We start from the raw sequence: 53,457 nt of genomic DNA on the forward strand, positions 1-53,457 counted from the left end.
GACAGCTTGCAACGTAAGGCGACCAAGAAGACTGGGCCAGACAGAGTCTTCCAATGCTCCCTGCCCAGCTCCCAGTCAGCAAGAGGAGCACAGAGTCCTTCCCATACTGACTTGACCAGGGAACCCTTCTGCTATGGGGCATCTTCCAGGGATGGGGTTCCATGGAGTACGCTTTGAGAAAGGATGCCAAGGCAGCAATTTATTGTGTCAGCAAGTAGGACAAAGGACCCTGCCCACCCATAGAGTCTCTGGATGGTCCTGGACAAGTCACAGTCCCTCTCTAGGTCCCTGATTTTGAAGGGCTCTATTAGCTTGGACACTTCAATTAGGCAGGGCAGCGTAGTGGTTGAGGGAATGGATTCTGGAGTCCAAAAGACCTGTGTTCAGAGCATGGTCTTGACGCTGACTGTGTGTGGCCCCAGGCAAGCCCCCTACTCTCTCAGACTTGGTTCTTTAGTAGTCACTTTGTCGTTGTAGGAATAAGGAGATTATGCATCCAATATACCTGGGGCCATGCCTGCTCCACAGTGGGCAGTGACCTCTGGGGTCAAGCTCAGGTTCAGTCTCAGGCTGAAGCTCTAGACCAGGCTCAGCTACCCTGCCCTCTCTCTCATGCCATGCACCCCCACCCTTCCCCTCCCCAGGCACATCTGGCAAATGGGCAGAATTTGATAGGGGCCTGGGGGAGAGCCTTGAGTGATGGTGGTGAGTGGGCCAGGGCTGGGCCCACAGACAAAGTTCCCCCAGAGGAGGGAGGCCTGGGTCCAGGTCTGATGTCTCTTCCTAATGTCTCTTCCCGCAGGTCCCTCCAGACACGATGGGGTGGCCGTGGTTGTCCTGCCTCTTGCTTCCTGCCCTTGGGGTGTCTGGTAGGTACCTCCCCTCTCCCATCAGCACTAACCCTGGGGCCCTCAGCAGAACCCTCTGAAGGGCGGGCTGCTGCTCCATCAGCAAAAACCTAGCTCCTATGGCCCAGCACTATGCTTGGCTGCCCTGGGGAGGCCTGGGGAGGAATTCAGCCCCAGACTGGTGAGCTGGGCTGAAGGCTGGCCAATGGGACTGGTATGGGCTCCCATGGCGGGAGATGGGGTTCAGTCTTTCCAGAGGTGTCCAGATGTTCCTGCACCCTGTGTTCCTGCAGTGGCAGCCAATACGGCCCCAATATTTGTGTCCAACATGTCAGCAGTGAGCCTGCCCGAAGACCTGCCAGTGGGTGAGTACCTATGCCCAGATCGTACCAAACCCTCACCCAAAAGAGGGCCCGGGGTCCCCTGTGGGCTTGCTCCCTGTCCCTGCAGCTCCACAGCTCCTCATGGGGCAAAGATGGCCCAAAGGGAGTTTGTACCAGAAGTTTCTTCTTTTCAGCTTTTTGGTCAAAGACCTTCACATAGCATCAAATAATTAAGACCCACCCCAAGAGAACACCCCTCCTGTTTCCCATCTTTCAGGCTTTCTGATTTTCCCAGGGAGAAAGTATCCATTTGGTACCATTATTTTTCTTCTCTCTCTCTCACGAGCTCATCTCCCTCCATCCCTTGCTATTTTTTTTTTTTTTTTCTTAAACAGACAGCAGACTGGAGGCTCAGAGCCTTCCACGGACACATCTCACCAGAAGTCGACACCTTTGCTTTGCTTTTGTTGTCTTTGTAGAGTTACCTTCCATCTGTGGCGAGTGAGACAGGTTTTCCATGTACATAACAATCTAAAGTTCGCTTCTAAAGTAAATGTATTTACATAAGATAGTAAGTCAATTAAAAGGCGGGTCATAAATAAGGAAACATGGTTGGTAGTAAAGATTTTGGCAGTGCACAGGAGTGAATGATATTCACAAACCATTGTTTCGGATGAAGCCACAGGGACTGGATGCCAAATTCCCAGCAGGCAGGATGGGGGTTGAAGAAGCTGAAATGATAGATGGCTGTATTCACTGGGATATAGCGTCAGCTGCGCAGAAAGTGTTAGTCGCTCAGTCATGTCTGACTCTTTGTGATCCACGGACTGCAGCCCCCTAGGCTCCTCTGTCCAAGGAGTTCTCCAGGCAAGAATACTGGAGTGGGTGGCCATTCCCTTCTCCAAGGGACCCTCCCAACCCAGGGATGGAACCCAGGTCTCCTGCACTGCAGGCAGATTCTTTACCTTCTGAGCCACCAGGGAAGCCCTGGCTGCACATAACAGACCCCAAATAATAGGAGTATAAACAAGGTCAAGGTTTACTATTCTCTTACATAGTCTCCTCGAGCAGTGAGTTCAGGGCTGTTGGAGGGTCTGTTCAGTTAAGCTGGTTCTTGCTGTCTGCTTTGGGTGTCAGGGACCCTCCTTCCATTTCTAGGTTCTGCCTCCCCTGTGGTATGGACTTCATCCACAGGGTCCCAGATGGCTAGTGTCACACTCTATTCCAGTGAGAACTTGGGGGAGGAAAGGGCCAGGAAGCCTCACTTTTTTTCTCCTAAGGACAGGGCTCCAGATTTCACACACATTACTTCTGCTCACATCTCATTGACCAGAACTTAGCTTCATGCCCTAGCTGAGAGGCAACTGGAGAAATGAGGGCTTTGTTATTTTAGTTACCCATGTGCCCAGCTCAAAATCTGGGGTCCTATTAGTCTGAGAGAAAAGGGGGTTGTGAATACTGGGGAACAATTTAGTCTTGACACAAGAGTTGGCATTAAGGAAGCTGAAATCCAGAGTCTGCCCTGGGATCCAGAAGTCCAGGTCTGGGTACATGAAGAAAGGGTGGGCGATGGGCTTTGCAGCCACAAAGGCTATATCCATTTGCATTTGGTTGTCAGGACAGCATAAGAATTATATTAATAAAGATTTAGAGCCCAAGATGAGGGAGGTGATAGTCTTATTACATCCTGAGATGGCATAATCCTCCCCGGAGGACTGAGCTGAGGTTAAACTATTTGATACCTATGAATGCAACAGAGAAGCAGTATATACGTGTTAATGATATTTTACATATGTTTTCATAGCTATTTAGTCATAGATAAACACACACACACACACACACACACACACACCCTTCCAAACAAATGTCACAAATACATGTAATCCAAATGCCCTCATGATCTCCATTCTCTTGGGTAACCCTTTAAAATCAAGTATGACCTCAGCCAGACCAAAGGAGGGTCTTTTTTAATATATAATTTACTTATTTATATATTTTGGTTACACTGGGTCTTTGTAGCTGCATGCAGGCTTTCTCTAGTTGTGTTCGTTGTGGTGTTCAGGCTTCAGGCTCTGGGCACACAGGCTGCAGTAGTTGCAGCAGGCTGGCTCAATAGTTGTGGCTCACAAGCTTAGTTGCTCCATGGAGTGTGGACTCATCCCGGACCAAGGATCAAACCCGTGTCCCCTGCATTGGCAGGCAGATTCTTATCCACTGTAGCACCAGGGAAGTCCAAGGGTCTTTTCTTCTATAACCCCAGGGCCCCTCTCTGGGCTTTCTTAAACCAAAGGGCAATTTTTTCCTTTCTGAGATGAATTCCATGGCTCTCTAGGGATGAGAAAGCATTTTCAGTTAGGTTTTAAAAAAATGTTATTTAGACCTTTTATTTTGAAGTATAGTATATGTAAATGTACCAGGAAGTTCACTGAATTACCACATGTAACTTCCTGGTGTCTAGGATGGTAAAGAATCTGCCTGCAATGTGGCAGACCTAGGTTCAATCCCTGTGTTGGGAAGAGTCCCTGGAGAAGGGAACAGCAAACCACCCCCAGTATTCTTGCCTGGAGAATCTCTATGGACAGAGGAACCTGACGGGCTACTGTCCGTGGGGTTGCAAAGAGCCGGACATGACTGAGCCACTTTCACTTCAACCGCCAGGAACACCTACACCTCAACCCCCCTCTCCCCTTCTAGTCACTCTCCATCCTGCATAAAACCTGTTTTCCTGACACTAACACTGTTTAATAGCTTAGTTTTGTCAGGCAGACTTTTTTCTTGCAGACTTAAAAATACATTGTATTTTAAACATAAAATTTGAGTTTAGTGACAGAGACCTAACATGTCTTTTATTTCTATAGCTCTTATTATTTGTTGCATTTGACTTTTTTCAGACAGACTTTTAAAAAAGCATCCCGGATCCATCTTTCTGTGACCATAGACACGTGTACAGAGAAAGATTTATACACCCACTCACCTCCCATATTTCTTTGGGTATAAGAGCCATATCAGTTTACACCTTGACATTTCTGAGTCAGGATGTATCTTATGGTTGAGATAGTCGCTTAACACAGAATGACTGCCCACCCTCATCCCAGCATGCATTAAATTGACAGCGTGTCTCACAGCAGAGGAAACACAACGTAGACACCAACATTTTTCTAGCCCGATGGTCTTCCTGGAGGAGGGGGCCTGGGTGGGGAGAGACCGAGCTTTCCAAGGAGTTTCTGGAAGAGGCAAGACTGATCAAAGAAGAGCAGGCTCCAGGCGTGTTGCCCAGACTGTCCCTGAAGGGTCATCGTGGGCAAGAGGGAGCAGGCTGGTTCTCTGGGACACTCGGGCTGTGGGCTGACCCCACCATCAGTCACCGTTCTAGCACTTCTGCCTTTGCGGGCCTCTTCGTAATTAAAAAAGAACAAGATATAATTGACATACAACGTGATATTAACTTCAGGTGTGCAACATACTGATATATCTGTATATATTTCAAAATAATTACCCCAATAAGTCTAGCTAATATCTGTTACCACACATAGTCACAGAATATTTTTCCCTTGCTGTGAGAACTTTTAAGACCTACTCTCTCAGCAACTTTTGAATACCCAATACAGTATTATTAATTATAGTCACCATGCTGTTCCTTGTATCCCCAGGATTTATTTATTTTATAACTGAAAATTTGTACCTTGTGACCCCCTTCACCCATTGCTCAGTCTCCTCACCCACGTCTGGGAACCACAATCTGTTCTCTGAATCAGTGAACTTGGATTTCTGTTTTCAGATCCCACGTGTGAGTGAGATCACCAAACAATATTTGTCTTCCTCTGACTTATTTCTCTTAGCTGAATGCCCTCTAGGTTCATCCACATTGTTGCAAATGTCAAGATTTCATTCTTTTATTTTATGGCTGAAAATATTCCATTTTGTACAAAATGTACAAAATACACACACACACACACACACACACACACACATATATGTATATATACCACCACCTTCTTTATCTATTCATCCATTGATAGACATCCACTGATGTCTTGGCCCTCCTAATTTTAAAAGAAGTTAAATGTACCTGCGGGCCTCGTGGGCAGCTTGGAAAGGCCATCACTTAACTAGGTGGCTGTGGACCCTGGGCATTCCTTGTCTCATCTCCAGGTGCTGAGGCCTTCTGGCTGGTAGCTCAGGACCAAGAAAATGACGAGCTGAAATACGGGATTAGTGGCTCCTATTCCTACTTCTTCAGTGTCACCTCAAATACTGGGGAAGTGAAGCTGGCCAGCCTTCTGGACTATGAGGTAAAGAAAGCAACTTGGGAAGGCCTTGTGAGGCGTGGGGAGTGGGGAGGGTCCTGGTGGACGCCCGAACAGGGCTCACCTTGGTCCCTGTCTCTCTGCCCCCTGCAGACACTCGACTGGTTCACCATCAACATCTTCGTGAGCGACAGTCACGACAACCGAGTGAGTCAGCAGGGGCAGCGAAGGGTGATGGTCCCGGGCTCAGAGAACAGGGGACCGAGGGGCCACGGCTAGTGGTGTCCCGACCTCAGGGGAGCAGAGCGAGCCTCAGTGAACAAAAAACAAATTGAATGTTTATTTTTATCAAAATTAAACTTGTCCATTTTTCATCATACAGTATTACCAAGATTTTGGTATTTACTATTAATTTGTTTTAATTATATGCATATATTTATATATATATATGGTGTATCTATTTTGCATATCTACTGTTTATAGATATACTGTTTGTATATTTGTATATCTACTGTTATCATAAATTGCATTATTAATTCATATTAATATGTATATTAATAAGAAAACAGATACCAAATAACTCCCTACCTTCCCTCCACTGAGATCATCATTTTCAACTCCTTTGACTAATGGGCTGTTCTCAGTGTTCATGTTTCTCAATAACATGCTTATACAGTTACATGTAAGCTGTACACATAAGCTGTACACACAAGTTACAGCTTGTGTCTGTGAAAGTTGGGAGTTTTCTCTTTATGACCTATTCCTTAAAACCTACGCATTAAAAGATGATTTGGAAAAAAAATAAAAGATGACTTGGATATTCATAAATACTTTCTCTGTAAGCATTTTTAAAAGTTCAGATAAAGCTCAAGCCCTCTTGGGTTGCTCTTCCCAACCCACTCCCAACTAAAGTATCCATCATCACTGTGTTGTCTATCCCTTGCTAAGCAGTGGCATACATATATGCATCCGTGGAAGAAAGATTGTAGTTTTTGGTGTATTTTCTTAAACCCAAATGGAATCCTATTGTCTGTACAGTCTTAAGCTGACTTACCCACTCAACAATCAGCTTTGGAGCCTTTCTGAGTCTGCACACAAGTGTCCCATTTCCTGCATGTCTATAGCCCAGTGTAGGGACGTACCATGGTGCTTAGCTGGTCTCCTCAACACTTAGGTTGTTCACAGCTTTATTCTGTGGCTAACAAAGCTAAAAGGAACATTCTTGTAATAAGACCACTATGTTTTAGATTTCTTCAATGACCTAATGTACTCTCCAGCGGTTCAGCAAACATGTGGAAAGAGAGAGAGGGAAACTAAACAAGGGGTAGATCTGCATGAAGAGTATCAGGAGTTCTTTGTTCTGTGCTTGCAACTTTTCTGGCATTTGAAATGGTATCAAATAGTCACCCCAGACACTGCCTGATTGTTCTCCTGAGAGGCTCTGCCAGCTTGCATTCCTGTCCGGGCACTCCTGACTTTGTTTTCTCAAACTCCCACGTTTTCCCGGCTCACCTGGGCTTTCTCACATGCAGGTACAGAAAGAAATGCAGGTGATCGTAGAGGACAGAAATGACAATGCGCCCGTTTTCCAGAGCATAAGCTTCTCCACCAACGTCAGTGAGGTAACGTCTGCCTTACCAGGGTGGGTGTGTAGAATGCAGGCATCCCACAAATCTGCTCAGAGTGGGAAGGACCAGCGACAGTCAGCAGGTCATCCAGGATTGGGAAGAGTGCCTCCTAGAAAGGGCAGCTGCAAGAACCAAATTCAGAGGGTTGCGTGTAACCCCATGTACAATAGTTGCAGCAACATTTTTCAATCCATCACACTGAATTGTAGTTCTTTAAGTTATGATCATCCCAAGTGGAGAGGAAGAAATTGATTTTCTCGTGTATCTGCACATTTGAATGGTATGAAAGTTAGAAAGTGAAAGTTTAGTCGCTCAGTCGTGTCCGACTCTTTGCGACCCCATGGACTGTAGCCTACCAGGCTCCTCCGTCCACGGGATTTTCCAGGTAAGAGTACTGGAGTGGGTTGCCATTTCCTTCTCCAGAGGATCTTCCCGACCCAGGGATTGAATCCAGGTCTCCCACATTGTAGGCAGATACTTCACCATCTGAGCCACCAGGGAAGTCCCTTGAATGGAATATCTGGCTTCAAACATGGCTGGATCCAGGCACTCAAGCCATGTCATCAAGAAGAGATTTCTCTCCACCTTGCACCTCTGTGCCTCTTGTTGCCTTCATCCTTGGGTTGGGGGAGAAGTTCACCCTCATGGTGATGATGAAAGTGCCCCCCAGAAGCTCCAGGCTCACATCCCACTAGCTTTGAAATGCAACACAGACTGTCTCTTTCTCAGTGGCCCCAACCAACACCCCAGGCTGACTCCCACTGACCCATTTTGGGTCACGTGCGTGTGCCACCATTGTTTACTGGACTCTAGTGGTAAAGAATCCACCTGCAATGCAGCAGATATAAGAGACACAGGTTTGATCTCTGGGTTGGGAAGATCCCCTGGAGAAGGAAATGGCAACCCACTCTAGAATTCTTGCCTGGAAAATCCTGTGGACAGAGGAGCCTGTTGGGCTACAGTCCATGGGGTCACAAAGAGTTGGACATGACTGAAGCGACCTAGCATGCATAAGTCCATCAATTGACGTGTGTGGAATGCTCCAGTTGTCAAAGTCTGCATCATGGGCCTTCCCCTTTAGCAAGGGTGACAGCCTGACTTGAACTACATGGGCAGGGAGGAGGTTCTCCAATGGTCTGCAAGCAGGAAACACACCACTCCTGAATCTTCACTATTATGTGGATTCAAGGACCTAAGAGGTGTGCCCTACCCCCCAGGCCAGACAAGAGGCTGGTGATGTCCAGACAGACCTTCAACAAGCTCTGATTGAATGCCTACTATGTGTCTGGCACTGTCCTTGGTGCTGAAGATATCCGGAGATGATAGACTTGGTTGCCACCCTCAGTAGCTCACATTGTAGTGAAGATCACAGACACTAATGAACAAAACATTAAACAGACAGGATTATTTCAGAGGGTGTTGTGCTCAATGAAGAACATAAAGGGCTGCTTTTAGGTTGAACCAGTCAGGAAAGTCTTCTCTGGGTGGGTGACATCTGAGCAGAACTAAATGTCAAGGAGCCTTCCTGGGCTCCTCCAGGAAAAGGATTTTCCAGGCAGGGAATAGCAGCTGCTCTGAGGTGTGAATCAGCCTGGAGTGTTGTAGGCATAGCTAGAAAGCTGCTGTGGATGGAGGGTGGAGTGTGAGGAACAGGTGAGGTCAGAGAGGTGGGCCTGACCCCACAGGGCCATGGAGGCAGTCTGGACTATATTCTGAGTGGAATGGGGAAACCACTGGGTGGATTTTGAGCATGAGAGTGATGTGGTCTGGTTCAGGATTTTCAGAGATCTCTCTGGCCACCTTGAGAATTAGTGAGCGTGTGGACAGGTCCTGGGGCAAAGGCATCTGAAAGAAACTTTCAGCTCTGCAGAGTACTGTCTGCAACCTGGGCTGGAGGCTACCAAGAACCCACAGGGAAGTTTTAGCAGGGGAGTGGCAAAACCTGAGTTCTGGAATGATCATTTATACTGGCCCTGAGGGGCCCAGCAAATCAGAAGCTAATTCATGTGGCCAGGGGGCTGCATCTGGGAGAGGAGAAGGGGGAACTCTGCTTCCTGCCCATGTCCAGATGCCCCCAGAGGCCCAGCCCTGGGGAAAGAAAGGGGGCCACCTGTGGAACACTGGGCTTCAGGTTCTGGAAGGTCTGTCACCATCCCCGTGGTAGGGCTGTGGGCCCTGGAACTCCAGGTGGGGGCATGTGCTTGGGCATGAAGAAAATGGATTGGAACTCAAGAGTTGATGAAACCTTTTGTTACAGAGGGGCTTCCCTGGTGGCTCAGAGGTTAAAGCATCCACCTGCAATGCGGGAGACCTGGGTTCAATCCCTGGGTCGGGAAGATCCCCTGGAGAAGGAAATGGCAACCCACTCCAGTATTCTTGCCTGGAGAATCCCACAGAAGGAGGAGCCTGGTAGGCTACAGTCCACGGGGTCGCAAAGAGTAGGACACCACTGAGACTTCACTTTCACTTTCTTTTGTTACAGACTCTGCCGGTGGGCTCCGTGGTCTTATCTGTGCTGGCCACGGACAAAGACACAGGCTCGGCGGGCACCGTGGTATACTCCATAGAAAAAGTGAGTGTGTATGGTCCACGTGCAAGTGTGGGCGCTGCCACTCCTCGTGGCCACCAGGGGGCAGCATCTCCCACACAACCTGCAGGGCCCTTGCAGACCAGGAGCTCTGCCATGTCCCAGCCCTGGTCCCCACACCATCCTCTGGCCCCGCTCTGGCCCCATTTGGCCCAGTCGCCTAAGAAGTGTACCTGCTGCAGACCGAGCCCTTCTCCCCCTCCACCTGGAGTGCTGAGGCTGTATCTCGCCCATTTCCCAGAGGCAGAAACTGAGAATCAGAGAAGTTATGTGACCTGGTGAGGTCAAGAGCAGAGCCAGGATTCGACCCCAGGCCTCTGAGAGCAGGTCCTAGGGGCAGAGCCATCCTGGGGCAGCCTGGCCTGACTGTGCTGTGCCTCAGGTCGTTCCTACCACGGAGGGCAGTGAGTACCTCTTCAGGATCCTACCCAATGGTTCCATCATCCTCAATGGCAGCCTCAACTACAACAGCAAGAGTTCCTTCTATCAGCTGGAGCTGAAGGCCTGTGTGAGTGGGGGCGCTGGTGGGGGCTGGGGGCATGGGGACCCGAGGCCCAGATTCATGGAGACCCGTCTCCCGGCAGGACTCGGGCGGCCTGTACGACAATCACAAGGTCGTCCGGTGCTCCTCATCTGTCTTCGTGTCCATCTCTGTAATCGACAAGCCAGACCTGGACCCCCAGTTTGTTAGGGAGTTTTACTCAGCCTCTGTGGCTGAGGATACACCCCAGGTATGCTGGGCACCTGGGGGAAGGGCTGGGGGGAGCCCAGAGGTAGGAAAGGGTCTGGCTACTGACCGTGCCTCCCCACAGGGAACCTCAGTGCTGAAGGTGGAGGCCATGGATGGCGACAGAGGCATCAATGACCCTGTGATCTACAGCATCTCCAGTGAGAACGGGGTGTCCCCAGGCTGGGGCTGGGGCAAGGGAAGGGGCAGGGGCTTCGTCAGAGCCACCGGAAGGAGCCGCTCCTGCTGCCTCTTCCTAGATTCCACAAGGCCTGGCTGGTTTGACATTGGCAAGCAAGATGGGGTGATCACGGTCAACAGTCCCCTGGACAGAGAGCAGCTGCTGGAGGAGGATGAGGAAGTGCAAGTGCAGGTCACGGTGAGTGAGGGGGCCAGTGCCCCCTTTGCACCCCCACTCTCTGCACCCCCACTTTGACCTTTGATCTCAGCTCTTTCGGGATGCTGGTTCTCTGACCTCTGCCTTCCGGCTTCAACTCTGCTCTCAGGCCACCGAGACGCACCCCAACATCCACGGGCAGGAGGCCAAGGCAAGCATATGGGTCACACTGAGAGTGACAGATGTCAATGACCACGTCCCTGAGTTTTACAACTGCAGCCTCCAAGCCTGCGCCTTCACTCCCAACGAGACTCAAGTCAACTTCACTGGCTACGTGGATGAGCACGCCTCCACGCGCATCCCCATTGAGGACCTCACCATGGTGGTCTACGACCCAGACAAGGCAGGCACACCCAGACCATAGGCAGGGTGGGGAAGTGATGATGGGGGATTTCTGGAGAGGGGAGGTGGCGAGTGACCAGCAGAGCACGGGCCATAGTATGCAGTGTCGCAGTGGGCGACAGTGATGCTGAACATGAGTGGTGGTGACAATCAGAGTTTGAGTGACATTTGGAACTGCTGAGTGATGCTGAGCTGGTGGGAGGTCTTGTGTTCAGGGAGGAGCTCAGTGGTGGGGAATAGAAAGGCAGGATGCTGGGTAATGTTGAGTGGAAGGTCACTTTCGGTGGTGTTGAGCAGAGGGTAGTGATGGGTAGACGGTGAAGTTGAGGGGAGCTAGTACTGGATATTGCGGGATGTGGGAAGTGTTGAGCACAGACGCTTCTAAATGGGTGTCAAATTGGAAGGTATTCTTGGGAGAAGTTGGGATTGAGTGGTGGATGATTTGGGTAGTACTGAATGCCGAATAACTACAGTGGTAGTGACCATGAGTTGATACAAAATGCTGAGTGGAGGATGATTTGGGCGGTGGTGGTGGTTGGGTGGTGTGTGGAGTTTGCGGTCAGCATTGAGTGGAGGGGGTTTGGAGTGGAAGGGGCGTGTGGGTAATGGGCCGATGCTGGGCACCGATGGTGTTTGGTGTTGGACTGTGTGGTGGAGGGTGGCTGGTACGGAAGACTCAGAGGGAGCGAGCGGTGTGTGTCCAGGCTTTGCAGCCCAGGCTGGGGCCCACTGTGCCTCAGGGCCGCCTTCTTCTGACGAGCCCACGTCTACAGGGACTAGTGACCAGTCCACCCTCCTGGAGCCTGTGGCCAGGGATTGGGAGGAAGACGCAGGGCTGGGGTCCCTACTTACAGCCCACCTCTACAGGGCAACAACGGCACCTTCCTGCTGACCCTGGGGGGCCCAGATGTCGACGCCTTCAGCGTCTCCCCGCAGCGGGCAGCGGGCTCAGTGGATGTGCAGGTGCTGGTGAGGGACCCGTCGCTGGTGGACTATGAGAGGCAGTCAGTGATGCTGGTGCAGGTGAGGGGTGCTCGGCGGCGCCAGGGGGAGCCGGCCACGGGGCGCTCCCACCCCCATGCCGCTGCCTCTTCCCCTGTCCTTAGGTCACGGCCACTGACTCTGTCAGCGGGAACGCCTCTGTGGCCTCGGTGACCATCCACCTTCGAGACACCAATGACCACAGGCCCACGTTCCCCCACAGCATGTACAACCTCAGCGTCTTTGAGCACAGTGCTGTCGGCTCTGTGGTCACCGACAGCATCCAGGTGAGTGAGAGGGGACAGGGGTGGACTGGGCTGGGAGGGACGTGGAGATGGGCAGGCCTGGGACTGTCCCTGCCAGAGTCTCTGCATCATCTGGGGTCATCAGATCCCAGCAAGCGTGCACGTACATGTGAGTGTGCGAGGGCGAGCGTGTCAGTCTGAGTGTGTCAGGGGCTTCTCCCTTCGGCTCAGGAAGCAGGGCTGCCCTGTCCTCATCAATTGCACGGTCGGCAGTGAGGGCGTGGCTTCTGCTCAGTGTCCCATTACCTGTCTCTCTGCCTCACAGGCCTCTGATCCCGACACAGGCGAGGGGGGCCACATCACCTACAGCCTGCTTCCAGGGAATGGGTAATGTCTCTGATGGGAGCGGGGCAGGTGGTAAGGGGGACCCAGGTCCGCCTCTCTGCCTCACAGTGGGGCTAGAGCAGCCAGATAAAATATAGGGTACCCAGTTACATTTCAATTTCAGATAAACAAATTATTCATTTTTTTTCTTGTTGTATAAGTAGGTTGCAAATATTCCACCGGACGTCCTAAAATACTTTTCATTGTTTATCTGAAATTCAAATGGAAGTGGGCATCCTGTATCTTTTTTCGCTCCATCTGGCCGCAGGGCAGACATCTTTGACGTGGATCCAAACTCGGGGAAGGTGACAGTGAGAAACAGCGAGCTGCTGGACCGGGAGAAGCAGGCCGTGTACTACCTCACGCTGCAGGCCATGGACGGTGGGGACCTGTCATCCTCGACCATGCTACAGATCCACGTGCTAGACATCAATGATAACAGCCCTGTGGTCAGCGGCTCCTACAACATCTTTGTCCAGGAGGAGGAGGGAAGTGTCTCTGTGACCATCCAGGTGCGAGCCGGCCTGAAACTGGTGGGGTGTGGAGGGAACAGGCCCGGGACACCAAGCTTGGCTCTGTGGCCATACTGGCCCTGTGCTGGAATCTGGGCTCTGCTGTGTGGGCCTGAGAAAGTCACTCAGTCTCTCTGGGCCTCCATTTCTTCTTTGGAAAATGAGGTCAATCATAGAACTTATTCATAAGCATATAAAGGATACAAAGTACTGTCATAAAGGATATAAAGTGCTGCCTAGCACAGAGCGAGCCCTCAAAAACCACACTGCTCTTTAAAATGCAGGTCCCGGCCTCACTCCAAAAAGGATTTGGGTGGCTTAGATTTAAAAGTATAATAAAAGAAATGAAGAAAAAGAAAAAATAAACACAAATCGTGTCCAACTCTATGCAACCCCATGGACTGTAGCCTGCTAGGCTCCTCTATCCATGGAATTCTCCAGGAAAGAATACTGGAGTGGGTTGCCATTCCCTTCTCCATGGGATCTTCCTGACCCAGGGATTGAACCCAGGTCTCCTGCATCACAGGGAGATTCTTTACCATCTAAGCTACCAGGCGGTGTAAGCACAAAGGTAGGGTTAAACCCGAAGCCATACAATTGCTAGGAGAGGGCTGAAAACTCAGTTCTGAGCTTCTTTTAATGGCCAGAGCAAAAATGGAAATGAGGCCAGTGGCCAGGTTCTCAGAGACTAGGAGATAAGAACCAACTGTTGGCTCCAGAGGAATGTGGGGGAGAAGCTCCTACACTGAATCATCTATAAGGAGGTCTTGTGAGAAGCAGGAAACAAAGTCTTCAGAGTTACAATCATATGGCCACGGGGCCCTCCCATCTTTCTGGGGCTTGTGGTTTCATGATCTCTTGATGACCTTGTGAAGCAGCTGCTCTAATGGTCCCCATTTCACGGAAGGAGGAAACAGGCTTAAAGAGGTTAAGTGACTTTTCTGTGGTTGTACAGCCGGTCAGTGGCAGTGCTGAAACCTGGGTCTTTCTCAATGCTTCTCACCCTGGTCTGAGAGCTCTCTGGGGCAGGAGCATCTCAGATCTGCTGCTGGAACCACGGTGCCTGGTTTGAGCCCTGAGAAGTGCTTGGTGAATCGGCCGGCCTGAGTTTAGAGCACTGAGGGATGAACAACCAGTTTTTCATTTCCTGAACAAGATCCTGACAGATCTGAAACAAAAAAAGCTGAAGGTGGCAGTATGCAGGGAGGAGATGAAAGAATTGGGTCCAAGTCAGACTAGCCCAGCTCTGGATTCAAAGCCACATTTACTGAGCACTTACATGCAACAGGCCCTTTGCAGAGCCCTGAGTCGTCCGAGATGAATTCACCATAATTCCTGCTTCCAGGGAGGGTGGCAGACCATCACGCAAGGGTGTCACTTGTGCTGTATGGAAGGTGGCACAGAGGTGGTGGAAGCCCAGCGGAGGGACCAACCTGACCTGGAGTCAAGCAGAAAAGGTGTAGAGGACATTCGTGTGCGCGCGCAAAGCCCTGGTGGCAGGAAAGAGCCTCTTGTGCTCTCTGTGTCGTCACCCTATAGGCAACCAAGCGTGTGCTCAGGACCCTGGCAGGACAGGAATACACACACACACAGATTGGGTGAAGAATTTCAGCTACTTAAAAAAAAAATAAAGCACCGAAGTAGTCATGATGAATCAGAACCTTGCTGGACTTCACACTTCCTTTTTTTGGCTGCACCACGTGGCTTGTGGGATCTCAGTCTGCCCCACCCCCCCAGCCAGAGAGTGAATCTGGGTTCCAGGAGGCAAAGTCCAGAATCGTAACCGCCAGGCCACCAGGGAATTCCCCTACACACATTTCTGTTGGTTTATTTTTACTTTTGACTGCGTGTAGTATGTTGCCCCCACACCTCTCACGTCGCTAGAATGTCAGCTCCATACAGGAACTGTCTTGATCATAGCTCTAGGCCCAGTACCTAGAACAGGGCCGGGCACGTGGTAGGTAAACCTGTGTGGGCTGAAGGAATGACCTCAGTGTTTAAGACCTTAGAAGCTCTTGCAAGCTCTTGTTGGTCCTGTCCTCTTAGCTGGGAGACAGGGTCTGGGAATTGGGGAGCCGCCCTCTGATTTTAGGGGGGGAGGCCCAAGGGTGGGCAAGCACCCGATGGCGGGCGTCCCAACCCTGCTCACCTGCCCAGGCTCACGACGATGACCAGCCAGACACCAACAACAGCCTGCTGCACTTCAGCCTCCTGCCCAGCCCCTACAGCCACAACTTCTCAGTGGACCCTGACAAAGGCATCCTCAGAAACCTGGGGCCCTTGGACCGAGAGGCCATCGACCCTGCTCTGGGGGGCCGCGTTGTGCTGACCGTGAACGTGTCTGACTCTGGCGAACCTGCGCTCTGGACCACTGTCAGTGTCACCATCACCGTGGAGGTAAGACCCGGCTCAGCCGGGGATGGGGTTTGGGATGAACCCCGTACTGGGAGGCTCCCGAGAAGGTGGCCCGTTCTCCCTGCTTCCCACTCAAATCACATTTCTGCCCTTGCAGTATGGTGGCTAAAAGAGTTCTGGAGCCAAGCTGATGGGTTAGAGTCCTGGCTCGTTGGCTGTGTAACCTTAGGCAATCAGTCAGCCTGCCTGTGTCCTCAAGTTCCTCATCTGTAAAATGGGGGTGAAAATAATACGAGGTAATCAATGGAAAGTGTTGCAAAGAATGCCTGGCCTGGAGGAAACACTCGGGGCACACTGGGCCCTGCGAGGCAGTGGGGGTTAGCTCCATCATATTGATCAAAAAACTAAGGCGCACAGAGGTTCAGTTGCTTGCCTGGGTCACAGAATGGGGCTTTGAATCCAGTCTGTCTGGTTCTAAGGCTGCTGCCCAGTCACAAGCACCTTATGTCCACGATGTGGCTGGTGCCCCCTTGGGTTATGCAGTGCACAGCCTGTGCCACTGTACACAGTAGCCTGTTTCCCACTGGGCTGGGATGTGACACTTTCCTACAAGGGTCAGAATGAGACAGCAGGGAAAACAGAGAAACAGATGCCAGGTGAGGACTTACCAGCTGTCTTTGGAGGCGGGGGAGAATAGGCCACAAAGAATGAAAAAAAAGACAAACAGCCTTGCTTGAGCCATCAGGGTTCTTTCACACCCATGAGCCCTGTGAGTAGGGATGATGCCCCCAATCTGCAGACGAAGACACTGAGGCCCAGAGAGGTCAGTCACACACGAGGAAGAGGTGGAGCCGGGCGGAACTCAGAGCTGCGCTCATAGCTCCTCCTGTGAGGACGACCTTGAGAATGCAGCTGGCCGGGGGCATGGGGCAGTGACGCCATCTCTGGGAAATCTCCATCAGAAATTCCATCTGGTTAAGAAGGAGAGGGCTCTGGTTTTCAAAGATGTCCGTCCTACCGTTATTTAGAAAATGCCGAAAGCAAAAGTCCATGGGCCGCCCTGGGGAAGAACCGGGAGAGCCAAGAGCACTCAGCGTGCACCAGCGTCAGGGGAGGAGGTGCAGGCGGAGTTGGCCTGGTGCTGTGACAGGGACAGCACTCTGTGTGGGTGACCAGAGAGGTCACCGGAAAGGGAAGATAACAGAATGCAGTGGGCATCTGAGGGCAGGACCAGGTCAAGCCCTGGCATATGCCCCCAGCACCTCCCCACCTGAGCTCAGAGTGAGTGTTGTGGGGTCAGCTAAGGGTAGGAGGGACAGGAGAAAGGAGGGGACCAGGAAAAACTTGGGTATTTGAGGGATCATGGTGGTACTGGGACCAACACAGTAAATCTGAGAGATGGGGAGTCAAGCTGGGCCGGGCAGGGATGCAGGTGGGGATGTAGAGCCATCCTTCTGGAGAGCAGGGTCTAAGACAGCTGTGAGTGGTGGACAGGGGAACAAAGTGTGCACCCAACTTCAGAGGGCCCGCCATGGACCTCGGAGCCCCGGGGGGTGGGGTCTGGGCTAGTTCTGTCCTCTTGAAGTCTGTTTCATCATCTCTGAAGTGGGCAGCACTGTCTGAGGCAATGGACAGAGAGAATGGACTGCAGGTCAGGGGAAATATTGGCTTCTCAGGCTGTGTCTGGGGAGGCCCAACCCGGGAGCCTGAGTTCCCTGGGCTCAGAACTGCCTCTGTCTGCAGGACATCAATGATAATCTGCCCATCTTCAACCAGTCCAGATATTCCTTCTCGGTGAGGGAGAGAGACCCAGGTAAGTCCTCTCTGGGGCTCCCTGGGTAAGTCAAGGGCAGGCCTGAGGCCCCCAAGGGGGGTGAGGACAGAGGATGCCCCCGGTGGTGGCCGGGCTGGGGGTCCCTCTGCACTCTGTCCCTCATCCACAGGAGTGCAGGTGGGCGTGGTGGAGGCCTGGGATGCAGACCAGACAGAAGCCAACAACCGCATCAGCTTCAGCCTGTCAGGGAGCGGCGCCAACAATTTCATGGTGCGAGGCTCGGTGCTGGGGTCTGGGCAGGCAGTGGGCCGCCTCTCATTGCCCTCGGATGTGAGCCTGGACTACGAGACACAGGCCTCCTTCAGTCTGATCGTGAGCGCCGAGAACACGGATGCGCAGGGGCGTGAGGAGACAGCAGAAGTCCTTGTGTCTGTGGAGGATGTGAATGATGTGCCACCCACCCTGGACTCAGCCTCGCTCCAGGGTGTCCGGGTGGCTGAGAATGGCTCACAGCATGGCATATTGGTCAATGTGGTGGCCCAGGACAGGGACACCATGTCCCAGGTGGAGGTACAACTTGTGAATGTCATCTGCACCAAGGCTGGAGTTGACGTGGGCAGCCTCTGCCACGGCTGGTTCTCTGTGCTGGCCAACGGCTCGGTGTTCATCAACCAGAGTGAGGCCATCGACTATGAGACCTGTGACTTGGTCACGCTGGTCGTGCGAGCCTATGACGTCACAACAGACCCCCGCTTCCAGGCCTACAGTGACAATGGTGAGGCAGCCTGGCCTGCGGGGTGCAGCAGGCTATAACACAGGGGCTGTGGGAAAGAACTGGAATTTGTAAGGTCTGGGTTCAAATCCTGGCTCCAGCCCCTACCAGCTGTACCCCTGGGAAAGTCACGACACTGCCCTGAGCTCTAGTTGCCCCATCGGTCAAGTGGAGTTGGGTAGTAGGTTGGCTGTGAAGAGTAAATGAGAATATGTATGGAAGGCATCGAGTGCAGTGCTTGGCATGCTGTTGTTGTTCAGTTGCCCAGCCGTGTCTTAGTCTTTGTGACCCCATGGGCTGCAGCACGCCATGCCTCCCTGTCCCTAACCATCTGCCAAAATTTGCCCAAGTTCATGTCCATTGCGTTGGTGATGCCATCCAGCCGTCTCATCCTCTGACTCCCTCTTCTCCTCCTGCCTTCAATCTTTCCCAGCATCAGGGTCTTTTCTAATGAGTTGGCTGTTTGCATCAGATGAACAAAATACTGGAGCTTTAGCTTCAGCATCAGTCCTTCCAATGAGTACTCAGGGTTGACTTCCTTTAAGATCGACTGGTTTGATCTCCTTGTTGTCCAAGGGACTTTAGCACTTAATGCTGTGATGCTGAGAGGCAGTGTAAAGAGACACTTCAGAGCCAGGTGTGTGCTCAGATCCCACCTCTGACACCAATTGGCAATAACAGTCACATTAGCAGCCAGCATATATTGAATCCTTACTACAGCCCAGCCTATGCTAGGCACCTTGCAAGCATTTCACCATTTTACTCCCACACAGTCCATGTGGTAGGTGATCCCTAGCCAATTTTATAGATGAGGAAACTGAGGTACAGAGTGGGCAGTTCAGTAATCTAGCTTACACAGCTAACCAGAGTCAGAATAATGTCGTGGCCAGGTGGGACATACCTGGGCTGGGCTCAGTCCTGGCCCAGTGGTCTCACTGTGTGACTTTGGACAAGTTTGCTTATCCTCTCTGAGGTCTGGGGAGGATGCTCCCTCCTACAAAGGCCAGAGGAGACTGGGTTAGTAGGAGAGGAGACTGAGCATGGGTGATGCATGGGAGGGAGGCTGCTGGGAACAAGCCTGAGGACCAGGCTTTGTGGGTCAAGTCTTTGCTTAGAGACCAAAGCCAGCCAATCTTTTCCCTCTAGGAAGCCTCCCCATCACCATCGAGGATGTGAATGACAATGCCCCTTACTTTCTGCCTGAGGATAAGACTTTCGGTAAGCTGCAAGCCCCTCCCTCCCCACCCACACTTTACTCTGCTAGAGCTACCTTTGGGCAACTCCCACAGACGCTGCTCAGACCCCAGGTGTGCCCCTGGAAAGGAAGGAAGGCCTCCAGCCCTGCCTCTCTCTCAGGGATTCAACAGGAGGAGAGACCTGAGGTTTCACTCTGTCTCTGTCCCAACTCACATCTGACCCTGGGCCCGGCCTTCCTTCTCTGGGCCTCAGTTTCCCCATCTGCACAATGGGAGGTGGAGGACCTGCTACTAGCGGCTCAGGGGTAGCTGTAATGGGGATCTGGCAGTAGAGAGCTTAAGGGCAGGTTTGGAGGGATGAGCCCCGAGCTCATCCAAGTGCTTATGATCAGCACTTGGCCAAGCGGGCACTGGCCCTGATGCCACTGACCTCTTCCTGTCTACACTTGCAGTGATTATCCCAGAACTCGTAATGCCCAACCAGCAGGTGGCGTCTGTCCAGGTAAGTCCTTGGCTCCAGCCTTTGTCAGTCACATTAGCCCCAGCAGACAAGGGGCCTAGGCCTTTAGGTCTTTCAGCCATCCTCCAAATGTTTTAACACTGGAAAGAAAATGTATTAACTCTCTGGAATGGAAATGAACCACCTGCTTAATTGATATCATTAAACTCCATTAATTGTTAAATGTGGTATTCATAAAAAATTCATGACCCTAAAAACCACTTGCAGTGCTTTTCTTCAGAATCCTGGACTATTACAGAGAAATCACAATAACTGTAAATTAAACAAGTTCTTCATATTAAATAATTTCCAGAGCAAGCTCAAAAATGTTTTCAATTTTAATGGCAGTGGATGTGTTTGTTAGAGGGTGGTGGCTGTGCCTGCAGTGGGTGGGGGCTGAGGCCTCCCCCACAGTCCTGGGGCCTGGGCCTGGCCAGGCCTTTTAACTGACCTGGGGAGCTGCTGCACCTTTTTGTAGCTCATTTTCCCATCCAGACAAGAAGCTGTCGGCCCTTGGCAGTAACTCCTTAGGGTTCAGGCGTTTTATATGTGGGTGGCGCTCCTTGAATTATGGAAAGGGCATGGGTGTGGAAATGGATGGGTCTGGCCCTCCCCACTTACAGCCGAATGTGCCCTGGGTAGGACGGGTCTCTCTCAGAACCCCAGTGTCCTCCCATAAAAGCGGAATAGTAATTCTCCCCTTCTGGGGCTTCCCAGGTGGCGCTAGTGGTAAAGAACCCACCTGCCAATGCAGGAGACATAAAGATGTGGGTTTGATCCCTGGGTTGGGAAGATCCCCTGGAGGAGGAATTGGCAACCCACTGGAGAATTCCATGGACAGAGGAGCCTGGCGGGCTACGGTCCTTGGGGTCACAGAGATTGGACACAACTGAAGCCAGCATACACGCATGCATGCAATTCTCCCTGTCTAGGTTCTTTCTAGGCTCAAACGGTCAGTTTTCCAATCTTCAGCCCTGGCTGAAGACGTTCATTCCAACGTCAGGAGTGTGGCCCTGGCTTTGAACAATTTTCTTTAAATTAACTCCCTTTTGAAACGTCAACACCAGCTCTGGCCTCATCCTGAACAGTGACATCAGCGGCCTCATAGTTCTGTGTGTTGGTCGTATTCTTCTCCGAAAGGCACTAGAGTGAATAAAAATGCTTCATTTCACGGTCCGCTGGGGGAATTCATACTCTTGTTAGCGTGCGCTGAAAGGAGGGCTCTGGGGGAAGGTGCTTGGAACACAGTAGGTGCTCAGGACAACTGGGTGTCCCTAGGTTTGTGCGTGTTGGCAGTGAGAGGGGGGACCTTCCACCTGGGAGGGACCTGGGCAGTGACCTGTTGAGTTGAAGCAGGGACATGTTCAAACCCTGTTTGTTTAAAGCATTTGATCAGTGGCCTGGGGAAGGCCAATAGAGGTCATGGCAAGGCCAGGCTCCCAGGTGACCCTAGCTTCAGATTCCTGCTGGGGCTGGAGGGGGTGCCTGGCCTGGCCCAGCCCCCAGAGTTTGTTTACTCTGTCTTGCTCCCAGGCCAGAGATGACGACTCAGGGAACAACGGGGCCATCTTGTTCTCCATCCTCCAAGTGGATTTCATCTCTAAAGACGGGGCCGTGATCCCTTTCCAGGGCTTCTTCCGGATCTCCACTTCCTCGGAGGCTAGCGTGTTCACTGGCAACATTGAGTAACTGCGGGCAGCTCTTGGACAGGGGTGGGGGAGCCAAGCGGGGCCTCGGGGCAGGGAGTTCCCCATCCTAGGAGGGGTCCAAGGGGGGTTCCAAGAGGACTCCAGCTTGGGTTTCAGAACTGAGTGATGCCCTCCTACCTTCCATAGCCTGGTCACCAGCCTTGATTCCACTCTCCAAGGCACCTACCAAGTAACGGTCAAGGCCCAAGACAAGCCTTCTGAGGGTCTTGCCCAGGAAGCCAGAATCACCCTAAACGTGAGTGTTCGGCTCTGATTCGGTTCCCAGTGCCCTCTGCCAGCCCCGGGGTCCCTTGCGTCTCATCTTCTCCATGCCCCCCTCCCATAGCTCTTCACCGTGGACCAGAGTTACCGTGTGAGGCTGCAGTTCTCACTGAGCAAGGAGGAGGTGGGCGCCAAAACGGACGAGATTAAGGCGTAGGTCTGGGGAGCCGGGTCTGGGTGGCCTGTGGGGAAGAACAGGGCTTGGGAGTCTAGTCCCTGACAGAAATCTGAATGGAATATCTCTCAACGCTGTCCGTGACCCACATTTGATCTGGTCCTTGTCTTTGACCCTATACCGGTACCTGCACTTCCCTTCTGCATGCCCCCAGAAGCCTATGGTTGGCTGGGCAGAGACAGGCCTAAATAGGCCTGCCACATCCAGTTGCAAAGGCAGTGCACTACACAAGGGCACTCTGCTTGCTAAACTATAAACAAGGCCCCAAAGAAAGTGGCTTCCTTGTCTAATTTGTACAAGAGTGCTACTTGCTTAGCCAGTGGAGCTGTCCAGAGGAGGTGACCCTCACACAATCCCTAATTTCACTGGCAGAGCCCTGGCCACAGGCCTGGGCTAAGGTCCCTACCCCAGCCCTCCGTGACATCTGCCCCCTTTGCAGGGCTCTTGCTCAGGCAACCAGGACCACTGTCTACATTGTGAACATTCAGGACATAGACTCCCAGGTTCGGTGAGTGCCCACTCGGTGGATGGGGCAAGGAAGAGAGGATCAGCAGCAGGGGCGTGGCCGGGTGGTCCTGGGCTGCAAGCTTCACCTCTGCCCCATTCCAGGGCCCGAGGACGTTCCTACCTCGATGCCTATTTTGTCTTCTCAAATGGGTCGGCCTTGACCCTTGACCAGCTGAATGTGTGAGTGGGGTTGCCCTTGGGATGGGCTGGAGGGTAAGCAAGAAGCCTGGGGGATGCCAATGTCCCTTGGGCCTGAGTGGAGCTTTGTGGCCAGGATGATCCGGAATGACCAGGACTCCCTGACGCAGCTGCTGCAGCTGGGGCTGGTGGTACTGGTGAGTGTTGGTGGGACAGAGGTAATGGGGGAATAGGGAGGCGGGAGACTGACCCCACAGCCTCCTCCCATCACACTCCTTCTTCTCCAGGGCTCCCAGGAGAGCCTAGAGTCGGAGTCACCGGACACGCTCCGCAACGTCACCATAGGACTGGGAGTGGCTTTGCTGCTGGTCATCGTGATCTTTAGCACGATCATCATGTGTACCCAGAAGAGGTGCTGCTCCCATCACCCTCTGTGTCTCCAACCTCCCCTCCCTCACCACCCAAGATATCTAGGGGTAGAAAGACCTGGGGCTTAGGTGTCAGGTACATCTGTATTCAATCCCCAGTGACTCCTTATGATCCCTTGGGTAGGTCATCTCCCCTCCCCAAGCCTCAGTTTCCTCATTTGCAGAATAGGCTTGATGCTAGATTCCCCAAAGCATTTCAGGGATCCACGTGAGTCTCATACCAGCAGATATCTGGCATATGTTGTTGTTTAGTCACTCAGTCATGTCTGACTCTCTGCGACCCCATGGACTGCAGCACCCCAGGCTTCCTTGTCCTTCACTATCTCCCAGAGTTTGTTCAAACTCATGTCCATTGAGTCGATGATGCCATCCAACCATCTCATCCTCTGTTGCCTCCTCCTCCTGCCTTCAATCTTTCCCAGCATCAGGGTCTTTTCCAATGAGTCAGTTCTTTGCATCAGGTGGCCAAAGTATTGGAGCTCCAACATCAGTCCTTCCAGAGAGTATTCAGGGTTGATTTTCTTTAGGATTGACTGATTTGATCTTCTTGGATTCCAAGGCTCCCAAGAGTCTTCCCCAGAATCACAGTTCAAAAGCATCAATTCTTTGGTGCTCAGCCTTCTTTATGGTCCAACTCTCACATCCATACATGACTACTGGAAAAACCATAGCTTTGACTACACAGACTTTTGTCAGTAAAGTGATGTCTCTGCTTTTTAATATGCTGTCTAGACTGGTCATAGCTTTTCTTCCAAGGAGCAAGCATCTTTTAATTTCATGGCTGTAGTCACTGTGCACAGTGATTTGGGAACCCAGGAAAATAAAATCTGTCACTGTTTCTACTTTTTCCCCATCTATTTGCCATGAAGTGATGGGACTGGATGCCTTGATCTTCATTCTTTGAACACTGAGTTTTAAGCCAGCTTTCTTTCACTTTCCTCTTTTTACCTTCATCAAGAGGCTCTTTAGTTCCTCTTTGCTTTCTGCCATTAGAGTGGTATCATCTGCATATCTGAAGTTGTTGATATTTCTCCCAGCAATCTTGATTCCAGCTTGTGAATCATCCAGCCTGGCATTTCACGTGATGTACTCCGCATATAAGTTAAAGAGTCTTGATGTACTCCTTTCCCAATTTTGAATCAGTCCATTGTTCTAACTGTTCTAACTGTTGTTTCTTGACCTGCATATAGGTTTCTTAGGAGGCAGGTAAGGTGGTCTGGTATTCCCATCTCTTTAAGAATTTTCTACAGTTTGTTGTGATCCACAGTTAGCTTAGTCAATGGGGCAGAAGTAGATGTTTTTCTGGAATTTCCTTGCTTTCTCTATGATCCAATGGATGTTGGCAGTTTGGTATCTGGTTCCTCTGCCTTTTCTAAAACAAGCTTGTACATTTGGAAGTTCTTGCTTCATATACTTTTGAAGCCTAGTTTGAAGGATTTTGAGCATTACCTTGCTAGCGTGTGAAATGAGCACAATTGTACGGTAGTTTGAACATTCTTTGCTATTGCCTTGCTTTGGGATTGGAATGAAAACTGACCTTTTCCAGTATTGTGGCCACTTGTGGCTGAGTTTTCCAAATTTGCTAGCATATTGAGTGGGGTACTTGAACAGCATCATCTTTTAGGATTTGAAATACCTCAGCTGGAATTCCATCACCTCCACTAGCTTTGTTCATAGTAATGCTTCCTAAGGCCCACTTGACATCACACTCCAGGATGTCTGGCTCTAGGTGAGTGATCTCATCATTGTACTTATCCAGGTCATTGAGACCATTTTGTAGAGTTCTGTGTATTCTTGCCACCTCTTCTTAAACTCTTCTGTTTCTTTTAGGTCCTTGACATTTCTGTCCTTTATTTTGCACATCTTTGCATGGAATGTTCCCTTGGTATCTCTAATTTTCTTGAAGAGATCTCTAGTCTTTCCCATTCTACTGTTTTCCTCTATTTCTTTGTGTTGTTCACTTAGGAAGACTTTCTTATCTCTCCTTGCTATTCTCTGGAACTCTGCATTCAGATGGGTATATCCTTCCTTTTATCTTTTGCCTTTAGTTTCTCTTTTTTTTTCTCAGCTATTTGTTAGGCCTCTTCAGTCAATAACTTCACCTTCTTGCATTTCTTTTTCTTGGGGATGGTTTTGGTCACTGCCTCCTGTACAGTGTTACAAATCTCCATCCATAGTTCTTCAGGCACTCTGTCTACCAGATCTAATCCCTTGAATCTACTCATCACCTCCACTGTATCATCATAAGTGATTTGATTTAGGTCATATCTGAATGGTCTAGTGGTTTTCCCTACTTTCTTCAAGTTAAGCCTGAATTTTGCAATAGGAGCCTATGATCCGAGCCACAGCTCCAGGTCTTGGTTTTGCTGACTGTAGAGAGCTTCTCCATCTTTGGCTGCAAAGAACATAATCAATCTGATTTTGGTATTGACCATCTGGTGATGTCCATGTGTAGAGTCCTCTCTTGGATGACTCAGGTTGTTGGAAAAGGATGTTTGTTGTGACCAGTGTGTTCTCTTGGCAAAACTCTGTTAGCCTTTGCCCTGCTTCATTTTGTATTCCAAGGCCGAATTTGCTTGTTTCTCCAGGTATCTCCTGACTTCATACCTTTGCATTCTAGTCTCCTATGATGAAAGGGACACCCTTTTTTGTTAGTTCTAGAAGGTCTTGTAGGTCTTTATAGAACTGGTCAACTTCAGCTTCTGCGGCATTAGTGGTTGTGGTATAGACTTGGATTACTGTGATGTTGAATAGTTTGCTTTGGAAACAAACCGAGATCATTCTATTTTTTTTTTTTTTTTTTTAGATTTCATGCAAGTACCGCATTTTGAACCCTTTCATTGACTATGAGGGCTATTACATTTCTTCTAAGGGATTCTTGCCCCTTATATATGACCATTCCTATCCATTTTAGTTCACTGAATCCTAAAATGTCGATGTTCAGTTTTGCCATCTTCTGCTTGACCACATCCATGGTCATGGACCTAACATTCCAGGTTCCTATGCAATATTGTTTGTTATAGCATTGGAGTTTACTTTCACCACCAGACACATCCACAGCTGAGTGCCAGTTGTGCTGTGGCCCAGCCTCTTCATTCTTTCTGGAGCTATTTCTTCACTTTTCCCTGGTAGCTTTCTGAACACCTACCAATCTGGTGGGGCTCATCCTCTAGTGTTATTCATATCTTTTTGTCTTTTCATACTGTTCATGGGGTTCTCAAGGCAAGAATACTGGAGTGGTTTGCCATTCCCTCTCCAGTGAGCCATGTTTCATCAGAACTTTCCACCATGACCCGTCTGTCTTGGGTGACTCTGCATAGCATGGCTCATAGTTTCACTGAGTTACACGAGGTTGTGATCCATGTGATCATTTTGGTTAGCTTTCTGCAATTATGGTTTTCATTTTGGAGGCTGTGAGACTGTAGTTCTTGCTTTTTCTGTCTGCCCTCTGATGGAAGAAGGTAAGAGGCTTGTGCAAACTTTCTGATGGGAGGGACTGGCTGTGGGGAAAAATTGGGTCTCCTCTGTTGGGCAGGGCCATGCTCAGTAAATCCTTAATCTAATTTTCTGCTGATGGGTGGGGTGCTCCCTTCCTGTTAGTTGTTTGGCCTGAGGTGGCCCAGTCCTGGAGTCTACAGGCTCTAAAGTGAAAGTGAAGTCTCTCAGTTGTGTCCGACTCTTTGCGACCCCATGGCCTGTAGCCTACCAGGCTTCTCCATCCATGGGATTTTCCAGGCAAGAATACTGGAGTGGGTTACCATTTCCTTCTCCAGGAGATCTTCCTGACTAGGGATTGAACCTGGGTCTCCCGCATTATAGGCAGACGCTTTACCATCTGAGCCATGAGGGAACTCTAAGGCAAGGCTAAAAGCAAACTGCAGAAGGACTTATGCCAACATACCCCTCCGAGGATTGCTGCTGCCAGTGCCTGAGGGTGACAATGGGTTGGCAGTGGCCTGACTTGGGGACAGGGGCACTGGCACATGCTATGCATTTAATAAATGTTGCTTCTTTCACCCTTTCTAATACATATGGAGGCAGTAGCCATATCTGGGTGTGATTCTAGGCTTTGCCACTGATCAGCTGTGTGGTCTTCAGCAATGATTTCCCTTCTGTGGTTCTCACCCTCCACCAGCCAGGTTGTGGTGAAATCACACTCTCAGGGCCTGTACTGGACACACAGTAGGTGAACAGGGAAAGTAGTGACCTCCCCTTCCGGGTTCCCCATAGCTACCAGCGGAAGCTTCGGGCTATGAAAGCTGCCAAGGAGGCGCGGAAGACAGCGGTGGGGGTGATGCCCCCAGGCTCTGCCATCCCTGGGACCAACGTGTACAACACTGAGAGGTAAGCGGGGATCAAAGGGTGGGGAAGAGGCCCCATGGGGTGGTTAAGCCCATGGTTACTGGACTGGGCCTTCTCTCCAGGGCTAATCCCATGCTGAACCTCCCCGCCAAGGACCTGGGCTTTGAATCCCAATCTTCCTCCAGCGACTTGGACCACATCAGGTGAGTAGTGCCCCTGACAGCCAGGCTGGTTGGTAGTAATAAGTCATGGTGTTGGAAAGGGTGATAGTGACAGTGATGGTGGTGGTAATGGTGGTGATGGACATGGTGGTGGTGGTGGTGGTGATGGATATGGTGGTGATGGTGTGGTGATGGTGATGGTGGTGGTAATAGTGCTGATGGACATGGTGGTAGTGGAAGTGGTGATGGTGGTGGTGGTGATGGTGATGGTGGTGGTAATGGTGGTGATGGATATGGTGGTGATGGTGTGGTGATGGTGATGGTGGTGGTAATGGTGCTGATGGACATGGTGGTAGTGGAAGTGGTGATGGTGGTGGTGGTGGTGGTGATGGTGGTGGTGGTGGTGGTGGTGATGGTGGTGATGGATATGGTGGTGATGGTGGTAGTGGAATTTGTTGGCCAGAGACAGGCTGGATTGGGCCTGCCAACCATCTGAGCTCCATTATCTTCCCCACAGCGTCAACTCCCTGGATGACAATTCTGTGGATCTGGAAAACAGCAGGCAGGAAATCAAGGCAAGATGGGGGATGAGTTGGTACCTGGGGCTTCTGACTTAGGGCTCTTCTCTGAAGAGCTGGGGTTCAGGACAGAGCTTGAGGGACCTGCTGCTGACATGGGTGTGTCTCCGCACTCAGCCCTGGGAAATCCCATGGCTTTGGAAGGGGACCCAATCCTTATTCCTCTACTCATTCACTGTGACCCCGGGTGGGTGACATCTTCCCTCTGGTTCTCAGTTTTCTCATCTATAAATGGGGATCAGAACACCAACTATTCAAAACTGTTGTGAGGATGAAATAAGAGTGGGTATAAAAACCATCTGGCACAAAGCAAGTGTTCAGAAATCTGGTTCCTTCCCTTTATATCCTTTATATAAAAGCTGGTGGGGTGGGAAGAGGAGATCCGGAGATGAACATAATCCAACTGAAGAGCAAAGGTAGGCTCGAGTGAACAGCAGCGCTGTTGTTTGTTCAGTATGCTAGTTGGTTCGGTGAGATCAAGCATTTGCATAGCCTGGGCTGCTGACATGGGGAGCTCTTTAGATGTGAGTATATCAGGTCACAGCCCAGAGATTCTGATCAGCTAGGGTGGGCCTGGGAAGCAAGGTGCTGCTAAAGCTCCCGGGATTCTAATGTACAGGTGAATGAGAACCAGGCAACTGGGAAAGTAGATTAGAGGGCTGGGTGGGTGATGGGGCGCCAGAACCAGGTGCAGCTATCCTCTCCTTCCCACTTTGAAAACCACTACTGGAGTAGAAGCTCTAAGGCCCACTGACATTTGATAGTCTATGGTGTGTGTGTGTGTGTGTGTGTGTGTGTGTGTGTGTGTGTAGGGATGGGTATCCACCCACCATTCACCTTATCCACCCTACTTTGGGTCTTACCCTCAGCCTAGCCCTGCCCTCCTGGGGATCCATAGCCACCCTTCATGCTTCAGGACTTTTACTTTTAAAAAATATTTATTTATTTGTTATTGGCTGTGCTGGGGCTTCCCTGATAGCTGGTAAAGAATCCAGGCTGTGCTGGGCCTTTATTGCTGTGTGAGGGCTTTCTCTAGTTGCGGTGCCTGGGCTTATCACTGTTGTAGCTTCTCTTGTTGTAAAGCACAGGCTCTAGGGCAAGCAGGCTTCAGTAGTTGCAGCACACAGACTCCATAGCTGCAGTTTGTGGGATCCAGAGCGCCAGCTCAGTAATTGTGGCGTGGGGGCTTAGTTGCCTCGAGACACATGGGATGTTCCTGATCAGAGATCAAACCTGATTTCCCTGCACTGGCAGGTGGATTGGGCTTCCCTGGTAGCTTGGACAGTAAAGCGTCTGCCTACAATGAGGGAGACCCGGGTTCGATCCCTGGGTCGGGAAGATCCCCTGGAGAAGGAAATGGTAACCCACTCCAGTATTCATGCCTGGAAAATCCCATGGACTGAGGAGCCTGGTGGGCCACAGCCCATGGGGTCGCAAAGAGTCAGACACGACTGAGCGACTTCTCTTCTTCTCTTCTTAATCACTGGACCACCAGGGAAGCCTCATGCTTCAGGCCTTATTTTCCCTTGAGGATCCCTTACTTGAAAAGATTTGGTCAACCAAAGCCTCTCACAGGTGTTAAAATACCAGAATGCTGCCCAAGGACCTGGCTGTCACTTGAAGGCTTCCAAATGGGCCCCCAAGGATGAAGGTGGTGGATGGGGGTTCAGGCTTCCAGGCAGTGCTAGAGGCCTCTGGATGGATGGCTCATCTCTGGGTTCGAGATGGTTTGGAGCAAAAACTCCAACTTAGGTGGAGGGAAACAGTCTTGTGGGCTGGAGCCGGCAACTGGGCAGGTGGCTCCTAACAGAGGCTAAGGTTGACCGTAGTGGAGGAGAGTGGAGTGGGGAGGGGAGTGGAGTCAGAGACCCAAGCAGTGGGGCTGGACCTGTGGGTTGGGGAGGGCCAGGGAACTCCCAGAGAGTCTGGAGAGGGAGGAGGGCCAAAGCGCTGAGCGTCTTCAGGCTGGGAAAGAGCCAATCCTGCAAAGGCAGGGGCTGGGGTTGTTTCCGAGATCCTGCAGCAGAAAGTGGGCCTTGAGGTCTCCAAGTGCGGAATGCAGGTGGGGCCTTTTTCCAGAGACCCCTTGGGGCCAACTCACCTAAACCTTCCATAAATGTTTGTGTGGAAGGTCTGAAAAACCTGAGGGCTCATCCAGTCTGAGTTTTTCAAGCAAACGAGGCCAGGGAGGGGTGCTGAACTGCCCAAGATTAGAAAGCTTGGGAGGTCAGGGCAGCCCAGAACCCAGGTCTCCTACTTCCCAGGCCAGGCTGTTTCCTGGGCTGCACTGTGCCAACTGTTCCCAGTGGGGGTCTGTGTGGAGGGCTCTGGGGAGCATGGCAGACTGTTTAGTTCCTCCTGGGACCCCCTCAGATATTCCACTGTTTACTAGGGACCAGAACAACCCCAGTCTGGAAAAAGCCCTTAGTGAGCCCTAGGAAGGGTGGAGGTGGTGGCGGTGGTTGGGGATTTGCTCCCATGGGTGTCTTCACGGTGGGGTAACTGAGCCTGGGGGCCTGGCTGGTCCACAGGAGGGATTCTTGTGAAGGTGTGAGTGTGACATGTCACATGGTGAAGGGGAAGAGGGAGGGCAGGAGACCAGTGAGTGTATGCTGTGATGGCCGTCAGGCAGGACTTGGGTGTGATGTATCCCTCTGGGATGGCAGAAGGACCTGCCAAATTCAGTCAGGGGCAGCGTGGAGCCGTGGACAGGCTTTAGAGTCAGCAAGACCAGTGGTCCAAACCTTGCTCTGCCCCTTCTGGGCCAGAGAGCCTTTCAAGCCTCAGTTTCCTCATCTGTAAACTGGGGGACATGATCCCTCCCTCAGGGAATCCTGTGAGTACCTCAGGTTGTGGATGGCTGTGCCCAGCACCCACCGTGCATGCCATGAAGTACAGGTGGCAAGGACTGTGGCTGGACTGGCTCTCTGGTACAGGACACAGGGCCTGACATTACTCAGGACCTGGCAGGAGAGCAAAATGCCACCACATCCGTGGGCGAGACAAAGGCTGCAGTAGACCCCTGAGGCCCGCCCCATCACCTGCACCACCAGTAGTCATGGCCGCCTCTGGGACAGAGTCAGGAAACTGAGACCCCAGCCAAGGAACCATCTGGTCGTGAGCTTGAAGGCCCATTCATTCTCCTAGGGACTGGGGAGATGACTCCATCTTGGCCCTGGCCTGACCCCTCCCCTCCCTCTTTCCACAGAAGGAGCCCCTGCATGCTCCCATGGGGCCAGATCCAGAGCCCTGGGACAGTGAGCTCTTCGGGAGGAAGGAGGAGCTGGTCTTCACCAACCTTGGCCTGGACACCACAAACCTGTGATGGGGGCGTAGCCACCGGACTCTGGCCACAGAGCTCCACACGGGCCCCCACTCTTCTGATCCACCTCCAAAGGGGCTTTGTTACGCCCAAATTACACCTACCCTTCCCTGATCAATAATAAGATAAGCTGCTCCACCCCCCGTCTGCTTGTAGCCAATCACAGCTGACAAGGGTTGGGGGAGTATTTTATTACCAATGTATTGTGACAGTTTGTAGCCAAAAACCGTGGCTGGAGGGTTGGGGGACAGGGGTACTGAGTGGTCACAAGGGGCTTGTGGGGCTCACGGCACTGGGGGACGAGGGGCCAGAGAGGGTGGTCTTTTAGGGACTACAGTGGTTGTAGAGTGAGCTCTCCGTCGTGTCCCCAGCACCCAAGGCCAGCTGTCACCAGGCTGTGGGCCTCTGACCATGACCCTCCGGCGTTTCTGTGACTCTTGCAGCTGCACCCACAGGGCACTCCTGCAGCTGCCTTTGGCCTGTCTGGGAATTGTGGAGCGGTGTCCAGTGAGGGTGGGGATAGGGCCAGGTGAGGGGGAGACAGGAACTGGGGACAACTACCAGCATGCAAGAGATGCCCAGGCCATGGGGCCAGCCCGCCGCGTGGACACGCACTCGCATACACCCCGGGCTTGCACATCGGGGGTCTCACATGCCAATCCTCACATACTTGGGGCTTTTGTACACAGTTTCTCCCGTTCTGGGGACCTGGCTGCCTCTGGAGATCACAGCGCACCTGTCTGGACATCTCAGGAGCCTGCCCTAGCTCTCAAGGCTAGGTCCCCAGAGGGACTCTGAGCAGGTCCCCAGAGGTCGCCCAGTGTGGCCGGGAGAGGGTAGCGCTGAGGGCTATGAGGGGACGGTGGGGTGTCGGGGCTGGGTTCGTGGGCTCCTGACCACGAAGGAGCTGGGTAGAGGGTATTCATTGGTGTGTTCAGGAGGGGAAAGGGGCTGGAAAGACAGGATGAGAAGCCCCTAGATGCTGCCTGCCCCTTGGAGGCCTGTCGCGTGTCGAGGGGATCCCTTCTAGGGGCCTGGGATCGAGAAGGGAGCCTGAGAAGGTTGGAAAGCCGGGCGTACAAAAGGGGAGCCGATCACTCGGCCGTGGGCCCGGCTCGCGAGCAGCATCGCGGGCGCCGCACACTCTGCAGCAGCGCGCGGAAGAGGCCCGGCGGGCGCTTGGCGGCTCCCTCCGAGGGCGCGGTGCGGACGGAGCCCGCGCGGCCCGGACCCGGGCGCGCAGCAGGAGGTGGCGGCGCGGGCGCCCCCTGGCGACCGTGCTCCTCGATCTGTCGCTCCAGATGCTTCTGGATGGCCATGCCCAGCACCTCCACCTCCATGGCGGCGCCGTACACCTCCCACGTCATGCCCTTTTCGTCCCAGCTCACGTCGCGCACCGGCTCGACCGCCTCGGGGGGCGCCGAGGCGGCCGCCAGCGCGGAGCCCGGCCGCACTCGCACTTCGGGGAAGGCGGGCGGCGCGGCGGCCTGCGGCGTCATGGGCCCGGTGGCCACGGAGCGCGTCTCGGCGGCGCCCAGCGACACCTGCAGGCCCGCGTCCCGGCGAGAGGGCGGCCCGGGCGCGGGGCTGGGCGCGCGAGGCGCCCCTTGGAAGCTGAAGGCCGGGCCGCCCGCGCCGTCCTGCGGAGACATGGGGCTCACGGCCACCGACACGCAGGCCTGCGAGCCCGCCTGCGTGCCCGCGTCCTCGCGTGGCGGCGGGGCGTTCGCCTCCCACGACGGCGCCTTGGTGAAGTTGTCGCGAGTCCGCGGCCCGGGCGGCGGCGGCGCGACCGCCTCCAGGCCGGGGCTCCTCTCGGCCCTAGCAGCCGCAGGGTCCTTCCGGACGAGGCTGGAGGCCTCAGAGCTGGGCAGTGACGCTGGCTCCACGCGGCCCCCGCCGTCTGCGGGAGAAGGAGCGGAGTCACAGGGTTTGCCATCTGCCTGCCTGGAGGCCTCCAGAGTCAGGCTGTCCCCCTTCCCCGAGGATGGGAGATCCCCCTTTCTCGGAGGCACAGAGTCAGTCTTGTCCAGGGCTACGGGCGCCACCTTCCCAGAGGCAATAGAGCCTGCTGATTCTGAGGGTCCAGGATCCGGCTTCTCCGGGGCCAGTGGCTTCTCGGTCGGCGAAGATTTAGCCTCTGCTTTCCCTGGTGAGGCAGTGCCCTCCTGCCCACAGGGTGTGGTTTCCGCTTTGCCCTCGGACTTGGATTCTGCTTTCCCGGAGGCCCTGGGATCCACCTTCGTGGAGTTCATAGGATTGCCCTTCTCGAGGGGCAGAGCGTCCACCGTTCCCTCTGGGACCGCTTCTGCCTTTCCCGAGGATGCCCGGACTGTTTTTCCTAGGCTCGTGGGGGCTACCTTTCCTGCGGACTCGGAGTCCATGTCTCCGGGGAGGACAGCTTCCGGCTTTCCCTTGCTCACAGGGTTCACTTTCCCCGAGATGGGGGGATCAACCTTCCCCAAGGCTGGGGGACCCACCTTTCCAGGGGCCAGGGGACCTGACTTTTCCAAGGACAATGGGTCTGCTTTCCCCCTAGTCACTGCCTCAGCTTTTTCAGAGGAAGGAGGACCCATGGGACCAGAGGACGCAGAGTCTATCTCTCCTGATGATTCAGGATTCACTTTTCCAGGAGGTGATGTTTTTGTATTTCCCACAGAAATGGGATCCCCCTTTCTGGAGGACACTGGGTCCTCCTTTCTTGAGGATGTGGTTTCTGTCTTTCCCACTGACATCAGTTCTGCCTGCATGGGAGACAAGGGCTCTGGCTTTCCTGAGGACACAGGATCCACTTTTGCCAAAGAAACCGAACCCACTTCGCCTGCAGACACGGGGTCCATATTTTTCAAAGACGTGGGCTCCACCTGTCCAGCAGACATGGTTTTTGTCATTCCCACAGACATGGAGCCTTGCTTTTCTGAGGAGGCAGGGTCCATCTTTCCTAGGAACTGAGGGTCCTCTTTTGTGGAGGACATAATTTCTGCATTTACCATAGATGCAGGATCTGTCATCCCCAAGTGAGTAGGATCTGCCCTTCCTGATGGCCCCAGAGCCACTGTTCCAGGCATGATTTTGCCTGGTGACCCTGGAGTCAGCGTTTCCAAGGACACAGGATCCGCGTTTGCTGAGAACTCGAGATCTCTCTTTCCCAAGGCTATAAGATCTGTCTTTTCTGTAAATGCAGACCCCACCTCTTCTGAGGACACTTGAAGGTCTTTTTCTGAATACCTGGGCTCCTCCTTTCTTGGGAACACAGGATCCACTTTGCCGAAGGATCCAGGCTCCTCCTTCCTTAGGGACACTGTATCCATCTCGCTGGAGCACTGAGGATCTACCTTTCCCAAGGATCCAGGATCCTCTTTTCCTAGGGTCACGGGATCCTTACTTCCAGAAGCCACAGAATCCACTTCCCCTATGATTGCAGTCTCTGTCTTTCCTGTAAACATAGGATCTGCCATCCTCAAGGACCCAGCATCTTCCTTTCCTATGGAAATGGAATCTAGCTGTTTTGAAGACTTGGAATCCATATTCTCTAAGAACATTGGATTTCTGTTCTCTGAGGGTGAAGGATCAGTTTTCACTGAGGACACAGGCTCTGGCCTCCCAGAGAAGGTGGTTTCTGGTGTTCCTGAGATCAAGGCTCCTTGTGTCCCTAATGTCTCCTTGGCGGCTGCCTCTTGGGAAGGGATGTGGGCTTTGGAGGGGTAGGCCAAACTCCTGCCAGGGTCCGCAGAGCAAGACGCCCCTTCCCCAGCCCCACTGGGGCTGCTGTGTCTAGAGTCCATGCTTGGGCTCTGGGCAGGGGTGTGCCTTGGGTGTGTAGGGATGGCCTTTTGCTGGGAGGGGCAGCAGTCCCTCATGGCCTGGCTCCCAGCCCCCAGGCTCCCATCCTGTGGGCAGCAGAAGGCTGTGGGCTGGGGTCCTGGGGGGCTGGAGTCCTTTCGAAGCAGCTGGAGCCAGGCTGGGTCTTCAGCACTGCCCAATTGCCCTCAAGACCATGCTTGGGCCCCAGGCGTCTGTCTGGTTCTGAAACACAGAAAGAGCAGACTCAGGCTCAGAGGAGACCCTGTGGGAGAAGCCTCTATCCAGGCCCCTTCCCTCTCACTGTTCCTAACAGCCGGGCCTTCTTCACAGTCTCTACCTTTGTCTGATCCCCTCCTGTCCATAGGGTCTGGGCTAATAAATGAACCCAGCCATACCATTTCCCTGTTTCACTGCTCCCATTGGCCCTCTGGATAAAGGCCAGGCTTCCTAAAAGGGCATTCAAGACCCTTCACAACTTGGCCACAATCTAACTTTTCTCCCCTCCCTTTTCAGCCCACCCCATGCAACATGCTATCTAGAAGTTATGCTGTTTTTCTTTAGGCCATGGGTCACAAATTCTGATGCCATAGGGGCCATGTAGGTAATCTAATTGAAGGAAGCAGACTGGGTCCTAAACAGTAGGGAGTGTTCAGGACTAAGACAAACTGGAGAGCACATGCCCTGTCTTAAGAGCGGACCATACTCCATTAGCCAAGTACTGTCCTGGAGAAGTGCATCCTGGTAGTATCAGTCAGAAGTGGGAAATATAGAAGTTTAATGTAAAATATCCCAATTAATTCAAGATTTAAAAAATATGGTATGTGGGCCAAAGTATGTCTGTGGATCACCAGTTTATATCTGTGTAGGCCCTGGGGAGATGGGAATGGTTTACGGTTGAGGAAAGAGCATAGTCTGAAATGTGTGTTTTCAAAGATTGCTTAGGGATGGTGTGGAGGCTGGAGAGGAGGGGTTGGCCCATCATTTATTCAACCTCTCATGCATCCTGCTCTTCATTCATTTACCCAGCCCTTTCTCTGTGATGGTCTAGATGAGAGACAGTACAGCGAAGGTGGTGGGGATGAAGAGTTGGCAGCTTTGAGAGGTCCAAGGGAAACTGACAGGAACCAACTGGATGTAAGAGGTGATTGTGGGGGTGGTCTGCAGAATTCTGGCTGGGGTTGGGGGGTGCTGGGCAAGACATATGGGGAAAGGGAGAGTTGCATTTTGGACAAACTGAGTGTGTGGTACCTGGGGTACACCCAGGGAAAGGATCTGGCAGGTGGCTGGATCAGCATGCAACTCAGCAGCCAAGGCAAGCAGCGCTCTGATTCCCCCAGAGCTCTTGCTCCCCACATCTCCAAAGTCACACTGTAGTGCTCAGGCCAAGATCCCTCGACCTCTTCTCAAACCCTCCAGCCCAACATCCGAGCAAAACATAATGGATCTACCTTCAAAAGAAATCCAGAATTTGGCAACTATCCTGAGCCAAACCCACACCATCTCTGACTGGAATTATCCTTGCTTTATCCTTCACCCTACTTGTTTATTCTCAACACAGCAGCCAGAGGGATCTTAGTAAAATTCAAGACAGACCTCCTTTGCCCAGAACCATATAGTGTCTCTCCATTTCATGCAATGTAAGTGTTAGTCACTCAGCTGTGTCCAACTCTTTGCAACCCCACGGACTGTAGCCTGCCAGGCTCTTCTGTCCATGGAATTCTCCAGGCAAGAATATGGGAGTGGGTAGCCATTCCCTTCTCCAGGGGATCTTCCCGACCCAGGGATCGAATCTGGATCTCCCAAATTACAGGCAGATTCTTTACCATCTGTGTCACCAGGGAAACTCCTCACCATAGTCCACAAGTTCCTGCATTTTTTGGTCCTGTCACAGCTCTTGGTCTTGTCTCCCATGGCTCTCCCCTGATTACCCCGCTTCAGCGACCCGTCTGCCCTGTTGGTTCCTGAACCCACTACCTTGGGGCCTTTGCACTGGCTGTCTCCTCTATGCCTGAAATGCTTTCGCTCCCAACATCTGCATCTCACTGAAGCTTTCCCTGACACATCCAGGATAAAGTAGCCTCCTTCCCCCTTGCCTTGCTCCGTTTTTCTTTCTGCTACCTGTCTTCATCCTCAAATTGCATATGCTTGTTTATTGCTCATGATGTGTCTCTCCCATGAGAATGTCCGCTCCAGGAGTGTGGGGACTTTGCCATGTTGACTGATGTAGTCTCAGGGTTGAGAACAATGACTGGCACATAGTAAGCAAGTGGTTTTCAATACATGTTTGTTAAATAAATGACTGAATGCCCTTTCTGTGACGTTGGTCCCACCATGCCACTCTTGGCTCAAAGCCCTCCTTGCTCTTTTAGGGGAAATAAATTGGTTGCAATCTTTTTGGAAGGACATTTATCAATATCAGACTAATGGTGCATGAGAACATGGCTGGTAATGAGAAGAAAACCAGGAAGTGGGTTTGTAAAATGTGGGACAAACATATGGGAAACCCTCCACCCTCCACAGCTGTCAGAATGGGTGGAGTGATGAGGAAAGATGCTCAAGGTAAGTTAAGGAAAAAAACAAGGGGAAAGCATGGTGAGTGGGTTCCTGTGAGTGTAGGCAAGGGAAAGGACAGGTATATATCTGTAGGTTTATTTATAAAGAGAAAATTTCTGGAAGGAAACCCATGAAACTTTTAGCAGTGATTGCCTTTGGGAAGCGAGACCAGAGATATCTGGAGGTAGAAGAAACTGTTTTATTAATGCTGCTTTGCAATGCTTGAATTTTGATTATGTGTGCATGTATTATTTAAAAAAAACAGGGAAAAAGAAACTTTTAATGACTTCTTTAAAATCTTTAGGGTCATGTCCAACTCTTTAATGTGCTTCTAAGCCCCTGTATATTTACTTAGTTGGTGGGCTTTATCTTTCATTATGCACTCCATCCCCCACAGCATGTGTACCCACACACACACTCAAAACTGCTTTGGGTTCAACCAGGGGTTCACATTCTCTCTCATCTTGGCCTCTACAACTTTCCTGCTTGGCTTTTAGTAAACCATCAATTCTCAGTTTAAACGCCGCCTCCTCCAATGACCCTTCTTTGCCTACCACCTTCCTCGGGGTTCCCGTGGCCTCTTCTACTCCTAACCAGACTCTTGTCATTCTGCCTATAGCCCTTTACACCTCTGGATCCCCACCTAGCCCTCAGGTGCCTGGATGGGGATTCAGCTGCTATTGTTCACCACTGGGTCCCCCAAGCTTTGGGCTTATGGGACTTGGGGGTGAGGATTTCACCAAAATGGGGGGATGGGAGGAGAAGCAGTGTTGCAGAGGATGGTGGGGGACTGGGTTTTGGGAAATTTAACTGGGGTGTCTGTGGGCCTTATAGGGGAGATATCCAGGAGGCTTCTGGGAGACAGGTTTGAAACACAGGAGAGGTCAGCTGCAATTCTTTGGATCTGCTTTTCATCAGCGTAAAAACAGATGTATGGGGAGCTTGGGGCTTCCCAGGTGGCTCAGTGGTAAAGAATCTGCCTGCCAGTGCAGGAGAAGTGGTTTGATCCCTGGGTTGAATCCCAGGGAAGATCCCCTGGAGAAGGAAATGGCAACCCACTCCAGAATTCTTGCCTGGGAAATCCCATTGTCAGAGGGGCCTGGTGGGCTATAGTCTATGGGGTCCCAAAAGAGTCGAAAATGACTTAGTGACTAAAACTCTGCAACGAAATAGGGAGCTTGGGGCTGGAACTGGAAGGAGTTGCCAAGGGCTATAGGAGGTGTGCTCTGAGTCCTCACCAGCCTTCTTTTCATCCCTGGTAGCCCAGCTCCAGGGTCCTCTCACACCAGCCCCTCCATCAGGCTCCCTCCTCCAGGTGAGGCATGGGCCAGAAGTCAGGACAGCTCCCCAACTTACCAGCTTCCTGATTTTTTAACCAGCTCTATGACCTTAGGCAAGTCCCTTCTCCTCACTGGGGACCCTAACAAACCTACTCCCTGCTCCCCCAGGGCTGCAGGGAGAATTAAAGAAGATGAAGGGTGTGCACATCCCTGCTACTTTAGGGCCGGGCTGTGTACATGCAAGGCCTGTTTTTATCTACTCAGTCTGTCGGAGCCCAGCTGTGCTCCCAGAAGGAGGCAGGGGAGGGAGGGCCAGCAACATAGGCACAAACTGGCAAAACCTCGCCCTTGGACATGCCTGATTAACTTGGAGTGCTTAAAAAATTTTTTTAAAGTTACTGATCAACATTTAAAAATTAGAAGAGTTCATGTGAAAATCAGATTTCCAGCTCCTCTTGGAAAACTAAGATTTGGTAGTCTGAGTGTGCTTCCTTCATAGCAGTAGTGACCATCCTTAGATGGATCCAATTAGCCACCATCTCTACCCCTCCCAGTGGTGTCCTGGGCACTGAGGTTGACTGCCTGCTGCCATTGATCACTGATTTGCACCACCATTTTTCTTATAGCAGCCCCTTATGGGTGGTATCCACCTGGTCTGTAGCCACCTGCGTTCTGATTCTTGATCTAGATGCCAAGAAGGTGGGAGGTGACCTTGCACACATGAAGTTCTTACAAAACTTATTATGTGCAAATCCTGTACACCTTCTGGGAAGATGCTCTGGTCTTATTTTCCAGAGAAGGAAACTGAGGTTCGAAGAGGCAGGCATGGCCAAGTGGCAACATGCCCTTTCTGAAAGTTCCATGAGAGGCTACTTTCTTAGTTCTCAGCCCTCAATTCTCTGATATGGGATAAGGTCCAAGTTGGGACAAAGAGCCTGGCCACGTAGTTAGAAAGATGTGGGGTCAAGCCCCAGCCGAGTCATTGACTTGTTACATGACTCTGGATGAGTTTTCCCACACTCTGAACCTCAGTTTCCCAATCTTTCAAATGGGGGAGATGCATGTATGCTAAGTTGCTTCAGTCATGTCCGACTCTTTGCAATCCTTGGACTGTAGACTGCCAGGCTCCTCTGTCAGTGGCATTCTCCAGGCAAGAATGCTAGAATGGGTTGCCATGCCCTTCTCCAGGGGATTTTCCTGACCCAGGAATTGAACCCATGTCTCTTACATCTCCTGCATTAGCAAGTGGGTTCTTTACCACTAGCATCACCTGGGAAGCCACAAATGGGGAGAGGATGTAGTTATACTAGTAGAACTGGCTGAGGCCTGGGGTTACAATCTGCTAGGATACCATTCCTAGAGGCTCTATGGCTTGCAGTTGTGCTAGGCTTTACCCAGCTCTTAAGAAAGCCTTGGTATTCTCAAGTCACTTCTCCAAAAGGCAACCCACACCTGGGGTCTCATATTCTCGCCTCCCATCCCCCACTGGACCCAGCTCCATCATTCTCCCACTGTGTGCTCAGCCCTGGGTCCAGCATTCTCAGGCTTGTTTTTGCATCTGGACTCCACAACAGTCTCATGAGGGGGGCATTATCGTCCCATTTCACAGATGAGGATGCTGAGGTCAGAGGCAGAAAAGACTTGACCAAGGGCACATAGCTGGGAGAGGGTGGGGCTCTGATTCAAAGCCTATTTTGTCTGAATCCAAACCCTGGTTCTTCCTACTCATATCAGCCAAGATCTTGGACACTGATGCATGGCTCTTAAAACCCCTTTATGCTCTTCAGGGTCATGCCAAGGGTCCTCCCAGTCCCCTGGATCTAATAGGCAACAGCACAAGGAGGTGTCTAGGAGAGGAAGCAAGAGTGTCTTCTGTGTGAGAACCCCACTTGTGGGCACACCCTTTGGGCAGATGATCCTGCACACTTCTGCCTCCTGATGGAGGTAAAAGGTTGAAATGACCCCCAGTTGTGTGGGCTGGCTCACCCAGCGTGCAGCGGAGCACGTAGATGGCTTGTCGACATCTGCGCCAGCTTAGGCCAGCCTGGGGAGCCGGAGTCTGGCTCCTACATTTTGCTCAAGAAGTCAGTGTGCACATGTGCGGTCGGTATGTGCAGAATGCCCTGAGTATTTGTGTCTCCTGGTGGCCATTTGGACCCTGTGGGTATACACATTCATGGCCACCTGGCCTCAGAGCCTCATTCATGGGAGAGCTGGCTGGTATGGGCACAAGCGTTGTGCCCTGCTCCCAGGCAGAGAGGCCCCTGTGAATGCTCACTCAGGCCCAGAGACCTGGCCAAGCTGTTATTTCCCTTTTAGGATTTCTTCCAGAATTGGAGCCAGGACTGCCAGGAACCTGCAGTCACCTCTTCCCATGGTGATAAGATTGACAAAGGCTTGTGGTACTTCAGCAGGGTGTGTGTGTATGTGTGACAGTCTAGGTGTGCCGTTCCTCACCCTCTCATCCCCTTGTCTTCTAAACCCTCAGAGCAGTAATGCGTCCTGCCTGGGGCTGGATGGGAGAAGGAGGCTAGCAAAGGGTGATATCCAGTCTTCCTTCCAGAAACAGCCTTCAGGGCAGCTGTCCATCCACTCACAGGAGGGCAAGAGTGGACATGCAGGAGTTGAGGGGTGGAGAGCAAGTTAAAAGTGTGTGATGGAGTGTGTGACACACCTACTCCAGGGTCTGGGGCAACGTGAGGGACACCATGATGTGCAGGTGTGAACAGGTGCAAGCAGGCCAGAGCAGGGTGGCTGCGAGTGCGTTGTGATGGGGGCTATTGCTGAGTTGAGTGTGTGCTATGATAGGCGATGGCTGATGTGAGTGCGTAGCAATGCCTGGGTGTGTACGCAAAGATGTACTGGGTGGGTGCACAGGTGGCCATGTGCATGAATCTGATGGAATGATCAAGGACCATAGTGTGTGTAGACCTGTGGCCTCGAGTGGTGAGCGTGTGACAGTATATGTGGTGGACCCCCAGAGTGTGTGCCACACTGGGCGTGCGAGAGCGAGTGTGCCCGATGGTGCCAATAGAGCCACTCGATCGCCGAGCTCGCTCCATGGGGAAAATGAATCAACGCGGGCGGACCCCTTCCCCGCGGTGGCGGGAAGCGCCCCCTCCCGCACCATGGTGCCAAACAAAGCAGCAGTCAGAGGCGAGGCCAGGCGCGGGGCCGGGGTCTTACACACAGGGCGGGCTGGCCCGCAGGGCCCCTCGGGTGCTCGGCCAGGACTGCGGACCCGCCCCCGCCCCGCCCCGCCCCAGAGAGGAACCTGGAGATGGACACCCGCCGCCCCAGTAGCGCGCGTACCTTCACCCAGGCGCACGCCAGACACACGCCGCGCGCTGTGCCCAAACCCCGCCACCCAGGCGGTTCGAGGACCCTGGACAGCGGCTCTGGGGCTGCCGCGAGCGGCAGAAGGGGGTCGACACCGCCCGTTTGGAGCGAGCAGCAGATGCAGGAGCGGCGCTTACCGGGCTCTGTCGCCGTTCCGTCTCCTCGGCGCGCTGCGCTCTGGCTCCCGCCACCGCCACCGCCGCTGCCCGAGCTGCCTCGGCTGCCTCCGGTCGGGCTGGCGGGCGGACCCGCGGACTCGGCGCAGCCGTCCCCCGCGCCAGCTCCGCGCTCCCACCCCGCGCCCCGCCCCGGGCATGCGCGCTAGCTGACTGGCGGCCTCAGAACCCGGGAGGGGGCGGTGCCGGCAGGGAAGCAGGGGCCCAAAGGAGGGAGGGGCGCCCCTCGTCCGCAGCCCCTCACTGCGACCGCTAGGCTCCTAGGTTCCCCGCCCTCCTCGACCCGGTTAGCGTTTCACAGACTGGAGACCGAGGGGCGGAGAGGCTGCCTATTTGCTGCGCGCCTGTTGAGGGCGGGGCACGCTGTCACTCAGATCTCACTCAATCCAGCCCCGCGAACGCCCTCTGCTTGTTTCACCGAGGAGAAAACTGGGGCCCAGAGAGGGGAGGCCACTTGGTCAAGGATACTCGGCCTCTGAATAGAGACCCTGGTCTGCACCATGGCCGAGCTGCCCCTGCGCGGAATTTCCCGCCTCCGCCCTGGCCGCACTTCCGGCCTTCTCCCACACCCCCACCTCGCCCCGCCCCCGTCCCTTTGTCTCGCCGCCACCCACGCTCCCCGGAGTGGAGGGACCTGCGTAGTTGCGGGAGGAGGGAGAGAGCCTTCGATTTCCCCGCTACCGTCCTCCCTAGCCAGGGTGCCCGCCCACCTAGTCTGTGCAAGCCGGGTTTTCCTCCACCCTCCAGCAAATCATTTCACCTTTCAGAGTCTCAATTTCTCCATCTGTAAGATGGGACTAACATGAGTCACCTTACAGTGAGTAGTCTTGGAAGGATGAAGGAGCCTGAAGTAGGTGTTCAGAGGCTTTTAGCTGAATTTAAATTGCCAAGGACAGGAGGACTTGCTGCCCACCCCTCCTCGACGTTTCTCAGCAGAGAAATAGTCCCCTCCCCTTTGATTTCCCAGAAGGGGAAAAATAAATCTGTAATTGCCAAAAGGTGATAAAATCCTCCACGTATACTGTAAAACCACCTACTAAAAGTGGTAGCAACTAACGTTAATATGCTTATTTAGGGGCAGTGTTTTTATGGTAAAGCCTGCAAGTTAAAGTAACCAGTAACGTTACCTTGTTTTCAGATTTCATCTAATTTCCATTTCCAGTCACTTATAAGCAAGTTCATGTGAAGGTATTATATCCCGCTTATCAGATAAGAAAACAGACACTGGTGATAGGTCACTCGTTTGTTAGTAATGAAGCTAACTCCTGAAACTTCAGGCTTCACCTTTACTTTCTATTCCTCTGATTTACGTGGTGAGCCACAAGTCACTGTGATCGTTAAAAGAAAAAAAAAATTTTTTTTTTTTTTTTAAATCTGGATGACACACATACAGAACAAAACAAAAACCTATCGGACTGACGTCTTCAGCCAGCATCCCAGGGAAGCAGAAAATTGAGAGTGCCCAGCCAACTTTCAGTACCACGGACAGCACCAAGGACAGCGCCAAGGAACCGGCGTCTTTAGCCCTGAAAATTGCTGATTTCCCACAAAAGCATTTCGCTTCACAGTTTACAAACTCTATTCTACACTCATCGTTTCATTTTATTTTCCCTGCAGCCCTTCAAGGTATACATCGTTGGCCTCATGATACACATGAAGACACCAAGCTTTGGGTAGGTTCACAAGACATAAGCAGTAGCAGGAACGTGGCTGTGATCTAAAAAGCACTCCCACCCACCCCCCCGGGGGGGGGAGGGGACAGGGCGAGAGTGGATGAGAGCAGGATCAGAGCATGAGTGAGGAGGCCGTAGCAGGTGAGAGGTAACGATGCCTGAACCATTGGAATGGAGAGTAGGGGCCAGATTTGATAATTATTTAGGGGTAAAGTCAACAGGTCTTGGTCATGAGGTAAATGCGAGTGTGAGAGGATCCTACTGCCTCTCTGAGGGCTTGCCTCGGGGAGCCAAATGGATGGAGAATCTGATGAACCCTGGGGAAAGAAGGGGCTTGTGAAACAGCTCCACTGAGACATCTGAGTCCAAAACTGAGCTCTGAAGTAGCCAAGGCTGGAGACAGGGCAGGGAACTGGTGTTGGAAGTCATGAGAGGTGTGTTGGGACACCAGGGGAAAGTATAGACCAAATAGAGTGAGACAAGTTACCCTAGGCCCACTCCAAGGAACACCAACATTAAGGGGAACGGAGGCTGCAAAGAATGAGAGAGAGTAGTATGAGAAAACCCAGAAGAAACACAGGAGAGTGTGATGTCTCAGAAGCCAAGGGGAGAGAACATTCTAGAAGGACGTCAGGGTCAACTGCATCAGGAAGACAAGATACAGCCTGAGAGATATCCTCTGGACTTGAAAAAAAGACAATGAAAATTTGATGAAAGCACAGTCAGTGGAGTGGTGGGGGTGGAAGCCAGACTGGGGAGGCGAGGCAGGAACTGATGAATTAATGGAACCAAGGAAGTGGAGAGGACAAGTAGATGACTCTCCAAAGTTTGGATTTAGAGCCAGAAAGGAGATTTTATAGTCTCTCCAGGGCACTGAAGGTATTTAAGTCCTGATGGGGAGGGGGGCAGTAAGGAGGGAAAGGGAGATGCCAAGAAAGGAGATCATAATGGCTGGGTCCAGATGCTCAGTGGAAGGATAGGATGGGATCCAGCACCCTGGGGCGGCTCACAGACCCTGAAATGAAGCTTGAAGAAATGTGGTTTATTTGGCAAGTGCAGGGACACCAGCAGGTGAGTGGGAAGGTGACCCAGGCAGAGAAGGCATCCAATGAGAGGTGGTTATCAAGCCAGCTACCACGGTGGGTGATTGAGGCTTAATCCTGCAGGAAGTCTTGAGAAATGGGGTAAATGCACATCTAGAATTCCTCTGGTCAAGAACAAGGGAGCTTGTGTATTTATATCCCAGTATCTGGCAGACTTTGGGGAAGAGTCGGCCCATGGGCTGTGTCTTAATTCTTAATTCCCAGGCACTTCTAGCCCACAGTGCAGGTAGACAAAGTGGTTTCCACAGACTGATACAGTTCTTTGACAAAGAGGCAGAAAAACATCTACTTCTGCTTTGTTGATTATGCTAGAGTCTTTTTTTTTTTTTTTACACTACAGCCTTCGACTGTGTGGATCACAATAAACTGTGGAAAATTCTTAAAGAGATGGGAATACCAGACCACCTTACCTGCCTCCACCAGGTAATACCACCACCTTACCTGTATGCAGGTCAAGAAGCAACTGTTAGAACCAGACATAGAACAATGGACTGGTTTCAAATTGGGAAAGGAGTACATCAAGGCTATATATTGTCACCCTGCTTATTTAATTTATATGCAGAGTACATCATGTGAACTGCTGGGCTGGATGAATCACAAGCTGGAATCAAGATTGCCAGGAGAAATATCAATAATCTCAGATGCCATTCTAATGGCAGAAAGTGAAGAGGAACTAAAGAGGCTCTTGAGGAGGGTGAAAAAAGAGAGTGAAAAAGCTGGCTTAAAACTCGACATTAAAAAAACTATGATCATGATATCTGGCCCCATCACTTCATGGCAAATAGATGGGGAAACAATGGAAACAGTGGCAGATTTTGTTTTCTTGGGTTACAAAATCACTGCAGAAAGTGACTGCAGCCATGAAATTAAAAGATGCTTGCTTCTTGGAAGGAAAGCTATGAAAAAACTAGATAGTGTATTAAAAAACAGAGACATTAACTTTGCTCTCAAAGGTCCATATAGTCAAAGCTATTATTTTTCCAGTAGTCATGTATGGATGTGAGAGTTGGACCATAAAGAAGGCTGAGTGCCAAAGAATTGATGCTTTCGAATTGTGGTACTGGGGAAGACTCTTCAGAGTCCCTTGGACTGCAAGGAGATCAAACCAGTCAATCCTAAAGGAAATCAATCCTGAATATTTATTGGAAGGACTAATGCAGAAGCTGAAGCTCCAATACTTTGGCCACCTGATGCAAAGAACCAGCTTACTGGAAAAGAGTCTGATGCTGGGAAAGCATCAGAAGGCAATAGAAGGGGGCAACAGAGGATGAGATGGTTAGATAGCATCAACAATTCAGTGCACATAAATTTGAGCAAACTCTGGGAGATAGTGAAGGTCAGGGAAGCCTAGCAAGCTGGTCAATGGGGTTGCAAAGAGTCAGACACAATTTAGTGACTGAACAATAACCTGGCTGTTGGGAGTCTGACTGGTGGGCACAGAGACAGTAAAATCACCAGAGGAGATGTGGACAGAGCTCTGGCCATGTCTGCTACATGGGCACAGTCAGGGCCTTCTTTCCATCTGTGCCCTTTGCCACTCTCCAACAACTCTTGTTCCATGAGGACTTGTTGATAAATACATGTTTAAAAATGAAAATTTCCAGACAACAGAACAAAACACTTGCCAAAGTAGAGTGGAAGGTCAAAAAGAACACGGACGTAAGCAGTGTAGATTCGGATCCTGACTTTGCCAGTTACTAGCTGTGTGGCCTTGACTGAGATCTCTCTAGGCCTCAGCTTCATCATTTGTAATTCTTACTTCACAGAGCTCCGAGGAGGATGAAGGCAGGAAAAGTTCCGCAAGCACCAAGCGTAGGGTAACACTCCTGGGGGATGCCAGGGTGTGGCAAGCCCAGCACTCTGCACCCTTATTGACCACAGCACCTCTGTTTCCCTTGGGATCCACCTCCTCACTCGGTGGAGTGGGATGGGCCCCACTGCCTTCTTTAGGGGTGGGCAGTGACCCTGTCCTGGCCAATCAGTGTGTGGTGATTAGTTTCATGGATGGAGGCAGAGCACAGGATCATAGCCAGGGCAACCAGTCTCCCATGTCCCTGGAGCTTTAGGGGTTGCTAAATAGGTGGTGTGTCTGCCTGGAGCTACTGAGGATCATCTCTGTCCCCATGTGGAGAGTCTGCCTGGGCCCGGATTGTGGCTTGTCTTGGGGCTCAGGTTCATCCTGTGACAACCAACATGGTCACCACACCCATGTGAGTGTGTGTGTATATGTGAATCTTGGGTTGGTCTGCCTCTGGGAAGACACACACACTCATGCACACCAGAAGATAAACAAGAGCCTGCAGTTCTTTGGCTGGCGCCCAGGCCGGGGGTGGAATAAACAATCCCAGTGACTTTCTGAAAAGCAAGCGTGTGTGGCAACAGGCGCCATGGAGACAAGCAGACTGTACCAGAGCACGGGCAGCAGCCACCCCCCTGATACCACCCCTGTGCACACACACACACGCACTTACACAAGCACCTCCCGTGTTCAGATCATGTTTGTATCCACTCCATCATGCACAGTCCTACTTCCACACCCAGGCACACCACCCTTGGGATCTGCCCCCATTTCAGCTTTGCTAGAGGCTAAAGGCTTTTGGAGAAGGAAATGGCAACCCACTCCAGCATTCTTGCCTGGAAAATCCCATGGACAGAGGAGCCTGTTAGGCTACAGTTCATGGGATTGCAAAGAGTCGGACACGACTGAGCGACTTCACTTTCAAAGGCTTTTGAGAAGGTCTGAGATTTCTAATACAATAGCACCCATGGTTCCTCACCCCCTTCTGGACATGGGTCCTGATGTAGACCAAATTTTAGCAAATCATAGCCTCTAGGGAAATGTGTGTGTGGTGGGGGTGGGGGGGAGATGGAAACAGAGAGAGATGGAAGAGGAGAGAGGTGGGGGAGGGGGACAGGATCACACGGCAGGCAATACTATATAAACTCAACTTCCTAGAAAGTTCTTCTCTTTGTTCAGATATTCACACTCAACAGACATGCACCTACTCCTTCAAGGAGCACTCACCTAACCACCCTCCTCCAGGCTTGTATGGACACAACACTGGGTACAAACATTCACATATGTATCGGTCCTCATATATGCAGGGGAGTTAACCCAGAATCCTACAGGTGATGATGGTGGTGGTGTACAGTTTACTGACTGCCTAAGTGTTTTACAGTCATCATCTCCTTATATTTAAGCCTTAAGAAAAACCATCTGAGATTGATATTATTGCTATTCCCATCTCATAGCTGAGGAAACAGAAGTTCAGAGAGGTTAGGTAACTCGCCAGGGTTACAAAGTTAGAAAGTGACAAAGTTAGGAGCCAAAATCCTTCCCACACCATGAGACTGTCTTCATTCAGTCAGATAGACATGCAACACGCATGTGTGCACAGGTGCGTGTGTGCGCGTGCACACACACACACACACACACACACACACAAACCCTGCCTCCTTAGTTAGTGCAGGGAACAGATGCGCATGAGGTCATCTTCCTCTTCCTCTCTCTGACCTCCTCATGTGCATCACTCCCAACCCCTTACAGCACTGCCCTGATATTCATGAGCGCCCCTGGCCCAGACACCTATGAGCACAGCTTGCTGCCCACAAAGGCCCCCTCCCCCCAGCAGCTGTAGGCCCCGGCCCCGCTGGGGGCGGCCCCGGGATTTGGCTGGGTGACTCAGGCTGAATCATGGCCCAGCTGCTCCTTGGCAGCCCTCTCACCCACTCTGCCCAGAGAACCTATTTTGAAGGCAGAGATGGGCCTTGGGTGGAAGATAGGAAGCATGGGCACTTGAGAAGGAGGAATCAGGCACAAGAAGGCCTCTGTGCCCACTTCTAATCCTCAGTGGTCTGCAGGCACTCAGGCAGCCCCCGTCCATACCCCTCATTCTCCCAGAGAGAGGACCTGTTTGCCTGGACATGAGCATGGGTCTAACTCTCTGATTCCAGGACCCACTTTGGCTCCCTTGTCCCACTTTTTGGCTTTAATAACAATGATAACAATATTTACTATTCTAATGGATTACTCACGTGTTACAGTATTCTACAGTTTTCAAAGCACTTTCTCATCAGTAGTGCATTTAATTCTCTTATTAGTTCTAGAGTGGGCTAATAGCATCCTTAGGAGTGGAAATTAATATCTTTAGTTTTGAGCTAAGGAGACTGAAGCTCAGAGAGGTTATGTGAACTCTCTAAGGTCACACAGTGGGTAAAATGACAGAGCCAGGAACCAAATTTTAGGCTTCTTGGTCTAACCTGTGAAAAGTAAACATTAAGGCTGGACTTGAGCTGCAGTTGGGCGTGGCGAGGGGGCATGAGTATGTGGGGCATGGCAGGCCATGGTGGGGCCATGGCTGGGCATCAGAAGTAGCATAGGGGTGTGGCAAGATAGGGGGTATGCGGAGTGTATGGAGGAGGCATGCCTGGTGGCTTGGTGTGTAAGGATCATGACAAGATTATTCTCTTTACCCTTCTGCAATTAATAGATTGTAGAATCATTTATGCTTTAAAATCTTCTTTTCCATGTTTCAGGCCAATGTCCTAAGCTTAACAGGTTCATCACCAACTCAATGGACATGAGTTTGAGCAAACTCCGGAAGACAGTGAAGGACAGGGAAGCCTGGCGTGCTGCAGTTCATGGGGTCGCAAAGAGTCAGACACGACTGAGCAACTGAACAATGACAAGTGCAGAGCCATAGAGTTTCTGCTGAGAAGACTTGACCTATAGGACCTTTGCTTTCCAAAGCCTTAGTTTGCTCATCTGAAATGATGGGTCTGGGCCTCCAGTGCCATAGGGTGTTGGGAGGCATGTGTGCAGTCATGTGCATCGTGCCCTTTAGAAGCCATGAAGGACTTCACAAAGGCTGATGTTTTTCACATTTTATCTTTTAAAAATGTCTGTGAGTGCTGGGCAGAGGGGTGGGTGGGCTTCTGGGAACCTGTGGGCGGTGCTGAGAGGGGGAGTGGGTGAGAGCTCTTCCTTCCCCCAGCCTGGTCTCAGCCTGGCCTTCCCCCACCCTCAGCCCAGAGCCGGTTTCTAGGCAACAGGATGGATGCAGGGATGGTTCGGAGGGGAGAGAGCTATAAATAGGGAAGGGAGAAAACAAAAATAAAGTTCCAGAGAAAGCAGTGGAGCTGTATTACTAGAGGTGGGGGCGGGGAGATGGGGAGGGAAATGGGTGAAGGGTGGGGCACGGGGAAACAGCCGCTGTCCCTTCATCAGGGGAGACGGTAGTCTCAGGTTAGCCAGCTGGCAGTGGTCCGCAGAGTGCTGACACAGGTGAGGAGGGGGTCTTCGTGTGCATAGCGGAGGAGATGGGGGTGACAAGGAGAAGTCAATTATGGCTGGAGGAATAGGGGAAGCTCAGCGGCAGGAAGGATTTCAACAGGCAGAGTGCCAGGCAGATGTCCAGGTGAAGGAGAGGAGCCGGCAAAGAACTGGAAGGTGTAGGTCAGGCAGGGTGGGGCCGGACTCGCGGATCTCGAAGGCCTGGCTGAGCTCATTCTCGCTGACCTCACACCCCATGTCCATGCAAACACAGGTGGGCTCTTCCTGTGCTGCAATGCTCGCCCTCCCCAGATTTCCCAGGCACCTCCTTTTCATTCAGGTTTTAGCCTCTCAGACACCTGAGCTGATCCACCCAATTGAATGTTGGTCACTACCCTTACTGTGACCTTACTGTGACATTCTATCACATGGCTCTGTTTTATGTTGTTCATAAAACCCCAAATTGTCTCGATCCGTCTATTCACTGATCCATGGACATGAGTTCTTCTGGGGCAGTGACCCCAGGGCTGTTCCCTGTAGCCCCTTACTTCTAGGACCAGAGCAGGTGCGTATCACACACTGTTGAATGACTAAAGGCACCCAACACGTGGACAACCTCCTTTTTCACATGTGAACAGAAATATACCTGCATCTATATGTAAGTGTGCAGACACGGCTCAACTCCACCACACACACACTCACTTGCAGCCTCCCTGAAACTGCACGAGCATCTGTTATCTCCACTCTGCTGCTTCACATTTTCCTGTTGGTGGTGGTTTTTGTTTGTCTCCCCTCAGAGCAGGTCCCTTTTGGAAAATTCTAAAGAATGGGGCTTCAGAGTCAGGCTTGGGGCTGAATGTGGCCTTTGCCACTTCCTCGTGTTGTGACCTAGGGCAGGTAACTTTGCCTCTCTGGCCTCCATTCTCTCAACTGTAAATTAGGGCAAATAACAAGGAATCCTTGAGGATGGTTTCAAGTGAAATGAATGGAGGCAAGTGCTGGATGCCTGGGAAATGCTGGGCACTGGGGAAATGGCTCTGTCCCTGTCATGAAGGAGGCACCCAGGAGCTGGCTGTGTGTTCCCACACAAGCACTCACAGTCAGGACTTGGGTCTGACACGGGGCTGGCATCTTTCGCTGATGCTTCTGGGCTTGTGTCTGGAATGCATTTAAAGTGACCCCTGCAGATGAGAACATTGGTTTCTGAGCAGAAAATCGAGCTCAGTAAACCAGGTGCGTGGCTTGGCACCCAGGAAGGAGGAATAAAGCTCTTCACAAGCAGATGGTGAACCTGGTTTTGGTATCTAAAAATGGGGATCAGGTGCTAGTAGCTGGCGAGGAGGTGACAAACTCAAATTCCTCAGAGGCGAAGCAGTTCATGAAAATGAGTGAAGTGGATGGGAGGAACACAACAGGGAGGGAAAGGGACTGTCGCCAACTGGAATCAAATGAGAAATATTTAAACCTTGTGCTAGCAAATTAAACATCTCTACAGGCCAAATTCAACCTAAGGACCACGAGTCTGCAGTCCCTGCAGACTATGGGTTGCAAATAATGTCTTAATTCAAAGAAAGATGATCTGGACATCCTAGTACCCGCACGTTGAGTCAGGGAATTAGAGACCCCCCCCCCCCACGGCCCCACCCCCCACGTCCCACCCCCGTTTGTTCTTCCTACACACACGTCCGCCAGCAGCCTTGTACTTCTGGAAGTAAAGGCTCCTTCACTGCAGTCCAAAGTGACTCAAGTGACCCTGGTGACCCCCAGCGTTCAAGGCCTTCTGCACCCTACCGCCCCCAACAACTCAGGGAAGAAGGGGGCGCTGAACACTTGGGGGTTGAATAAATAGAGCAAGCTTCTTCTAGCCCCTAGTCTGCAAGGGCGAAGCAAGGTTTGAGTCGGAAATGAGGTCGAACTTGGCAGAGAAAGGATGGTGTCTTGATCAGGCGAGGTTTAGGGGCTATCGTGGCAAGGCGGTGCCGGGCTTCCGCTTGGGCAGGGGATGGTGGCCTGGGTCTGAGCCAGGTTAAGCTACTGCTACGGCGAAAGAGAGCAAGGAGCGCCGCATCGGCGGGGGCGGGGCCTACCCCTGGCTGGGGCGGGGCCTCGACGCGGCGCGGTGTGTTCTATGCCAATCAGAGCAGTGCCTTCGCCCTGATGGGGGCGGGGCCTCTGTGCAGCACCGCGGCTTCTCCGCCCCTACTTCCCAGCACTGAAGCGGTGTTGGGGGCCCTCTAGTGCAGATACCTGGAGAAGGAAATGGCAACCCACTCCAGTATTCTTGCCTGGAGAATCCCAGGGACAGAGGAGCCTGGTGGGCAGCCGTCTATGGGGTCGCACAGAGTCGGACACGACTGAAGCGACTTAGCAGCAGCAGCAGTGCAGATACCGATCTGCGCAAGGTTCCGGGCCGGCTTTCCAGATTTCTGCAGACCCTAGCTCACCTCGGCCGAGGTCGCAAACTTTCCGAGGCTTTTTTCTGGGAAGGGTGGAGCACTGGTTGCCCGAACTCTGCCTTTTTTGGGGGGGACAACTGTCCATTTCCTTTCCCCCGGGATGAGTTTTTTTGCAGCGGGCCGGTATGCGCAGGGGTATGTGCATGTCAGTGTTCTTGGGGGTGGGGGGAAGTTTAGGGTCAGCAGCTTCTTCCAGTGATCACGCTGCTGTTTTCCCAGAGCTTCGCGGTGCGCGTGCAACTCTGAGTACGCGCCCGGTTCTGCACTTGTCGGCCAGCGTGCTGCGCGCGTCAGTGCAGGTGCGCGCCTGTCCGGTGCGTACACTCGGGTTGGAGCGCAAGGACCAGCATAAGTGCACACAAGTCCGCGTGCGCGTAGTCATCCATGCTCCTGCGCTGCCAGT

The 53,457-nt window shown here is 52.0% G+C and overlaps 2 protein-coding genes across 2 annotated transcripts; one reads left to right on the forward strand and one right to left on the reverse strand.

Moving 5' to 3' along the window:
* Positions 1-679: 679 nt before the first annotated feature.
* CDHR2 (cadherin related family member 2) lies at positions 680-28,115 on the forward strand. The gene is made up of 30 exons (XM_020910320.2): positions 680-869; positions 1,142-1,213; positions 5,324-5,463; positions 5,572-5,625; positions 6,951-7,040; positions 9,529-9,618; positions 10,016-10,141; positions 10,218-10,364; positions 10,446-10,521; positions 10,621-10,739; positions 10,867-11,100; positions 11,967-12,122; positions 12,206-12,367; positions 12,651-12,712; positions 12,978-13,221; positions 15,379-15,618; positions 17,320-17,389; positions 17,520-18,125; positions 19,269-19,340; positions 19,771-19,820; positions 21,351-21,502; positions 21,653-21,761; positions 21,852-21,940; positions 22,402-22,470; positions 22,572-22,649; positions 22,744-22,804; positions 22,895-23,019; positions 27,266-27,379; positions 27,460-27,540; positions 28,016-28,115. Exons 1-30 carry the CDS (start codon positions 818-820, stop codon positions 28,113-28,115), a joined length of 3,840 nt encoding a protein of 1,279 aa, XP_020765979.2. The 5' UTR covers positions 680-817.
* Positions 28,116-31,574: 3,459 nt separating this feature from the next.
* On the reverse strand, positions 31,575-43,015 carry GPRIN1 (G protein regulated inducer of neurite outgrowth 1). The gene is made up of 2 exons (XM_020910321.2): positions 42,512-43,015; positions 31,575-35,424 (listed from the first exon to the last, which is right to left on the reverse strand). Exon 2 carries the CDS (start codon positions 35,256-35,258, stop codon positions 32,493-32,495), a length of 2,766 nt encoding a protein of 921 aa, XP_020765980.2. The 5' UTR covers positions 35,259-35,424; positions 42,512-43,015; the 3' UTR covers positions 31,575-32,492.
* Positions 43,016-53,457: the final 10,442 nt, after the last annotated feature.

The sequence above is a fragment of the Odocoileus virginianus genome, chromosome 3 (assembly GCF_023699985.2).
Source record: "Odocoileus virginianus isolate 20LAN1187 ecotype Illinois chromosome 3, Ovbor_1.2, whole genome shotgun sequence".
In the NCBI taxonomy this organism is placed as follows: Eukaryota; Metazoa; Chordata; class Mammalia; order Artiodactyla; family Cervidae; genus Odocoileus; species Odocoileus virginianus.

What these genes read in the sequence shown, in the direction of transcription:
- CDHR2 (XM_020910320.2), top strand. Translation starts at nt 818, where the DNA reads ATGGGGTGGCCGTGGTTGTCCTGCCTCTTGCTTCCTGCCCTTGGGGTG. An exon ending in AGCCTGCTTCCAGGGAATGG is followed by an intron (nt 12,713 to 12,977) that starts GTAATGTCTCTG and finishes ATCTGGCCGCAG; the next exon opens with GGCAGACATCTTTGACGTGG. An exon ending in CCAGGCCTACAGTGACAATG is followed by an intron (nt 18,126 to 19,268) that starts GTGAGGCAGCCT and finishes TTTTCCCTCTAG; the next exon opens with GAAGCCTCCCCATCACCATC.
- GPRIN1 (XM_020910321.2), bottom strand. Translation starts at nt 35,258, where the DNA reads ATGAGGGACTGCTGCCCCTCCCAGCAAAAGGCCATCCCTACACACCCA.